This window comes from Hippopotamus amphibius, chromosome 17 (assembly GCF_030028045.1).
Source record: "Hippopotamus amphibius kiboko isolate mHipAmp2 chromosome 17, mHipAmp2.hap2, whole genome shotgun sequence".
Lineage (NCBI taxonomy): Eukaryota > Metazoa > Chordata > Mammalia > Artiodactyla > Hippopotamidae > Hippopotamus > Hippopotamus amphibius.
Genome location: NC_080202.1, coordinates 31,989,624 through 32,058,272, shown reverse-complemented (window position 1 = coordinate 32,058,272; position 68,649 = coordinate 31,989,624).

The following is a 68,649-nucleotide window of genomic DNA, read 5'->3' as shown; positions in this document are numbered from 1 at the left end:
CCCTCAGCAGGGCTCTCCAGTGTGTCTAGCCAGAGAGCCCCCTGCTTTGAACCGGCCTCAGGAATGCAGCTCTAGGGAGCTTTCCCCCTCCCTGCTTGCCTGTCCGGGTGACCACCTTGGAGAGGCCTGCTCCAAACTCGGGCTTTGGCCTTCACGCTGAGATCTCCTCCCTGAGCTCTCTAGCTCTCCCAACAATTGGCAAGTGCACCCAGTGGCACCACACCAGACAGTCTCCCTGAGCATGGCTAGGCCAGGCCTAGTCCCCGTGTCCCCTTGGTCTCTCTCGGCCTTTGCCTCCCTTAGGCCCTCCACTGCATGTCGACCCCCTGGGGTGCAAGGGGTCTTCCTGGAATGGCCAGTGTGTGGCGTGTGTCTTTTGGTGGCTCCGAGACTGCCTCCACAGAGGCTGGCTGGCAAGGGGAACACTGGGGCTGAGAGGAAAATCAGCATTGTGCGTCCGGGGCAGCAGGCTAGCTGTGGCTTCCAAACTGCCTGCATAGCCCCCGTGTGGCCGTCTCCTCTTCCCTGGTGGAAAGCCTCCCTGAGAACTTAGGAGGCTAGCTGAAAGACACAGGTGCTTTCCATTCCTTGCTAGGACTTCACCGACAGCCCTCGCTCTCTGACTGGTGAGTTGGCACCTTCACCAGAGGCCTCCCAGGGAGCTGCCCCATCCCCATCCAGAAAGGAAACCAGCCGTTGGCAAGCAAACTCAGGCAGAGAAGTCTTGCCAGGGGAGAGGTTTCCCGAAGGAGCCCATGCTTCAGTCCACACCCTTTTCCATGGGGGAAGCCGGGCTGTCCCAAATCTCTCCCACGCTTCAGAACCCCCTCCAGCAGCAGGGAGGCTTGCAGTCACCGTTGGGTGCCAAGGGGTGTTCCAGGCAGGCAGCTCTCCATGGAGAGAAAGGCTTCCCAGCTAGCAAGCTGCCTCAGGAGCATTGCTGCAGTGCGGGTGTGAGTACCCGTGGGGTCGCCTTGAGGGTGGCTCCTGGAGCTGCATGGACGCAAACCCCGTGCTGAGCACACACCCAGGCAAGACTTAGCACACGTCTCAGCACCTCAAGCAGATCATGGCAGATGCCTCCTGCCTGCACTCAATAGACAGGTTGCCCTGTGCATTGCTGGGGAGGCCCTGGCACGTCACAGTTTCCCATGGGCCCAGCTACAGCCTTCTCCCTCTTAGGCCATGCACAGATCCTCTCCAGAGCTACGCTGTGTGTGGAAGTTCGCAAGGTGTGGCATGTGCTTCTCTTTCACTGCTTGGAACCTGCACACACCCAGACTGTGTGTGTCAACATTCACAGTGGGGCCTGATGGCAAGCAATCCTTAGCCCACTGCAAAGCGGGAGAGAGGCGGCCTTTCTGCTCAGGGCCAAACACCCTGCTGCTAGTCTGCTTCCCTGCGGGCTAACCTCTGTGAGGGAAAGGCCGTCTGGGCCCTGAAACGCAAGCACCTGGCCACCCACTCCTAGGTGCTCCTTTGCAACGCTGTCTTTTGGAAAGGCATCCTTCTCCTGGAGCCACCATGTGAGCTGCCTTTGGAAGCCCACAAGAGGCAGGAAGCAGCTTGCAGGAAACCTTGCTCATTGAGGGCCTTGCCCTTGAATATGCTTTGCAAGGAGGCAAGGAGGCCTCGGGTCCACTCGCTTTTCCAGTGGGGAACAGCGAGTGCTGAAGAGCTCTGTTCTGGCTCCAAGGCAGCCTGCAGCTCAGGCGCCCGTGGAATGGGCTTGGTTGGTAGAGCACAGCCCTCAGCAGGGCTCTCCAGTGTGTCTAGCCAGAGAGCCCCCTGCTTTGAACCGGCCTCAGGAATGCAGGTCTAGGGAGCTTTCCCCCTCCCTGCTTGCCTGTCCGGGTGACCACCTTGGAGAGGCCTGCTCCAAACTCGGGCTTTGGCCTTCACGCTGAGATCTCCTCCCTGAGCTCTCTAGCTCTCCCAACAATTGGCAAGTGCACCCAGTGGCACCACACCAGACAGTCTCCCTGAGCATGGCTAGGCCAGGCCTAGTCCCCGTGTCCCCTTGGTCTCTCTCGGCCTTTGCCTCCCTTAGGCCCTCCACTGCATGTCGACCCCCTGGGGTGCAAGGGGTCTTCCTGGAATGGCCAGTGTGTGGCGTGTGTCTTTTGGTGGCTCCGAGACTGCCTCCACAGAGGCTGGCTGGCAAGGGGAACACTGGGGCTGAGAGGAAAATCAGCATTGTGCGTCCGGGGCAGCAGGCTAGCTGTGGCTTCCAAACTGCCTGCATAGCCCCCGTGTGGCCGTCTCCTCTTCCCTGGTGGAAAGCCTCCCTGAGAACTTAGGAGGCTAGCTGAAAGACACAGGTGCTTTCCATTCCTTGCTAGGACTTCACCGACAGCCCTCGCTCTCTGACTGGTGAGTTGGCACCTTCACCAGAGGCCTCCCAGGGAGCTGCCCCATCCCCATCCAGAAAGGAAACCAGCCGTTGGCAAGCAAACTCAGGCAGAGAAGTCTTGCCAGGGGAGAGGTTTCCCGAAGGAGCCCATGCTTCAGTCCACACCCTTTTCCATGGGGGAAGCCGGGGTGTCCCAAATCTCTCCCACGCTTCAGAACCCCCTCCAGCAGCAGGGAGGCTTGCAGTCACCGTTGGGTGCCAAGGGGTGTTCCAGGCAGGCAGCTCTCCATGGAGAGAAAGGCTTCCCAGCTAGCAAGCTGCCTCAGGAGCATTGCTGCAGTGCGGGTGTGAGTACCCGTGGGGTCGCCTTGAGGGTGGCTCCTGGAGCTGCATGGACGCAAACCCCGTGCTGAGCACACACCCAGGCAAGACTTAGCACACGTCTCAGCACCTCAAGCAGATCATGGCAGATGCCTCCTGCCTGCACTCAATAGACAGGTTGCCCTGTGCATTGCTGGGGAGGCCCTGGCACGTCACAGTTTCCCATGGGCCCAGCTACAGCCTTCTCCCTCTTAGGCCATGCACAGATCCTCTCCAGAGCTACGCTGTGTGTGGAAGTTCGCAAGGTGTGGCATGTGCTTCTCTTTCACTGCTTGGAACCTGCACACACCCAGACTGTGTGTGTCAACATTCACAGTGGGGCCTGATGGCAAGCAATCCTTAGCCCACTGCAAAGCGGGAGAGAGGCGGCCTTTCTGCTCAGGGCCAAACACCCTGCTGCTAGTCTGCTTCCCTGCGGGCTAACCTCTGTGAGGGAAAGGCCGTCTGGGCCCTGAAACGCAAGCACCTGGCCACCCACTCCTAGGTGCTCCTTTGCAACGCTGTCTTTTGGAAAGGCATCCTTCTCCTGGAGCCACCATGTGAGCTGCCTTTGGAAGCCCACAAGAGGCAGGAAGCAGCTTGCAGGAAACCTTGCTCATTGAGGGCCTTGCCCTTGAATATGCTTTGCAAGGAGGCAAGGAGGCCTCGGGTCCACTCGCTTTTCCAGTGGGGAACAGCGAGTGCTGAAGAGCTCTGTTCTGGCTCCAAGGCAGCCTGCAGCTCAGGTGCCCGTGGAATGGGCTTGGTTGGTAGAGCACAGCCCTCAGCAGGGCTCTCCAGTGTGTCTAGCCAGAGAGCCCCCTGCTTTGAACCGGCCTCAGGAATGCAGCTCTAGGGAGCTTTACCCCTCCCTGCTTGCCTGTCCGGGTGACCACCTTGGAGAGGCCTGCTCCAAACTCGGGCTTTGGCCTTCACGCTGAGATCTCCTCCCTGAGCTCTCTAGCTCTCCCAACAATTGGCAAGTGCACCCAGTGGCACCACACCAGACAGTCTCCCTGAGCATGGCTAGGCCAGGCCTAGTCCCCGTGTCCCCTTGGTCTCTCTCGGCCTTTGCCTCCCTTAGGCCCTCCACTGCATGTCGACCCCCTGGGGTGCAAGGGGTCTTCCTGGAATGGCCAGTGTGTGGCGTGTGTCTTTTGGTGGCTCCGAGACTGCCTCCACAGAGGCTGGCTGGCAAGGGGAACACTGGGGCTGAGAGGAAAATCAGCATTGTGCGTCCGGGGCAGCAGGCTAGCTGTGGCTTCCAAAGTGCCTGCATAGCCCCCGTGTGGCCGTCTCCTCTTCCCTGGTGGAAAGCCTCCCTGAGAACTTAGGAGGATAGCTGAAAGACACAGGTGCTTTGCATTCCTTGCTAGGACTTCACCGACAGCCCTCGCTCTCTGACTGGTGAGTTGGCACCTTCACCAGAGGCCTCCCAGGGAGCTGCCCCATCCCCATCCAGAAAGGAAACCAGCCGTTGGCAAGCAAACTCAGGCAGAGAAGTCTTGCCAGGGGAGAGGTTTCCCGAAGGAGCCCATGCTTCAGTCCACACCCTTTTCCATGGGGGAAGCCGGGGTGTCCCAAATCTCTCCCACGCTTCAGAACCCCCTCCAGCAGCAGGGAGGCTTGCAGTCACCGTTGGGTGCCAAGGGGTGTTCCAGGCAGGCAGCTCTCCATGGAGAGAAAGGCTTCCCAGCTAGCAAGCTGCCTCAGGAGCATTGCTGCAGTGCGGGTGTGAGTACCCGTGGGGTCGCCTTGAGGGTGGCTCCTGGAGCTGCATGGACGCAAACCCCGTGCTGAGCACACACCCAGGCAAGACTTAGCACACGTCTCAGCACCTCAAGCAGATCATGGCAGATGCCTCCTGCCTGCACTCAATAGACAGGTTGCCCTGTGCATTGCTGGGGAGGCCCTGGCACGTCACAGTTTCCCATGGGCCAGCTACAGCCTTCTCCCTCTTAGGCCATGCACAGATCCTCTCCAGAGCTACGCTGTGTGTGGAAGTTCGCAAGGTGTGGCATGTGCTTCTCTTTCACTGCTTGGAACCTGCACACACCCAGACTGTGTGTGTCAACATTCACAGTGGGGCCTGATGGCAAGCAATCCTTAGCCCACTGCAAAGCGGGAGAGAGGCGGCCTTTCTGCTCAGGGCCAAACACCCTGCTGCTAGTCTGCTTCCCTGCGGGCTAACCTCTGTGAGGGAAAGGCCGTCTGGGCCCTGAAACGCAAGCACCTGGCCACCCACTCCTAGGTGCTCCTTTGCAACGCTGTCTTTTGGAAAGGCATCCTTCTCCTGGAGCCACCATGTGAGCTGCCTTTGGAAGCCCACAAGAGGCAGGAAGCAGCTTGCAGGAAACCTTGCTCATTGAGGGCCTTGCCCTTGAATATGCTTTGCAAGGAGGCAAGGAGGCCTCGGGTCCACTCGCTTTTCCAGTGGGGAACAGCGAGTGCTGAAGAGCTCTGTTCTGGCTCCAAGGCAGCCTGCAGCTCAGGCGCCCGTGGAATGGGCTTGGTTGGTAGAGCACAGCCCTCAGCAGGGCTCTCCAGTGTGTCTAGCCAGAGAGCCCCGTGCTTTGAACCGGCCTCAGGAATGCAGCTCTAGGGAGCTTTCCCCCTCCCTGCTTGCCTGTCCGGGTGACCACCTTGGAGAGGCCTGCTCCAAACTCGGGCTTTGGCCTTCACGCTGAGATCTCCTCCCTGAGCTCTCTAGCTCTCCCAACAATTGGCAAGTGCACCCAGTGGCACCACACCAGACAGTCTCCCTGAGCATGGCTAGGCCAGGCCTAGTCCCCGTGTCCCCTTGGTCTCTCTCGGCCTTTGCCTCCCTTAGGCCCTCCACTGCATGTCGACCCCCTGGGGTGCAAGGGGTCTTCCTGGAATGGCCAGTGTGTGGCGTGTGTCTTTTGGTGGCTCCGAGACTGCCTCCACAGAGGCTGGCTGGCAAGGGGAACACTGGGGCTGAGAGGAAAATCAGCATTGTGCGTCCGGGGCAGCAGGCTAGCTGTGGCTTCCAAACTGCCTGCATAGCCCCCGTGTGGCCGTCTCCTCTTCCCTGGTGGAAAGCCTCCCTGAGAACTTAGGAGGTTAGCTGAAAGACACAGGTGCTTTCCATTCCTTGCTAGGACTTCACCGACAGCCCTCGCTCTCTGACTGGTGAGTTGGCACCTTCACCAGAGGCCTCCCAGGGAGCTGCCCCATCCCCATCCAGAAAGGAAACCAGCCGTTGGCAAGCAAACTCAGGCAGAGAAGTCTTGCCAGGGGAGAGGTTTCCCGAAGGAGCCCATGCTTCAGTCCACACCCTTTTCCATGGGGGAAGCCGGGGTGTCCCAAATCTCTCCCACGCTTCAGAACCCCCTCCAGCAGCAGGGAGGCTTGCAGTCACCGTTGGGTGCCAAGGGGTGTTCCAGGCAGGCAGCTCTCCATGGAGAGAAAGGCTTCCCAGCTAGCAAGCTGCCTCAGGAGCATTGCTGCAGTGCGGGTGTGAGTACCCGTGGGGTCGCCTTGAGGGTGGCTCCTGGAGCTGCATGGACGCAAACCCCGTGCTGAGCACACACCCAGGCAAGACTTAGCACACGTCTCAGCACCTCAAGCAGATCATGGCAGATGCCTCCTGCCTGCACTCAATAGACAGGTTGCCCTGTGCATTGCTGGGGAGGCCCTGGCACGTCACAGTTTCCCATGGGCCAGCTACAGCCTTCTCCCTCTTAGGCCATGCACAGATCCTCTCCAGAGCTACGCTGTGTGTGGAAGTTCGCAAGGTGTGGCATGTGCTTCTCTTTCACTGCTTGGAACCTGCACACACCCAGACTGTGTGTGTCAACATTCACAGTGGGGCCTGATGGCAAGCAATCCTTAGCCCACTGCAAAGCGGGAGAGAGGCGGCCTTTCTGCTCAGGGCCAAACACCCTGCTGCTAGTCTGCTTCCCTGCGGGCTAACCTCTGTGAGGGAAAGGCCGTCTGGGCCCTGAAACGCAAGCACCTGGCCACCCACTCCTAGGTGCTCCTTTGCAACGCTGTCTTTTGGAAAGGCATCCTTCTCCTGGAGCCACCATGTGAGCTGCCTTTGGAAGCCCACAAGAGGCAGGAAGCAGCTTGCAGGAAACCTTGCTCATTGAGGGCCTTGCCCTTGAATATGCTTTGCAAGGAGGCAAGGAGGCCTCGGGTCCACTCGCTTTTCCAGTGGGGAACAGCGAGTGCTGAAGAGCTCTGTTCTGGCTCCAAGGCAGCCTGCAGCTCAGGCGCCCGTGGAATGGGCTTGGTTGGTAGAGCACAGCCCTCAGCAGGGCTCTCCAGTGTGTCTAGCCAGAGAGCCCCGTGCTTTGAACCGGCCTCAGGAATGCAGCTCTAGGGAGCTTTCCCCCTCCCTGCTTGCCTGTCCGGGTGACCACCTTGGAGAGGCCTGCTCCAAACTCGGGCTTTGGCCTTCACGCTGAGATCTCCTCCCTGAGCTCTCTAGCTCTCCCAACAATTGGCAAGTGCACCCAGTGGCACCACACCAGACAGTCTCCCTGAGCATGGCTAGGCCAGGCCTAGTCCCCGTGTCCCCTTGGTCTCTCTCGGCCTTTGCCTCCCTTAGGCCCTCCACTGCATGTCGACCCCCTGGGGTGCAAGGGGTCTTCCTGGAATGGCCAGTGTGTGGCGTGTGTCTTTTGGTGGCTCCGAGACTGCCTCCACAGAGGCTGGCTGGCAAGGGGAACACTGGGGCTGAGAGGAAAATCAGCATTGTGCGTCCGGGGCAGCAGGCTAGCTGTGGCTTCCAAACTGCCTGCATAGCCCCCGTGTGGCCGTCTCCTCTTCCCTGGTGGAAAGCCTCCCTGAGAACTTAGGAGGTTAGCTGAAAGACACAGGTGCTTTGCATTCCTTGCTAGGACTTCACCGACAGCCCTCGCTCTCTGACTGGTGAGTTGGCACCTTCACCAGAGGCCTCCCAGGGAGCTGCCCCATCCCCATCCAGAAAGGAAACCAGCCGTTGGCAAGCAAACTCAGGCAGAGAAGTCTTGCCAGGGGAGAGGTTTCCCGAAGGAGCCCATGCTTCAGTCCACACCCTTTTCCATGGGGGAAGCCGGGGTGTCCCAAATCTCTCCCACGCTTCAGAACCCCCTCCAGCAGCAGGGAGGCTTGCAGTCACCGTTGGGTGCCAAGGGGTGTTCCAGGCAGGCAGCTCTCCATGGAGAGAAAGGCTTCCCAGCTAGCAAGCTGCCTCAGGAGCATTGCTGCAGTGCGGGTGTGAGTACCCGTGGGGTCGCCTTGAGGGTGGCTCCTGGAGCTGCATGGACGCAAACCCCGTGCTGAGCACACACCCAGGCAAGACTTAGCACACGTCTCAGCACCTCAAGCAGATCATGGCAGATGCCTCCTGCCTGCACTCAATAGACAGGTTGCCCTGTGCATTGCTGGGGAGGCCCTGGCACGTCACAGTTTCCCATGGGCCAGCTACAGCCTTCTCCCTCTTAGGCCATGCACAGATCCTCTCCAGAGCTACGCTGTGTGTGGAAGTTCGCAAGGTGTGGCATGTGCTTCTCTTTCACTGCTTGGAACCTGCACACACCCAGACTGTGTGTGTCAACATTCACAGTGGGGCCTGATGGCAAGCAATCCTTAGCCCACTGCAAAGCGGGAGAGAGGCGGCCTTTCTGCTCAGGGCCAAACACCCTGCTGCTAGTCTGCTTCCCTGCGGGCTAACCTCTGTGAGGGAAAGGCCGTCTGGGCCCTGAAACGCAAGCACCTGGCCACCCACTCCTAGGTGCTCCTTTGCAACGCTGTCTTTTGGAAAGGCATCCTTCTCCTGGAGCCACCATGTGAGCTGCCTTTGGAAGCCCACAAGAGGCAGGAAGCAGCTTGCAGGAAACCTTGCTCATTGAGGGCCTTGCCCTTGAATATGCTTTGCAAGGAGGCAAGGAGGCCTCGGGTCCACTCGCTTTTCCAGTGGGGAACAGCGAGTGCTGAAGAGCTCTGTTCTGGCTCCAAGGCAGCCTGCAGCTCAGGCGCCCGTGGAATGGGCTTGGTTGGTAGAGCACAGCCCTCAGCAGGGCTCTCCAGTGTGTCTAGCCAGAGAGCCCCCTGCTTTGAACCGGCCTCAGGAATGCAGCTCTAGGGAGCTTTCCCCCTCCCTGCTTGCCTGTCCGGGTGACCACCTTGGAGAGGCCTGCTCCAAACTCGGGCTTTGGCCTTCACGCTGAGATCTCCTCCCTGAGCTCTCTAGCTCTCCCAACAATTGGCAAGTGCACCCAGTGGCACCACACCAGACAGTCTCCCTGAGCATGGCTAGGCCAGGCCTAGTCCCCGTGTCCCCTTGGTCTCTCTCGGCCTTTGCCTCCCTTAGGCCCTCCACTGCATGTCGACCCCCTGGGGTGCAAGGGGTCTTCCTGGAATGGCCAGTGTGTGGCGTGTGTCTTTTGGTGGCTCCGAGACTGCCTCCACAGAGGCTGGCTGGCAAGGGGAACACTGGGGCTGAGAGGAAAATCAGCATTGTGCGTCCGGGGCAGCAGGCTAGCTGTGGCTTCCAAAGTGCCTGCATAGCCCCCGTGTGGCCGTCTCCTCTTCCCTGGTGGAAAGCCTCCCTGAGAACTTAGGAGGCTAGCTGAAAGACACAGGTGCTTTGCATTCCTTGCTAGGACTTCACCGACAGCCCTCGCTCTCTGACTGGTGAGTTGGCACCTTCACCAGAGGCCTCCCAGGGAGCTGCCCCATCCCCATCCAGAAAGGAAACCAGCCGTTGGCAAGCAAACTCAGGCAGAGAAGTCTTGCCAGGGGAGAGGTTTCCCGAAGGATCCCATGCTTCAGTCCACACCCTTTTCCATGGGGGATGCCGGGCTGTCCCAAATCTCTCCCACGCTTCAGAACCCCCTCCAGCAGCAGGGATGCTTGCAGTCACCGTTGGGTGCCAAGGGGTGTTCCAGGCAGGCAGCTCTCCATGGAGAGAAAGGCTTCCCAGCTAGCAAGCTGCCTCAGGAGCATTGCTGGAGTGCGGGTGTGAGTACCCGTGGGGTCGCCTTGAGGGTGGCTCCTGGAGCTGCATGGACGCAAACCCCGTGCTGAGCACACACCCAGGCAAGACTTAGCACACGTCTCAGCACCTCAAGCAGATCATGGCAGATGCCTCCTGCCTGCACTCAATAGACAGGTTGCCCTGTGCATTGCTGGGGAGGCCCTGGCACGTCACAGTTTCCCATGGACCCAGCTACAGCCTTCTCCCTCTTAGGCCATGCACAGATCCTCTCCAGAGCTACGCTGTGTGTGGAAGTTCGCAAGGTGTGGCATGTGCTTCTCTTTCACTGCTTGGAACCTGCACACACCCAGACTGTGTGTGTCAACATTCACAGTGGGGCCTGATGGCAAGCAATCCTTAGCCCACTGCAAAGCGGGAGAGAGGCGGCCTTTCTGCTCAGGGCCAAACACCCTGCTGCTAGTCTGCTTCCCTGCGGGCTAACCTCTGTGAGGGAAAGGCCGTCTGGGCCCTGAAACGCAAGCACCTGGCCACCCACTCCTAGGTGCTCCTTTGCAACGCTGTCTTTTGGAAAGGCATCCTTCTCCTGGAGCCACCATGTGAGCTGCCTTTGGAAGCCCACAAGAGGCAGGAAGCAGCTTGCAGGAAACCTTGCTCATTGAGGGCCTTGCCCTTGAATATGCTTTGCAAGGAGGCAAGGAGGCCTCGGGTCCACTCGCTTTTCCAGTGGGGAACAGCGAGTGCTGAAGAGCTCTGTTCTGGCTCCAAGGCAGCCTGCAGCTCAGGCGCCCGTGGAATGGGCTTGGTTGGTAGAGCACAGCCCTCAGCAGGGCTCTCCAGTGTGTCTAGCCAGAGAGCCCCGTGCTTTGAACCGGCCTCAGGAATGCAGCTCTAGGGAGCTTTCCCCCTCCCTGCTTGCCTGTCCGGGTGACCACCTTGGAGAGGCCTGCTCCAAACTCGGGCTTTGGCCTTCACGCTGAGATCTCCTCCCTGAGCTCTCTAGCTCTCCCAACAATTGGCAAGTGCACCCAGTGGCACCACACCAGACAGTCTCCCTGAGCATGGCTAGGCCAGGCCTAGTCCCCGTGTCCCCTTGGTCTCTCTCGGCCTTTGCCTCCCTTAGGCCCTCCACTGCATGTCGACCCCCTGGGGTGCAAGGGGTCTTCCTGGAATGGCCAGTGTGTGGCGTGTGTCTTTTGGTGGCTCCGAGACTGCCTCCACAGAGGCTGGCTGGCAAGGGGAACACTGGGGCTGAGAGGAAAATCAGCATTGTGCGTCCGGGGCAGCAGGCTAGCTGTGGCTTCCAAACTGCCTGCATAGCCCCCGTGTGGCCGTCTCCTCTTCCCTGGTGGAAAGCCTCCCTGAGAACTTAGGAGGCTAGCTGAAAGACACAGGTGCTTTCCATTCCTTGCTAGGACTTCACCGACAGCCCTCGCTCTCTGACTGGTGAGTTGGCACCTTTACCAGAGGCCTCCCAGGGAGCTGCCCCATCCCCATCCAGAAAGGAAACCAGCCGTTGGCAAGCAAACTCAGGCAGAGAAGTCTTGCCAGGGGAGAGGTTTCCCGAAGGAGCCCATGCTTCAGTCCACACCCTTTTCCATGGGGGAAGCCGGGGTGTCCCAAATCTCTCCCACGCTTCAGAACCCCCTCCAGCAGCAGGGAGGCTTGCAGTCACCGTTGGGTGCCAAGGGGTGTTCCAGGCAGGCAGCTCTCCATGGAGAGAAAGGCTTCCCAGCTAGCAAGCTGCCTCAGGAGCATTGCTGCAGTGCGGGTGTGAGTACCCGTGGGGTCGCCTTGAGGGTGGCTCCTGGAGCTGCATGGACGCAAACCCCGTGCTGAGCACACACCCAGGCAAGACTTAGCACACGTCTCAGCACCTCAAGCAGATCATGGCAGATGCCTCCTGCCTGCACTCAATAGACAGGTTGCCCTGTGCATTGCTGGGGAGGCCCTGGCACGTCACAGTTTCCCATGGGCCCAGCTACAGCTTTCTCCCTCTTAGGCCATGCACAGATCCTCTCCAGAGCTACGCTGTGTGTGGAAGTTCGCAAGGTGTGGCATGTGCTTCTCTTTCACTGCTTGGAACCTGCACACACCCAGACTGTGTGTGTCAACATTCACAGTGGGGCCTGATGGCAAGCAATCCTTAGCCCACTGCAAAGCGGGAGAGAGGCGGCCTTTCTGCTCAGGGCCAAACACCCTGCTGCTAGTCTGCTTCCCTGCGGGCTAACCTCTGTGAGGGAAAGGCCGTCTGGGCCCTGAAACGCAAGCACCTGGCCACCCACTCCTAGGTGCTCCTTTGCAACGCTGTCTTTTGGAAAGGCATCCTTCTCCTGGAGCCACCATGTGAGCTGCCTTTGGAAGCCCACAAGAGGCAGGAAGCAGCTTGCAGGAAACCTTGCTCATTGAGGGCCTTGCCCTTGAATATGCTTTGCAAGGAGGCAAGGAGGCCTCGGGTCCACTCGCTTTTCCAGTGGGGAACAGCGAGTGCTGAAGAGCTCTGTTCTGGCTCCAAGGCAGCCTGCAGCTCAGGCGCCCGTGGAATGGGCTTGGTTGGTAGAGCACAGCCCTCAGCAGGGCTCTCCAGTGTGTCTAGCCAGAGAGCCCCCTGCTTTGAACCGGCCTCAGGAATGCAGCTCTAGGGAGCTTTCCCCCTCCCTGCTTGCCTGTCCGGGTGACCACCTTGGAGAGGCCTGCTCCAAACTCGGGCTTTGGCCTTCACGCTGAGATCTCCTCCCTGAGCTCTCTAGCTCTCCCAACAATTGGCAAGTGCACCCAGTGGCACCACACCAGACAGTCTCCCTGAGCATGGCTAGGCCAGGCCTAGTCCCCGTGTCCCCTTGGTCTCTCTCGGCCTTTGCCTCCCTTAGGCCCTCCACTGCATGTCGACCCCCTGGGGTGCAAGGGGTCTTCCTGGAATGGCCAGTGTGTGGCGTGTGTCTTTTGGTGGCTCCGAGACTGCCTCCACAGAGGCTGGCTGGCAAGGGGAACACTGGGGCTGAGAGGAAAATCAGCATTGTGCGTCCGGGGCAGCAGGCTAGCTGTGGCTTCCAAACTGCCTGCATAGCCCCCGTGTGGCCGTCTCCTCTTCCCTGGTGGAAAGCCTCCCTGAGAACTTAGGAGGCTAGCTGAAAGACACAGGTGCTTTGCATTCCTTGCTAGGACTTCACCGACAGCCCTCGCTCTCTGACTGGTGAGTTGGCACCTTCACCAGAGGCCTCCCAGGGAGCTGCCCCATCCCCATCCAGAAAGGAAACCAGCCGTTGGCAAGCAAACTCAGGCAGAGAAGTCTTGCCAGGGGAGAGGTTTCCCGAAGGAGCCCATGCTTCAGTCCACACCCTTTTCCATGGGGGAAGCCGGGCTGTCCCAAATCTCTCCCACGCTTCAGAACCCCCTCCAGCAGCAGGGAGGCTTGCAGTCACCGTTGGGTGCCAAGGGGTGTTCCAGGCAGGCAGCTCTCCATGGAGAGAAAGGCTTCCCAGCTAGCAAGCTGCCTCAGGAGCATTGCTGCAGTGCGGGTGTGAGTACCCGTGGGGTCGCCTTGAGGGTGGCTCCTGGAGCTGCATGGACGCAAACCCCGTGCTGAGCACACACCCAGGCAAGACTTAGCACACGTCTCAGCACCTCAAGCAGATCATGGCAGATGCCTCCTGCCTGCACTCAATAGACAGGTTGCCCTGTGCATTGCTGGGGAGGCCCTGGCACGTCACAGTTTCCCATGGGCCCAGCTACAGCCTTCTCCCTCTTAGGCCATGCACAGATCCTCTCCAGAGCTACGCTGTGTGTGGAAGTTCGCAAGGTGTGGCATGTGCTTCTCTTTCACTGCTTGGAACCTGCACACACCCAGACTGTGTGTGTCAACATTCACAGTGGGGCCTGATGGCAAGCAATCCTTAGCCCACTGCAAAGCGGGAGAGAGGCGGCCTTTCTGCTCAGGGCCAAACACCCTGCTGCTAGTCTGCTTCCCTGCGGGCTAACCTCTGTGAGGGAAAGGCCGTCTGGGCCCTGAAACGCAAGCACCTGGCCACCCACTCCTAGGTGCTCCTTTGCAACGCTGTCTTTTGGAAAGGCATCCTTCTCCTGGAGCCACCATGTGAGCTGCCTTTGGAAGCCCACAAGAGGCAGGAAGCAGCTTGCAGGAAACCTTGCTCATTGAGGGCCTTGCCCTTGAATATGCTTTGCAAGGAGGCAAGGAGGCCTCGGGTCCACTCGCTTTTCCAGTGGGGAACAGCGAGTGCTGAAGAGCTCTGTTCTGGCTCCAAGGCAGCCTGCAGCTCAGGCGCCCGTGGAATGGGCTTGGTTGGTAGAACACAGCCCTCAGCAGGGCTCTCCAGTGTGTCTAGCCAGAGAGCCCCCTGCTTTGAACCGGCCTCAGGAATGCAGCTCTAGGGAGCTTTCCCCCTCCCTGCTTGCCTGTCCGGGTGACCACCTTGGAGAGGCCTGCTCCAAACTCGGGCTTTGGCCTTCACGCTGAGATCTCCTCCCTGAGCTCTCTAGCTCTCCCAACAATTGGCAAGTGCACCCAGTGGCACCACACCAGACAGTCTCCCTGAGCATGGCTAGGCCAGGCCTAGTCCCCGTGTCCCCTTGGTCTCTCTCGGCCTTTGCCTCCCTTAGGCCCTCCACTGCATGTCGACCCCCTGGGGTGCAAGGGGTCTTCCTGGAATGGCCAGTGTGTGGCGTGTGTCTTTTGGTGGCTCCGAGACTGCCTCCACAGAGGCTGGCTGGCAAGGGGAACACTGGGGCTGAGAGGAAAATCAGCATTGTGCGTCCGGGGCAGCAGGCTAGCTGTGGCTTCCAAACTGCCTGCATAGCCCCCGTGTGGCCGTCTCCTCTTCCCTGGTGGAAAGCCTCCCTGAGAACTTAGGAGGCTAGCTGAAAGACACAGGTGCTTTGCATTCCTTGCTAGGACTTCACCGACAGCCCTCGCTCTCTGACTGGTGAGTTGGCACCTTCACCAGAGGCCTCCCAGGGAGCTGCCCCATCCCCATCCAGAAAGGAAACCAGCCGTTGGCAAGCAAACTCAGGCAGAGAAGTCTTGCCAGGGGAGAGGTTTCCCGAAGGAGCCCATGCTTCAGTCCACACCCTTTTCCATGGGGGAAGCCGGGCTGTCCCAAATCTCTCCCACGCTTCAGAACCCCCTCCAGCAGCAGGGAGGCTTGCAGTCACCGTTGGGTGCCAAGGGGTGTTCCAGGCAGGCAGCTCTCCATGGAGAGAAAGGCTTCCCAGCTAGCAAGCTGCCTCAGGAGCATTGCTGCAGTGCGGGTGTGAGTACCCGTGGGGTCGCCTTGAGGGTGGCTCCTGGAGCTGCATGGACGCAAACCCCGTGCTGAGCACACACCCAGGCAAGACTTAGCACACGTCTCAGCACCTCAAGCAGATCATGGCAGATGCCTCCTGCCTGCACTCAATAGACAGGTTGCCCTGTGCATTGCTGGGGAGGCCCTGGCACGTCACAGTTTCCCATGGACCCAGCTACAGCCTTCTCCCTCTTAGGCCATGCACAGATCCTCTCCAGAGCTACGCTGTGTGTGGAAGTTCGCAAGGTGTGGCATGTGCTTCTCTTTCACTGCTTGGAACCTGCACACACCCAGACTGTGTGTGTCAACATTCACAGTGGGGCCTGATGGCAAGCAATCCTTAGCCCACTGCAAAGCGGGAGAGAGGCGGCCTTTCTGCTCAGGGCCAAACACCCTGCTGCTAGTCTGCTTCCCTGCGGGCTAACCTCTGTGAGGGAAAGGCCGTCTGGGCCCTGAAACGCAAGCACCTGGCCACCCACTCCTAGGTGCTCCTTTGCAACGCTGTCTTTTGGAAAGGCATCCTTCTCCTGGAGCCACCATGTGAGCTGCCTTTGGAAGCCCACAAGAGGCAGGAAGCAGCTTGCAGGAAACCTTGCTCATTGAGGGCCTTGCCCTTGAATATGCTTTGCAAGGAGGCAAGGAGGCCTCGGGTCCACTCGCTTTTCCAGTGGGGAACAGCGAGTGCTGAAGAGCTCTGTTCTGGCTCCAAGGCAGCCTGCAGCTCAGGCGCCCGTGGAATGGGCTTGGTTGGTAGAGCACAGCCCTCAGCAGGGCTCTCCAGTGTGTCTAGCCAGAGAGCCCCGTGCTTTGAACCGGCCTCAGGAATGCAGCTCTAGGGAGCTTTCCCCCTCCCTGCTTGCCTGTCCGGGTGACCACCTTGGAGAGGCCTGCTCCAAACTCGGGCTTTGGCCTTCACGCTGAGATCTCCTCCCTGAGCTCTCTAGCTCTCCCAACAATTGGCAAGTGCACCCAGTGGCACCACACCAGACAGTCTCCCTGAGCATGGCTAGGCCAGGCCTAGTCCCCGTGTCCCCTTGGTCTCTCTCGGCCTTTGCCTCCCTTAGGCCCTCCACTGCATGTCGACCCCCTGGGGTGCAAGGGGTCTTCCTGGAATGGCCAGTGTGTGGCGTGTGTCTTTTGGTGGCTCCGAGACTGCCTCCACAGAGGCTGGCTGGCAAGGGGAACACTGGGGCTGAGAGGAAAATCAGCATTGTGCGTCCGGGGCAGCAGGCTAGCTGTGGCTTCCAAAGTGCCTGCATAGCCCCCGTGTGGCCGTCTCCTCTTCCCTGGTGGAAAGCCTCCCTGAGAACTTAGGAGGCTAGCTGAAAGACACAGGTGCTTTGCATTCCTTGCTAGGACTTCACCGACAGCCCTCGCTCTCTGACTGGTGAGTTGGCACCTTCACCAGAGGCCTCCCAGGGAGCTGCCCCATCCCCATCCAGAAAGGAAACCAGCCGTTGGCAAGCAAACTCAGGCAGAGAAGTCTTGCCAGGGGAGAGGTTTCCCGAAGGATCCCATGCTTCAGTCCACACCCTTTTCCATGGGGGATGCCGGGCTGTCCCAAATCTCTCCCACGCTTCAGAACCCCCTCCAGCAGCAGGGATGCTTGCAGTCACCGTTGGGTGCCAAGGGGTGTTCCAGGCAGGCAGCTCTCCATGGAGAGAAAGGCTTCCCAGCTAGCAAGCTGCCTCAGGAGCATTGCTGGAGTGCGGGTGTGAGTACCCGTGGGGTCGCCTTGAGGGTGGCTCCTGGAGCTGCATGGACGCAAACCCCGTGCTGAGCACACACCCAGGCAAGACTTAGCACACGTCTCAGCACCTCAAGCAGATCATGGCAGATGCCTCCTGCCTGCACTCAATAGACAGGTTGCCCTGTGCATTGCTGGGGAGGCCCTGGCACGTCACAGTTTCCCATGGACCCAGCTACAGCCTTCTCCCTCTTAGGCCATGCACAGATCCTCTCCAGAGCTACGCTGTGTGTGGAAGTTCGCAAGGTGTGGCATGTGCTTCTCTTTCACTGCTTGGAACCTGCACACACCCAGACTGTGTGTGTCAACATTCACAGTGGGGCCTGATGGCAAGCAATCCTTAGCCCACTGCAAAGCGGGAGAGAGGCAGCCTTTCTGCTCAGGGCCAAACACCCTGCTGCTAGTCTGCTTCCCTGCGGGCTAACCTCTGTGAGGGAAAGGCCGTCTGGGCCCTGAAACGCAAGCACCTGGCCACCCACTCCTAGGTGCTCCTTTGCAACGCTGTCTTTTGGAAAGGCATCCTTCTCCTGGAGCCACCATGTGAGCTGCCTTTGGAAGCCCACAAGAGGCAGGAAGCAGCTTGCAGGAAACCTTGCTCATTGAGGGCCTTGCCCTTGAATATGCTTTGCAAGGAGGCAAGGAGGCCTCGGGTCCACTCGCTTTTCCAGTGGGGAACAGCGAGTGCTGAAGAGCTCTGTTCTGGCTCCAAGGCAGCCTGCAGCTCAGGCGCCCGTGGAATGGGCTTGGTTGGTAGAGCACAGCCCTCAGCAGGGCTCTCCAGTGTGTCTAGCCAGAGAGCCCCGTGCTTTGAACCGGCCTCAGGAATGCAGCTCTAGGGAGCTTTCCCCCTCCCTGCTTGCCTGTCCGGGTGACCACCTTGGAGAGGCCTGCTCCAAACTCGGGCTTTGGCCTTCACGCTGAGATCTCCTCCCTGAGCTCTCTAGCTCTCCCAACAATTGGCAAGTGCACCCAGTGGCACCACACCAGACAGTCTCCCTGAGCATGGCTAGGCCAGGCCTAGTCCCCGTGTCCCCTTGGTCTCTCTCGGCCTTTGCCTCCCTTAGGCCCTCCACTGCATGTCGACCCCCTGGGGTGCAAGGGGTCTTCCTGGAATGGCCAGTGTGTGGCGTGTGTCTTTTGGTGGCTCCGAGACTGCCTCCACAGAGGCTGGCTGGCAAGGGGAACACTGGGGCTGAGAGGAAAATCAGCATTGTGCGTCCGGGGCAGCAGGCTAGCTGTGGCTTCCAAACTGCCTGCATAGCCCCCGTGTGGCCGTCTCCTCTTCCCTGGTGGAAAGCCTCCCTGAGAACTTAGGAGGCTAGCTGAAAGACACAGGTGCTTTCCATTCCTTGCTAGGACTTCACCGACAGCCCTCGCTCTCTGACTGGTGAGTTGGCACCTTTACCAGAGGCCTCCCAGGGAGCTGCCCCATCCCCATCCAGAAAGGAAACCAGCCGTTGGCAAGCAAACTCAGGCAGAGAAGTCTTGCCAGGGGAGAGGTTTCCCGAAGGAGCCCATGCTTCAGTCCACACCCTTTTCCATGGGGGAAGCCGGGGTGTCCCAAATCTCTCCCACGCTTCAGAACCCCCTCCAGCAGCAGGGAGGCTTGCAGTCACCGTTGGGTGCCAAGGGGTGTTCCAGGCAGGCAGCTCTCCATGGAGAGAAAGGCTTCCCAGCTAGCAAGCTGCCTCAGGAGCATTGCTGCAGTGCGGGTGTGAGTACCCGTGGGGTCGCCTTGAGGGTGGCTCCTGGAGCTGCATGGACGCAAACCCCGTGCTGAGCACACACCCAGGCAAGACTTAGCACACGTCTCAGCACCTCAAGCAGATCATGGCAGATGCCTCCTGCCTGCACTCAATAGACAGGTTGCCCTGTGCATTGCTGGGGAGGCCCTGGCACGTCACAGTTTCCCATGGGCCCAGCTACAGCTTTCTCCCTCTTAGGCCATGCACAGATCCTCTCCAGAGCTACGCTGTGTGTGGAAGTTCGCAAGGTGTGGCATGTGCTTCTCTTTCACTGCTTGGAACCTGCACACACCCAGACTGTGTGTGTCAACATTCACAGTGGGGCCTGATGGCAAGCAATCCTTAGCCCACTGCAAAGCGGGAGAGAGGCGGCCTTTCTGCTCAGGGCCAAACACCCTGCTGCTAGTCTGCTTCCCTGCGGGCTAACCTCTGTGAGGGAAAGGCCGTCTGGGCCCTGAAACGCAAGCACCTGGCCACCCACTCCTAGGTGCTCCTTTGCAACGCTGTCTTTTGGAAAGGCATCCTTCTCCTGGAGCCACCATGTGAGCTGCCTTTGGAAGCCCACAAGAGGCAGGAAGCAGCTTGCAGGAAACCTTGCTCATTGAGGGCCTTGCCCTTGAATATGCTTTGCAAGGAGGCAAGGAGGCCTCGGGTCCACTCGCTTTTCCAGTGGGGAACAGCGAGTGCTGAAGAGCTCTGTTCTGGCTCCAAGGCAGCCTGCAGCTCAGGCGCCCGTGGAATGGGCTTGGTTGGTAGAGCACAGCCCTCAGCAGGGCTCTCCAGTGTGTCTAGCCAGAGAGCCCCCTGCTTTGAACCGGCCTCAGGAATGCAGCTCTAGGGAGCTTTCCCCCTCCCTGCTTGCCTGTCCGGGTGACCACCTTGGAGAGGCCTGCTCCAAACTCGGGCTTTGGCCTTCACGCTGAGATCTCCTCCCTGAGCTCTCTAGCTCTCCCAACAATTGGCAAGTGCACCCAGTGGCACCACACCAGACAGTCTCCCTGAGCATGGCTAGGCCAGGCCTAGTCCCCGTGTCCCCTTGGTCTCTCTCGGCCTTTGCCTCCCTTAGGCCCTCCACTGCATGTCGACCCCCTGGGGTGCAAGGGGTCTTCCTGGAATGGCCAGTGTGTGGCGTGTGTCTTTTGGTGGCTCCGAGACTGCCTCCACAGAGGCTGGCTGGCAAGGGGAACACTGGGGCTGAGAGGAAAATCAGCATTGTGCGTCCGGGGCAGCAGGCTAGCTGTGGCTTCCAAACTGCCTGCATAGCCCCCGTGTGGCCGTCTCCTCTTCCCTGGTGGAAAGCCTCCCTGAGAACTTAGGAGGCTAGCTGAAAGACACAGGTGCTTTGCATTCCTTGCTAGGACTTCACCGACAGCCCTCGCTCTCTGACTGGTGAGTTGGCACCTTCACCAGAGGCCTCCCAGGGAGCTGCCCCATCCCCATCCAGAAAGGAAACCAGCCGTTGGCAAGCAAACTCAGGCAGAGAAGTCTTGCCAGGGGAGAGGTTTCCCGAAGGAGCCCATGCTTCAGTCCACACCCTTTTCCATGGGGGAAGCCGGGCTGTCCCAAATCTCTCCCACGCTTCAGAACCCCCTCCAGCAGCAGGGAGGCTTGCAGTCACCGTTGGGTGCCAAGGGGTGTTCCAGGCAGGCAGCTCTCCATGGAGAGAAAGGCTTCCCAGCTAGCAAGCTGCCTCAGGAGCATTGCTGCAGTGCGGGTGTGAGTACCCGTGGGGTCGCCTTGAGGGTGGCTCCTGGAGCTGCATGGACGCAAACCCCGTGCTGAGCACACACCCAGGCAAGACTTAGCACACGTCTCAGCACCTCAAGCAGATCATGGCAGATGCCTCCTGCCTGCACTCAATAGACAGGTTGCCCTGTGCATTGCTGGGGAGGCCCTGGCACGTCACAGTTTCCCATGGGCCCAGCTACAGCCTTCTCCCTCTTAGGCCATGCACAGATCCTCTCCAGAGCTACGCTGTGTGTGGAAGTTCGCAAGGTGTGGCATGTGCTTCTCTTTCACTGCTTGGAACCTGCACACACCCAGACTGTGTGTGTCAACATTCACAGTGGGGCCTGATGGCAAGCAATCCTTAGCCCACTGCAAAGCGGGAGAGAGGCGGCCTTTCTGCTCAGGGCCAAACACCCTGCTGCTAGTCTGCTTCCCTGCGGGCTAACCTCTGTGAGGGAAAGGCCGTCTGGGCCCTGAAACGCAAGCACCTGGCCACCCACTCCTAGGTGCTCCTTTGCAACGCTGTCTTTTGGAAAGGCATCCTTCTCCTGGAGCCACCATGTGAGCTGCCTTTGGAAGCCCACAAGAGGCAGGAAGCAGCTTGCAGGAAACCTTGCTCATTGAGGGCCTTGCCCTTGAATATGCTTTGCAAGGAGGCAAGGAGGCCTCGGGTCCACTCGCTTTTCCAGTGGGGAACAGCGAGTGCTGAAGAGCTCTGTTCTGGCTCCAAGGCAGCCTGCAGCTCAGGCGCCCGTGGAATGGGCTTGGTTGGTAGAACACAGCCCTCAGCAGGGCTCTCCAGTGTGTCTAGCCAGAGAGCCCCCTGCTTTGAACCGGCCTCAGGAATGCAGCTCTAGGGAGCTTTCCCCCTCCCTGCTTGCCTGTCCGGGTGACCACCTTGGAGAGGCCTGCTCCAAACTCGGGCTTTGGCCTTCACGCTGAGATCTCCTCCCTGAGCTCTCTAGCTCTCCCAACAATTGGCAAGTGCACCCAGTGGCACCACACCAGACAGTCTCCCTGAGCATGGCTAGGCCAGGCCTAGTCCCCGTGTCCCCTTGGTCTCTCTCGGCCTTTGCCTCCCTTAGGCCCTCCACTGCATGTCGACCCCCTGGGGTGCAAGGGGTCTTCCTGGAATGGCCAGTGTGTGGCGTGTGTCTTTTGGTGGCTCCGAGACTGCCTCCACAGAGGCTGGCTGGCAAGGGGAACACTGGGGCTGAGAGGAAAATCAGCATTGTGCGTCCGGGGCAGCAGGCTAGCTGTGGCTTCCAAACTGCCTGCATAGCCCCCGTGTGGCCGTCTCCTCTTCCCTGGTGGAAAGCCTCCCTGAGAACTTAGGAGGCTAGCTGAAAGACACAGGTGCTTTGCATTCCTTGCTAGGACTTCACCGACAGCCCTCGCTCTCTGACTGGTGAGTTGGCACCTTCACCAGAGGCCTCCCAGGGAGCTGCCCCATCCCCATCCAGAAAGGAAACCAGCCGTTGGCAAGCAAACTCAGGCAGAGAAGTCTTGCCAGGGGAGAGGTTTCCCGAAGGAGCCCATGCTTCAGTCCACACCCTTTTCCATGGGGGAAGCCGGGCTGTCCCAAATCTCTCCCACGCTTCAGAACCCCCTCCAGCAGCAGGGAGGCTTGCAGTCACCGTTGGGTGCCAAGGGGTGTTCCAGGCAGGCAGCTCTCCATGGAGAGAAAGGCTTCCCAGCTAGCAAGCTGCCTCAGGAGCATTGCTGCAGTGCGGGTGTGAGTACCCGTGGGGTCGCCTTGAGGGTGGCTCCTGGAGCTGCATGGACGCAAACCCCGTGCTGAGCACACACCCAGGCAAGACTTAGCACACGTCTCAGCACCTCAAGCAGATCATGGCAGATGCCTCCTGCCTGCACTCAATAGACAGGTTGCCCTGTGCATTGCTGGGGAGGCCCTGGCACGTCACAGTTTCCCATGGGCCCAGCTACAGCCTTCTCCCTCTTAGGCCATGCACAGATCCTCTCCAGAGCTACGCTGTGTGTGGAAGTTCGCAAGGTGTGGCATGTGCTTCTCTTTCACTGCTTGGAACCTGCACACACCCAGACTGTGTGTGTCAACATTCACAGTGGGGCCTGATGGCAAGCAATCCTTAGCCCACTGCAAAGCGGGAGAGAGGCGGCCTTTCTGCTCAGGGCCAAACACCCTGCTGCTAGTCTGCTTCCCTGCGGGCTAACCTCTGTGAGGGAAAGGCCGTCTGGGCCCTGAAACGCAAGCACCTGGCCACCCACTCCTAGGTGCTCCTTTGCAACGCTGTCTTTTGGAAAGGCATCCTTCTCCTGGAGCCACCATGTGAGCTGCCTTTGGAAGCCCACAAGAGGCAGGAAGCAGCTTGCAGGAAACCTTGCTCATTGAGGGCCTTGCCCTTGAATATGCTTTGCAAGGAGGCAAGGAGGCCTCGGGTCCACTCGCTTTTCCAGTGGGGAACAGCGAGTGCTGAAGAGCTCTGTTCTGGCTCCAAGGCAGCCTGCAGCTCAGGCGCCCGTGGAATGGGCTTGGTTGGTAGAGCACAGCCCTCAGCAGGGCTCTCCAGTGTGTCTAGCCAGAGAGCCCCGTGCTTTGAACCGGCCTCAGGAATGCAGCTCTAGGGAGCTTTCCCCCTCCCTGCTTGCCTGTCCGGGTGACCACCTTGGAGAGGCCTGCTCCAAACTCGGGCTTTGGCCTTCACGCTGAGATCTCCTCCCTGAGCTCTCTAGCTCTCCCAACAATTGGCAAGTGCACCCAGTGGCACCACACCAGACAGTCTCCCTGAGCATGGCTAGGCCAGGCCTAGTCCCCGTGTCCCCTTGGTCTCTCTCGGCCTTTGCCTCCCTTAGGCCCTCCACTGCATGTCGACCCCCTGGGGTGCAAGGGGTCTTCCTGGAATGGCCAGTGTGTGGCGTGTGTCTTTTGGTGGCTCCGAGACTGCCTCCACAGAGGCTGGCTGGCAAGGGGAACACTGGGGCTGAGAGGAAAATCAGCATTGTGCGTCCGGGGCAGCAGGCTAGCTGTGGCTTCCAAACTGCCTGCATAGCCCCCGTGTGGCCGTCTCCTCTTCCCTGGTGGAAAGCCTCCCTGAGAACTTAGGAGGTTAGCTGAAAGACACAGGTGCTTTCCATTCCTTGCTAGGACTTCACCGACAGCCCTCGCTCTCTGACTGGTGAGTTGGCACCTTCACCAGAGGCCTCCCAGGGAGCTGCCCCATCCCCATCCAGAAAGGAAACCAGCCGTTGGCAAGCAAACTCAGGCAGAGAAGTCTTGCCAGGGGAGAGGTTTCCCGAAGGAGCCCATGCTTCAGTCCACACCCTTTTCCATGGGGGAAGCCGGGGTGTCCCAAATCTCTCCCACGCTTCAGAACCCCCTCCAGCAGCAGGGAGGCTTGCAGTCACCGTTGGGTGCCAAGGGGTGTTCCAGGCAGGCAGCTCTCCATGGAGAGAAAGGCTTCCCAGCTAGCAAGCTGCCTCAGGAGCATTGCTGCAGTGCGGGTGTGAGTACCCGTGGGGTCGCCTTGAGGGTGGCTCCTGGAGCTGCATGGACGCAAACCCCGTGCTGAGCACACACCCAGGCAAGACTTAGCACACGTCTCAGCACCTCAAGCAGATCATGGCAGATGCCTCCTGCCTGCACTCAATAGACAGGTTGCCCTGTGCATTGCTGGGGAGGCCCTGGCACGTCACAGTTTCCCATGGGCCAGCTACAGCCTTCTCCCTCTTAGGCCATGCACAGATCCTCTCCAGAGCTACGCTGTGTGTGGAAGTTCGCAAGGTGTGGCATGTGCTTCTCTTTCACTGCTTGGAACCTGCACACACCCAGACTGTGTGTGTCAACATTCACAGTGGGGCCTGATGGCAAGCAATCCTTAGCCCACTGCAAAGCGGGAGAGAGGCGGCCTTTCTGCTCAGGGCCAAACACCCTGCTGCTAGTCTGCTTCCCTGCGGGCTAACCTCTGTGAGGGAAAGGCCGTCTGGGCCCTGAAACGCAAGCACCTGGCCACCCACTCCTAGGTGCTCCTTTGCAACGCTGTCTTTTGGAAAGGCATCCTTCTCCTGGAGCCACCATGTGAGCTGCCTTTGGAAGCCCACAAGAGGCAGGAAGCAGCTTGCAGGAAACCTTGCTCATTGAGGGCCTTGCCCTTGAATATGCTTTGCAAGGAGGCAAGGAGGCCTCGGGTCCACTCGCTTTTCCAGTGGGGAACAGCGAGTGCTGAAGAGCTCTGTTCTGGCTCCAAGGCAGCCTGCAGCTCAGGCGCCCGTGGAATGGGCTTGGTTGGTAGAGCACAGCCCTCAGCAGGGCTCTCCAGTGTGTCTAGCCAGAGAGCCCCGTGCTTTGAACCGGCCTCAGGAATGCAGCTCTAGGGAGCTTTCCCCCTCCCTGCTTGCCTGTCCGGGTGACCACCTTGGAGAGGCCTGCTCCAAACTCGGGCTTTGGCCTTCACGCTGAGATCTCCTCCCTGAGCTCTCTAGCTCTCCCAACAATTGGCAAGTGCACCCAGTGGCACCACACCAGACAGTCTCCCTGAGCATGGCTAGGCCAGGCCTAGTCCCCGTGTCCCCTTGGTCTCTCTCGGCCTTTGCCTCCCTTAGGCCCTCCACTGCATGTCGACCCCCTGGGGTGCAAGGGGTCTTCCTGGAATGGCCAGTGTGTGGCGTGTGTCTTTTGGTGGCTCCGAGACTGCCTCCACAGAGGCTGGCTGGCAAGGGGAACACTGGGGCTGAGAGGAAAATCAGCATTGTGCGTCCGGGGCAGCAGGCTAGCTGTGGCTTCCAAAGTGCCTGCATAGCCCCCGTGTGGCCGTCTCCTCTTCCCTGGTGGAAAGCCTCCCTGAGAACTTAGGAGGCTAGCTGAAAGACACAGGTGCTTTGCATTCCTTGCTAGGACTTCACCGACAGCCCTCGCTCTCTGACTGGTGAGTTGGCACCTTCACCAGAGGCCTCCCAGGGAGCTGCCCCATCCCCATCCAGAAAGGAAACCAGCCGTTGGCAAGCAAACTCAGGCAGAGAAGTCTTGCCAGGGGAGAGGTTTCCCGAAGGATCCCATGCTTCAGTCCACACCCTTTTCCATGGGGGATGCCGGGCTGTCCCAAATCTCTCCCACGCTTCAGAACCCCCTCCAGCAGCAGGGATGCTTGCAGTCACCGTTGGGTGCCAAGGGGTGTTCCAGGCAGGCAGCTCTCCATGGAGAGAAAGGCTTCCCAGCTAGCAAGCTGCCTCAGGAGCATTGCTGGAGTGCGGGTGTGAGTACCCGTGGGGTCGCCTTGAGGGTGGCTCCTGGAGCTGCATGGACGCAAACCCCGTGCTGAGCACACACCCAGGCAAGACTTAGCACACGTCTCAGCACCTCAAGCAGATCATGGCAGATGCCTCCTGCCTGCACTCAATAGACAGGTTGCCCTGTGCATTGCTGGGGAGGCCCTGGCACGTCACAGTTTCCCATGGACCCAGCTACAGCCTTCTCCCTCTTAGGCCATGCACAGATCCTCTCCAGAGCTACGCTGTGTGTGGAAGTTCGCAAGGTGTGGCATGTGCTTCTCTTTCACTGCTTGGAACCTGCACACACCCAGACTGTGTGTGTCAACATTCACAGTGGGGCCTGATGGCAAGCAATCCTTAGCCCACTGCAAAGCGGGAGAGAGGCGGCCTTTCTGCTCAGGGCCAAACACCCTGCTGCTAGTCTGCTTCCCTGCGGGCTAACCTCTGTGAGGGAAAGGCCGTCTGGGCCCTGAAACGCAAGCACCTGGCCACCCACTCCTAGGTGCTCCTTTGCAACGCTGTCTTTTGGAAAGGCATCCTTCTCCTGGAGCCACCATGTGAGCTGCCTTTGGAAGCCCACAAGAGGCAGGAAGCAGCTTGCAGGAAACCTTGCTCATTGAGGGCCTTGCCCTTGAATATGCTTTGCAAGGAGGCAAGGAGGCCTCGGGTCCACTCGCTTTTCCAGTGGGGAACAGCGAGTGCTGAAGAGCTCTGTTCTGGCTCCAAGGCAGCCTGCAGCTCAGGCGCCCGTGGAATGGGCTTGGTTGGTAGAGCACAGCCCTCAGCAGGGCTCTCCAGTGTGTCTAGCCAGAGAGCCCCGTGCTTTGAACCGGCCTCAGGAATGCAGCTCTAGGGAGCTTTCCCCCTCCCTGCTTGCCTGTCCGGGTGACCACCTTGGAGAGGCCTGCTCCAAACTCGGGCTTTGGCCTTCACGCTGAGATCTCCTCCCTGAGCTCTCTAGCTCTCCCAACAATTGGCAAGTGCACCCAGTGGCACCACACCAGACAGTCTCCCTGAGCATGGCTAGGCCAGGCCTAGTCCCCGTGTCCCCTTGGTCTCTCTCGGCCTTTGCCTCCCTTAGGCCCTCCACTGCATGTCGACCCCCTGGGGTGCAAGGGGTCTTCCTGGAATGGCCAGTGTGTGGCGTGTGTCTTTTGGTGGCTCCGAGACTGCCTCCACAGAGGCTGGCTGGCAAGGGGAACACTGGGGCTGAGAGGAAAATCAGCATTGTGCGTCCGGGGCAGCAGGCTAGCTGTGGCTTCCAAACTGCCTGCATAGCCCCCGTGTGGCCGTCTCCTCTTCCCTGGTGGAAAGCCTCCCTGAGAACTTAGGAGGCTAGCTGAAAGACACAGGTGCTTTCCATTCCTTGCTAGGACTTCACCGACAGCCCTCGCTCTCTGACTGGTGAGTTGGCACCTTTACCAGAGGCCTCCCAGGGAGCTGCCCCATCCCCATCCAGAAAGGAAACCAGCCGTTGGCAAGCAAACTCAGGCAGAGAAGTCTTGCCAGGGGAGAGGTTTCCCGAAGGAGCCCATGCTTCAGTCCACACCCTTTTCCATGGGGGAAGCCGGGGTGTCCCAAATCTCTCCCACGCTTCAGAACCCCCTCCAGCAGCAGGGAGGCTTGCAGTCACCGTTGGGTGCCAAGGGGTGTTCCAGGCAGGCAGCTCTCCATGGAGAGAAAGGCTTCCCAGCTAGCAAGCTGCCTCAGGAGCATTGCTGCAGTGCGGGTGTGAGTACCCGTGGGGTCGCCTTGAGGGTGGCTCCTGGAGCTGCATGGACGCAAACCCCGTGCTGAGCACACACCCAGGCAAGACTTAGCACACGTCTCAGCACCTCAAGCAGATCATGGCAGATGCCTCCTGCCTGCACTCAATAGACAGGTTGCCCTGTGCATTGCTGGGGAGGCCCTGGCACGTCACAGTTTCCCATGGGCCCAGCTACAGCTTTCTCCCTCTTAGGCCATGCACAGATCCTCTCCAGAGCTACGCTGTGTGTGGAAGTTCGCAAGGTGTGGCATGTGCTTCTCTTTCACTGCTTGGAACCTGCACACACCCAGACTGTGTGTGTCAACATTCACAGTGGGGCCTGATGGCAAGCAATCCTTAGCCCACTGCAAAGCGGGAGAGAGGCGGCCTTTCTGCTCAGGGCCAAACACCCTGCTGCTAGTCTGCTTCCCTGCGGGCTAACCTCTGTGAGGGAAAGGCCGTCTGGGCCCTGAAACGCAAGCACCTGGCCACCCACTCCTAGGTGCTCCTTTGCAACGCTGTCTTTTGGAAAGGCATCCTTCTCCTGGAGCCACCATGTGAGCTGCCTTTGGAAGCCCACAAGAGGCAGGAAGCAGCTTGCAGGAAACCTTGCTCATTGAGGGCCTTGCCCTTGAATATGCTTTGCAAGGAGGCAAGGAGGCCTCGGGTCCACTCGCTTTTCCAGTGGGGAACAGCGAGTGCTGAAGAGCTCTGTTCTGGCTCCAAGGCAGCCTGCAGCTCAGGCGCCCGTGGAATGGGCTTGGTTGGTAGAGCACAGCCCTCAGCAGGGCTCTCCAGTGTGTCTAGCCAGAGAGCCCCCTGCTTTGAACCGGCCTCAGGAATGCAGCTCTAGGGAGCTTTCCCCCTCCCTGCTTGCCTGTCCGGGTGACCACCTTGGAGAGGCCTGCTCCAAACTCGGGCTTTGGCCTTCACGCTGAGATCTCCTCCCTGAGCTCTCTAGCTCTCCCAACAATTGGCAAGTGCACCCAGTGGCACCACACCAGACAGTCTCCCTGAGCATGGCTAGGCCAGGCCTAGTCCCCGTGTCCCCTTGGTCTCTCTCGGCCTTTGCCTCCCTTAGGCCCTCCACTGCATGTCGACCCCCTGGGGTGCAAGGGGTCTTCCTGGAATGGCCAGTGTGTGGCGTGTGTCTTTTGGTGGCTCCGAGACTGCCTCCACAGAGGCTGGCTGGCAAGGGGAACACTGGGGCTGAGAGGAAAATCAGCATTGTGCGTCCGGGGCAGCAGGCTAGCTGTGGCTTCCAAACTGCCTGCATAGCCCCCGTGTGGCCGTCTCCTCTTCCCTGGTGGAAAGCCTCCCTGAGAACTTAGGAGGCTAGCTGAAAGACACAGGTGCTTTGCATTCCTTGCTAGGACTTCACCGACAGCCCTCGCTCTCTGACTGGTGAGTTGGCACCTTCACCAGAGGCCTCCCAGGGAGCTGCCCCATCCCCATCCAGAAAGGAAACCAGCCGTTGGCAAGCAAACTCAGGCAGAGAAGTCTTGCCAGGGGAGAGGTTTCCCGAAGGAGCCCATGCTTCAGTCCACACCCTTTTCCATGGGGGAAGCCGGGCTGTCCCAAATCTCTCCCACGCTTCAGAACCCCCTCCAGCAGCAGGGAGGCTTGCAGTCACCGTTGGGTGCCAAGGGGTGTTCCAGGCAGGCAGCTCTCCATGGAGAGAAAGGCTTCCCAGCTAGCAAGCTGCCTCAGGAGCATTGCTGCAGTGCGGGTGTGAGTACCCGTGGGGTCGCCTTGAGGGTGGCTCCTGGAGCTGCATGGACGCAAACCCCGTGCTGAGCACACACCCAGGCAAGACTTAGCACACGTCTCAGCACCTCAAGCAGATCATGGCAGATGCCTCCTGCCTGCACTCAATAGACAGGTTGCCCTGTGCATTGCTGGGGAGGCCCTGGCACGTCACAGTTTCCCATGGGCCCAGCTACAGCCTTCTCCCTCTTAGGCCATGCACAGATCCTCTCCAGAGCTACGCTGTGTGTGGAAGTTCGCAAGGTGTGGCATGTGCTTCTCTTTCACTGCTTGGAACCTGCACACACCCAGACTGTGTGTGTCAACATTCACAGTGGGGCCTGATGGCAAGCAATCCTTAGCCCACTGCAAAGCGGGAGAGAGGCGGCCTTTCTGCTCAGGGCCAAACACCCTGCTGCTAGTCTGCTTCCCTGCGGGCTAACCTCTGTGAGGGAAAGGCCGTCTGGGCCCTGAAACGCAAGCACCTGGCCACCCACTCCTAGGTGCTCCTTTGCAACGCTGTCTTTTGGAAAGGCATCCTTCTCCTGGAGCCACCATGTGAGCTGCCTTTGGAAGCCCACAAGAGGCAGGAAGCAGCTTGCAGGAAACCTTGCTCATTGAGGGCCTTGCCCTTGAATATGCTTTGCAAGGAGGCAAGGAGGCCTCGGGTCCACTCGCTTTTCCAGTGGGGAACAGCGAGTGCTGAAGAGCTCTGTTCTGGCTCCAAGGCAGCCTGCAGCTCAGGCGCCCGTGGAATGGGCTTGGTTGGTAGAACACAGCCCTCAGCAGGGCTCTCCAGTGTGTCTAGCCAGAGAGCCCCCTGCTTTGAACCGGCCTCAGGAATGCAGCTCTAGGGAGCTTTCCCCCTCCCTGCTTGCCTGTCCGGGTGACCACCTTGGAGAGGCCTGCTCCAAACTCGGGCTTTGGCCTTCACGCTGAGATCTCCTCCCTGAGCTCTCTAGCTCTCCCAACAATTGGCAAGTGCACCCAGTGGCACCACACCAGACAGTCTCCCTGAGCATGGCTAGGCCAGGCCTAGTCCCCGTGTCCCCTTGGTCTCTCTCGGCCTTTGCCTCCCTTAGGCCCTCCACTGCATGTCGACCCCCTGGGGTGCAAGGGGTCTTCCTGGAATGGCCAGTGTGTGGCGTGTGTCTTTTGGTGGCTCCGAGACTGCCTCCACAGAGGCTGGCTGGCAAGGGGAACACTGGGGCTGAGAGGAAAATCAGCATTGTGCGTCCGGGGCAGCAGGCTAGCTGTGGCTTCCAAACTGCCTGCATAGCCCCCGTGTGGCCGTCTCCTCTTCCCTGGTGGAAAGCCTCCCTGAGAACTTAGGAGGCTAGCTGAAAGACACAGGTGCTTTGCATTCCTTGCTAGGACTTCACCGACAGCCCTCGCTCTCTGACTGGTGAGTTGGCACCTTCACCAGAGGCCTCCCAGGGAGCTGCCCCATCCCCATCCAGAAAGGAAACCAGCCGTTGGCAAGCAAACTCAGGCAGAGAAGTCTTGCCAGGGGAGAGGTTTCCCGAAGGAGCCCATGCTTCAGTCCACACCCTTTTCCATGGGGGAAGCCGGGCTGTCCCAAATCTCTCCCACGCTTCAGAACCCCCTCCAGCAGCAGGGAGGCTTGCAGTCACCGTTGGGTGCCAAGGGGTGTTCCAGGCAGGCAGCTCTCCATGGAGAGAAAGGCTTCCCAGCTAGCAAGCTGCCTCAGGAGCATTGCTGCAGTGCGGGTGTGAGTACCCGTGGGGTCGCCTTGAGGGTGGCTCCTGGAGCTGCATGGACGCAAACCCCGTGCTGAGCACACACCCAGGCAAGACTTAGCACACGTCTCAGCACCTCAAGCAGATCATGGCAGATGCCTCCTGCCTGCACTCAATAGACAGGTTGCCCTGTGCATTGCTGGGGAGGCCCTGGCACGTCACAGTTTCCCATGGACCCAGCTACAGCCTTCTCCCTCTTAGGCCATGCACAGATCCTCTCCAGAGCTACGCTGTGTGTGGAAGTTCGCAAGGTGTGGCATGTGCTTCTCTTTCACTGCTTGGAACCTGCACACACCCAGACTGTGTGTGTCAACATTCACAGTGGGGCCTGATGGCAAGCAATCCTTAGCCCACTGCAAAGCGGGAGAGAGGCGGCCTTTCTGCTCAGGGCCAAACACCCTGCTGCTAGTCTGCTTCCCTGCGGGCTAACCTCTGTGAGGGAAAGGCCGTCTGGGCCCTGAAACGCAAGCACCTGGCCACCCACTCCTAGGTGCTCCTTTGCAACGCTGTCTTTTGGAAAGGCATCCTTCTCCTGGAGCCACCATGTGAGCTGCCTTTGGAAGCCCACAAGAGGCAGGAAGCAGCTTGCAGGAAACCTTGCTCATTGAGGGCCTTGCCCTTGAATATGCTTTGCAAGGAGGCAAGGAGGCCTCGGGTCCACTCGCTTTTCCAGTGGGGAACAGCGAGTGCTGAAGAGCTCTGTTCTGGCTCCAAGGCAGCCTGCAGCTCAGGCGCCCGTGGAATGGGCTTGGTTGGTAGAGCACAGCCCTCAGCAGGGCTCTCCAGTGTGTCTAGCCAGAGAGCCCCGTGCTTTGAACCGGCCTCAGGAATGCAGCTCTAGGGAGCTTTCCCCCTCCCTGCTTGCCTGTCCGGGTGACCACCTTGGAGAGGCCTGCTCCAAACTCGGGCTTTGGCCTTCACGCTGAGATCTCCTCCCTGAGCTCTCTAGCTCTCCCAACAATTGGCAAGTGCACCCAGTGGCACCACACCAGACAGTCTCCCTGAGCATGGCTAGGCCAGGCCTAGTCCCCGTGTCCCCTTGGTCTCTCTCGGCCTTTGCCTCCCTTAGGCCCTCCACTGCATGTCGACCCCCTGGGGTGCAAGGGGTCTTCCTGGAATGGCCAGTGTGTGGCGTGTGTCTTTTGGTGGCTCCGAGACTGCCTCCACAGAGGCTGGCTGGCAAGGGGAACACTGGGGCTGAGAGGAAAATCAGCATTGTGCGTCCGGGGCAGCAGGCTAGCTGTGGCTTCCAAAGTGCCTGCATAGCCCCCGTGTGGCCGTCTCCTCTTCCCTGGTGGAAAGCCTCCCTGAGAACTTAGGAGGCTAGCTGAAAGACACAGGTGCTTTGCATTCCTTGCTAGGACTTCACCGACAGCCCTCGCTCTCTGACTGGTGAGTTGGCACCTTCACCAGAGGCCTCCCAGGGAGCTGCCCCATCCCCATCCAGAAAGGAAACCAGCCGTTGGCAAGCAAACTCAGGCAGAGAAGTCTTGCCAGGGGAGAGGTTTCCCGAAGGATCCCATGCTTCAGTCCACACCCTTTTCCATGGGGGATGCCGGGCTGTCCCAAATCTCTCCCACGCTTCAGAACCCCCTCCAGCAGCAGGGATGCTTGCAGTCACCGTTGGGTGCCAAGGGGTGTTCCAGGCAGGCAGCTCTCCATGGAGAGAAAGGCTTCCCAGCTAGCAAGCTGCCTCAGGAGCATTGCTGGAGTGCGGGTGTGAGTACCCGTGGGGTCGCCTTGAGGGTGGCTCCTGGAGCTGCATGGACGCAAACCCCGTGCTGAGCACACACCCAGGCAAGACTTAGCACACGTCTCAGCACCTCAAGCAGATCATGGCAGATGCCTCCTGCCTGCACTCAATAGACAGGTTGCCCTGTGCATTGCTGGGGAGGCCCTGGCACGTCACAGTTTCCCATGGACCCAGCTACAGCCTTCTCCCTCTTAGGCCATGCACAGATCCTCTCCAGAGCTACGCTGTGTGTGGAAGTTCGCAAGGTGTGGCATGTGCTTCTCTTTCACTGCTTGGAACCTGCACACACCCAGACTGTGTGTGTCAACATTCACAGTGGGGCCTGATGGCAAGCAATCCTTAGCCCACTGCAAAGCGGGAGAGAGGCGGCCTTTCTGCTCAGGGCCAAACACCCTGCTGCTAGTCTGCTTCCCTGCGGGCTAACCTCTGTGAGGGAAAGGCCGTCTGGGCCCTGAAACGCAAGCACCTGGCCACCCACTCCTAGGTGCTCCTTTGCAACGCTGTCTTTTGGAAAGGCATCCTTCTCCTGGAGCCACCATGTGAGCTGCCTTTGGAAGCCCACAAGAGGCAGGAAGCAGCTTGCAGGAAACCTTGCTCATTGAGGGCCTTGCCCTTGAATATGCTTTGCAAGGAGGCAAGGAGGCCTCGGGTCCACTCGCTTTTCCAGTGGGGAACAGCGAGTGCTGAAGAGCTCTGTTCTGGCTCCAAGGCAGCCTGCAGCTCAGGCGCCCGTGGAATGGGCTTGGTTGGTAGAGCACAGCCCTCAGCAGGGCTCTCCAGTGTGTCTAGCCAGAGAGCCCCGTGCTTTGAACCGGCCTCAGGAATGCAGCTCTAGGGAGCTTTCCCCCTCCCTGCTTGCCTGTCCGGGTGACCACCTTGGAGAGGCCTGCTCCAAACTCGGGCTTTGGCCTTCACGCTGAGATCTCCTCCCTGAGCTCTCTAGCTCTCCCAACAATTGGCAAGTGCACCCAGTGGCACCACACCAGACAGTCTCCCTGAGCATGGCTAGGCCAGGCCTAGTCCCCGTGTCCCCTTGGTCTCTCTCGGCCTTTGCCTCCCTTAGGCCCTCCACTGCATGTCGACCCCCTGGGGTGCAAGGGGTCTTCCTGGAATGGCCAGTGTGTGGCGTGTGTCTTTTGGTGGCTCCGAGACTGCCTCCACAGAGGCTGGCTGGCAAGGGGAACACTGGGGCTGAGAGGAAAATCAGCATTGTGCGTCCGGGGCAGCAGGCTAGCTGTGGCTTCCAAACTGCCTGCATAGCCCCCGTGTGGCCGTCTCCTCTTCCCTGGTGGAAAGCCTCCCTGAGAACTTAGGAGGCTAGCTGAAAGACACAGGTGCTTTCCATTCCTTGCTAGGACTTCACCGACAGCCCTCGCTCTCTGACTGGTGAGTTGGCACCTTTACCAGAGGCCTCCCAGGGAGCTGCCCCATCCCCATCCAGAAAGGAAACCAGCCGTTGGCAAGCAAACTCAGGCAGAGAAGTCTTGCCAGGGGAGAGGTTTCCCGAAGGAGCCCATGCTTCAGTCCACACCCTTTTCCATGGGGGAAGCCGGGGTGTCCCAAATCTCTCCCACGCTTCAGAACCCCCTCCAGCAGCAGGGAGGCTTGCAGTCACCGTTGGGTGCCAAGGGGTGTTCCAGGCAGGCAGCTCTCCATGGAGAGAAAGGCTTCCCAGCTAGCAAGCTGCCTCAGGAGCATTGCTGCAGTGCGGGTGTGAGTACCCGTGGGGTCGCCTTGAGGGTGGCTCCTGGAGCTGCATGGACGCAAACCCCGTGCTGAGCACACACCCAGGCAAGACTTAGCACACGTCTCAGCACCTCAAGCAGATCATGGCAGATGCCTCCTGCCTGCACTCAATAGACAGGTTGCCCTGTGCATTGCTGGGGAGGCCCTGGCACGTCACAGTTTCCCATGGGCCCAGCTACAGCTTTCTCCCTCTTAGGCCATGCACAGATCCTCTCCAGAGCTACGCTGTGTGTGGAAGTTCGCAAGGTGTGGCATGTGCTTCTCTTTCACTGCTTGGAACCTGCACACACCCAGACTGTGTGTGTCAACATTCACAGTGGGGCCTGATGGCAAGCAATCCTTAGCCCACTGCAAAGCGGGAGAGAGGCGGCCTTTCTGCTCAGGGCCAAACACCCTGCTGCTAGTCTGCTTCCCTGCGGGCTAACCTCTGTGAGGGAAAGGCCGTCTGGGCCCTGAAACGCAAGCACCTGGCCACCCACTCCTAGGTGCTCCTTTGCAACGCTGTCTTTTGGAAAGGCATCCTTCTCCTGGAGCCACCATGTGAGCTGCCTTTGGAAGCCCACAAGAGGCAGGAAGCAGCTTGCAGGAAACCTTGCTCATTGAGGGCCTTGCCCTTGAATATGCTTTGCAAGGAGGCAAGGAGGCCTCGGGTCCACTCGCTTTTCCAGTGGGGAACAGCGAGTGCTGAAGAGCTCTGTTCTGGCTCCAAGGCAGCCTGCAGCTCAGGCGCCCGTGGAATGGGCTTGGTTGGTAGAGCACAGCCCTCAGCAGGGCTCTCCAGTGTGTCTAGCCAGAGAGCCCCCTGCTTTGAACCGGCCTCAGGAATGCAGCTCTAGGGAGCTTTCCCCCTCCCTGCTTGCCTGTCCGGGTGACCACCTTGGAGAGGCCTGCTCCAAACTCGGGCTTTGGCCTTCACGCTGAGATCTCCTCCCTGAGCTCTCTAGCTCTCCCAACAATTGGCAAGTGCACCCAGTGGCACCACACCAGACAGTCTCCCTGAGCATGGCTAGGCCAGGCCTAGTCCCCGTGTCCCCTTGGTCTCTCTCGGCCTTTGCCTCCCTTAGGCCCTCCACTGCATGTCGACCCCCTGGGGTGCAAGGGGTCTTCCTGGAATGGCCAGTGTGTGGCGTGTGTCTTTTGGTGGCTCCGAGACTGCCTCCACAGAGGCTGGCTGGCAAGGGGAACACTGGGGCTGAGAGGAAAATCAGCATTGTGCGTCCGGGGCAGCAGGCTAGCTGTGGCTTCCAAACTGCCTGCATAGCCCCCGTGTGGCCGTCTCCTCTTCCCTGGTGGAAAGCCTCCCTGAGAACTTAGGAGGCTAGCTGAAAGACACAGGTGCTTTGCATTCCTTGCTAGGACTTCACCGACAGCCCTCGCTCTCTGACTGGTGAGTTGGCACCTTCACCAGAGGCCTCCCAGGGAGCTGCCCCATCCCCATCCAGAAAGGAAACCAGCCGTTGGCAAGCAAACTCAGGCAGAGAAGTCTTGCCAGGGGAGAGGTTTCCCGAAGGAGCCCATGCTTCAGTCCACACCCTTTTCCATGGGGGAAGCCGGGCTGTCCCAAATCTCTCCCACGCTTCAGAACCCCCTCCAGCAGCAGGGAGGCTTGCAGTCACCGTTGGGTGCCAAGGGGTGTTCCAGGCAGGCAGCTCTCCATGGAGAGAAAGGCTTCCCAGCTAGCAAGCTGCCTCAGGAGCATTGCTGCAGTGCGGGTGTGAGTACCCGTGGGGTCGCCTTGAGGGTGGCTCCTGGAGCTGCATGGACGCAAACCCCGTGCTGAGCACACACCCAGGCAAGACTTAGCACACGTCTCAGCACCTCAAGCAGATCATGGCAGATGCCTCCTGCCTGCACTCAATAGACAGGTTGCCCTGTGCATTGCTGGGGAGGCCCTGGCACGTCACAGTTTCCCATGGGCCCAGCTACAGCCTTCTCCCTCTTAGGCCATGCACAGATCCTCTCCAGAGCTACGCTGTGTGTGGAAGTTCGCAAGGTGTGGCATGTGCTTCTCTTTCACTGCTTGGAACCTGCACACACCCAGACTGTGTGTGTCAACATTCACAGTGGGGCCTGATGGCAAGCAATCCTTAGCCCACTGCAAAGCGGGAGAGAGGCGGCCTTTCTGCTCAGGGCCAAACACCCTGCTGCTAGTCTGCTTCCCTGCGGGCTAACCTCTGTGAGGGAAAGGCCGTCTGGGCCCTGAAACGCAAGCACCTGGCCACCCACTCCTAGGTGCTCCTTTGCAACGCTGTCTTTTGGAAAGGCATCCTTCTCCTGGAGCCACCATGTGAGCTGCCTTTGGAAGCCCACAAGAGGCAGGAAGCAGCTTGCAGGAAACCTTGCTCATTGAGGGCCTTGCCCTTGAATATGCTTTGCAAGGAGGCAAGGAGGCCTCGGGTCCACTCGCTTTTCCAGTGGGGAACAGCGAGTGCTGAAGAGCTCTGTTCTGGCTCCAAGGCAGCCTGCAGCTCAGGCGCCCGTGGAATGGGCTTGGTTGGTAGAACACAGCCCTCAGCAGGGCTCTCCAGTGTGTCTAGCCAGAGAGCCCCCTGCTTTGAACCGGCCTCAGGAATGCAGCTCTAGGGAGCTTTCCCCCTCCCTGCTTGCCTGTCCGGGTGACCACCTTGGAGAGGCCTGCTCCAAACTCGGGCTTTGGCCTTCACGCTGAGATCTCCTCCCTGAGCTCTCTAGCTCTCCCAACAATTGGCAAGTGCACCCAGTGGCACCACACCAGACAGTCTCCCTGAGCATGGCTAGGCCAGGCCTAGTCCCCGTGTCCCCTTGGTCTCTCTCGGCCTTTGCCTCCCTTAGGCCCTCCACTGCATGTCGACCCCCTGGGGTGCAAGGGGTCTTCCTGGAATGGCCAGTGTGTGGCGTGTGTCTTTTGGTGGCTCCGAGACTGCCTCCACAGAGGCTGGCTGGCAAGGGGAACACTGGGGCTGAGAGGAAAATCAGCATTGTGCGTCCGGGGCAGCAGGCTAGCTGTGGCTTCCAAACTGCCTGCATAGCCCCCGTGTGGCCGTCTCCTCTTCCCTGGTGGAAAGCCTCCCTGAGAACTTAGGAGGCTAGCTGAAAGACACAGGTGCTTTGCATTCCTTGCTAGGACTTCACCGACAGCCCTCGCTCTCTGACTGGTGAGTTGGCACCTTCACCAGAGGCCTCCCAGGGAGCTGCCCCATCCCCATCCAGAAAGGAAACCAGCCGTTGGCAAGCAAACTCAGGCAGAGAAGTCTTGCCAGGGGAGAGGTTTCCCGAAGGAGCCCATGCTTCAGTCCACACCCTTTTCCATGGGGGAAGCCGGGCTGTCCCAAATCTCTCCCACGCTTCAGAACCCCCTCCAGCAGCAGGGAGGCTTGCAGTCACCGTTGGGTGCCAAGGGGTGTTCCAGGCAGGCAGCTCTCCATGGAGAGAAAGGCTTCCCAGCTAGCAAGCTGCCTCAGGAGCATTGCTGCAGTGCGGGTGTGAGTACCCGTGGGGTCGCCTTGAGGGTGGCTCCTGGAGCTGCATGGACGCAAACCCCGTGCTGAGCACACACCCAGGCAAGACTTAGCACACGTCTCAGCACCTCAAGCAGATCATGGCAGATGCCTCCTGCCTGCACTCAATAGACAGGTTGCCCTGTGCATTGCTGGGGAGGCCCTGGCACGTCACAGTTTCCCATGGGCCCAGCTACAGCCTTCTCCCTCTTAGGCCATGCACAGATCCTCTCCAGAGCTACGCTGTGTGTGGAAGTTCGCAAGGTGTGGCATGTGCTTCTCTTTCACTGCTTGGAACCTGCACACACCCAGACTGTGTGTGTCAACATTCACAGTGGGGCCTGATGGCAAGCAATCCTTAGCCCACTGCAAAGCGGGAGAGAGGCGGCCTTTCTGCTCAGGGCCAAACACCCTGCTGCTAGTCTGCTTCCCTGCGGGCTAACCTCTGTGAGGGAAAGGCCGTCTGGGCCCTGAAACGCAAGCACCTGGCCACCCACTCCTAGGTGCTCCTTTGCAACGCTGTCTTTTGGAAAGGCATCCTTCTCCTGGAGCCACCATGTGAGCTGCCTTTGGAAGCCCACAAGAGGCAGGAAGCAGCTTGCAGGAAACCTTGCTCATTGAGGGCCTTGCCCTTGAATATGCTTTGCAAGGAGGCAAGGAGGCCTCGGGTCCACTCGCTTTTCCAGTGGGGAACAGCGAGTGCTGAAGAGCTCTGTTCTGGCTCCAAGGCAGCCTGCAGCTCAGGCGCCCGTGGAATGGGCTTGGTTGGTAGAGCACAGCCCTCAGCAGGGCTCTCCAGTGTGTCTAGCCAGAGAGCCCCCTGCTTTGAACCGGCCTCAGGAATGCAGCTCTAGGGAGCTTTCCCCCTCCCTGCTTGCCTGTCCGGGTGACCACCTTGGAGAGGCCTGCTCCAAACTCGGGCTTTGGCCTTCACGCTGAGATCTCCTCCCTGAGCTCTCTAGCTCTCCCAACAATTGGCAAGTGCACCCAGTGGCACCACACCAGACAGTCTCCCTGAGCATGGCTAGGCCAGGCCTAGTCCCCGTGTCCCCTTGGTCTCTCTCGGCCTTTGCCTCCCTTAGGCCCTCCACTGCATGTCGACCCCCTGGGGTGCAAGGGGTCTTCCTGGAATGGCCAGTGTGTGGCGTGTGTCTTTTGGTGGCTCCGAGACTGCCTCCACAGAGGCTGGCTGGCAAGGGGAACACTGGGGCTGAGAGGAAAATCAGCATTGTGCGTCCGGGGCAGCAGGCTAGCTGTGGCTTCCAAACTGCCTGCATAGCCCCCGTGTGGCCGTCTCCTCTTCCCTGGTGGAAAGCCTCCCTGAGAACTTAGGAGGCTAGCTGAAAGACACAGGTGCTTTGCATTCCTTGCTAGGACTTCACCGACAGCCCTCGCTCTCTGACTGGTGAGTTGGCACCTTCACCAGAGGCCTCCCAGGGAGCTGCCCCATCCCCATCCAGAAAGGAAACCAGCCGTTGGCAAGCAAACTCAGGCAGAGAAGTCTTGCCAGGGGAGAGGTTTCCCAAAGGAGCCCATGCTTCAGTCCACACCCTTTTCCATGGGGGAAGCCGGGGTGTCCCAAATCTCTCCCACGCTTCAGAAACCCCTCCAGGAGCAGGGAGGCTTGCAGTCACCGTTGGGTGCCAAGGGGTGTTCCAGGCAGGCAGCTCTCCATGGAGAGAAAGGCTTCCCAGCTAGCAAGCTGCCTCAGGAGCATTGCTGCAGTGCGGGTGTGAGTACCCGTGGGGTCGCCTTGAGGGTGGCTCCTGGAGCTGCATGGACGCAAACCCCGTGCTGAGCACACACCCAGGCAAGACTTAGCACACGTCTCAGCACCTCAAGCAGATCATGGCAGATGCCTCCTGCCTGCACTCAATAGACAGGTTGCCCTGTGCATTGCTGGGGAGGCCCTGGCACGTCACAGTTTCCCATGGGCCCAGCTACAGCCTTCTCCCTCTTAGGCCATGCACAGATCCTCTCCAGAGCTACGCTGTGTGTGGAAGTTCGCAAGGTGTGGCATGTGCTTCTCTTTCACTGCTTGGAACCTGCACACACCCAGACTGTGTGTGTCAACATTCACAGTGGGGCCTGATGGCAAGCAATCCTTAGCCCACTGCAAAGCGGGAGAGAGGCGGCCTTTCTGCTCAGGGCCAAACACCCTGCTGCTAGTCTGCTTCCCTGCGGGCTAACCTCTGTGAGGGAAAGGCCGTCTGGGCCCTGAAACGCAAGCACCTGGCCACCCACTCCTAGGTGCTCCTTTGCAACGCTGTCTTTTGGAAAGGCATCCTTCTCCTGGAGCCACCATGTGAGCTGCCTTTGGAAGCCCACAAGAGGCAGGAAGCAGCTTGCAGGAAACCTTGCTCATTGAGGGCCTTGCCCTTGAATATGCTTTGCAAGGAGGCAAGGAGGCCTCGGGTCCACTCGCTTTTCCAGTGGGGAACAGCGAGTGCTGAAGAGCTCTGTTCTGGCTCCAAGGCAGCCTGCAGCTCAGGCGCCCGTGGAATGGGCTTGGTTGGTAGAGCACAGCCCTCAGCAGGGCTCTCCAGTGTGTCTAGCCAGAGAGCCCCCTGCTTTGAACCGGCCTCAGGAATGCAGCTCTAGGGAGCTTTCCCCCTCCCTGCTTGCCTGTCCGGGTGACCACCTTGGAGAGGCCTGCTCCAAACTCGGGCTTTGGCCTTCACGCTGAGATCTCCTCCCTGAGCTCTCTAGCTCTCCCAACAATTGGCAAGTGCACCCAGTGGCACCACACCAGACAGTCTCCCTGAGCATGGCTAGGCCAGGCCTAGTCCCCGTGTCCCCTTGGTCTCTCTCGGCCTTTGCCTCCCTTAGGCCCTCCACTGCATGTCGACCCCCTGGGGTGCAAGGGGTCTTCCTGGAATGGCCAGTGTGTGGCGTGTGTCTTTTGGTGGCTCCGAGACTGCCTCCACAGAGGCTGGCTGGCAAGGGGAACACTGGGGCTGAGAGGAAAATCAGCATTGTGCGTCCGGGGCAGCAGGCTAGCTGTGGCTTCCAAACTGCCTGCATAGCCCCCGTGTGGCCGTCTCCTCTTCCCTGGTGGAAAGCCTCCCTGAGAACTTAGGAGGCTAGCTGAAAGACACAGGTGCTTTCCATTCCTTGCTAGGACTTCACCGACAGCCCTCGCTCTCTGACTGGTGAGTTGGCACCTTCACCAGAGGCCTCCCAGGGAGCTGCCCCATCCCCATCCAGAAAGGAAACCAGCCGTTGGCAAGCAAACTCAGGCAGAGAAGTCTTGCCAGGGGAGAGGTTTCCCGAAGGAGCCCATGCTTCAGTCCACACCCTTTTCCATGGGGGAAGCCGGGGTGTCCCAAATCTCTCCCACGCTTCAGAACCCCCTCCAGCAGCAGGGAGGCTTGCAGTCACCGTTGGGTGCCAAGGGGTGTTCCAGGCAGGCAGCTCTCCATGGAGAGAAAGGCTTCCCAGCTAGCAAGCTGCCTCAGGAGCATTGCTGCAGTGCGGGTGTGAGTACCCGTGGGGTCGCCTTGAGGGTGGCTCCTGGAGCTGCATGGACGCAAACCCCGTGCTGAGCACACACCCAGGCAAGACTTAGCACACGTCTCAGCACCTCAAGCAGATCATGGCAGATGCCTCCTGCCTGCACTCAATAGACAGGTTGTCCTGTGCATTGCTGGGGAGGCCCTGGCACGTCACAGTTTCCCATGGGCCCAGCTACAGCCTTCTCCCTCTTAGGCCATGCACAGATCCTCTCCAGAGCTACGCTGTGTGTGGAAGTTCGCAAGGTGTGGCATGTGCTTCTCTTTCACTGCTTGGAACCTGCACACACCCAGACTGTGTGTGTCAACATTCACAGTGGGGCCTGATGGCAAGCAATCCTTAGCCCACTGCAAAGCGGGAGAGAGGTGGCCTTTCTGCTCAGGGCCAAACACCCTGCTGCTAGTCTGCTTCCCTGCGGGCTAACCTCTGTGAGGGAAAGGCCGTCTGGGCCCTGAAACGCAAGCACCTGGCCACCCACTCCTAGGTGCTCCTTTGCAACGCTGTCTTTTGGAAAGGCATCCTTCTCCTGGAGCCACCATGTGAGCTGCCTTTGGAAGCCCACAAGAGGCAGGAAGCAGCTTGCAGGAAACCTTGCTCATTGAGGGCCTTGCCCTTGAATATGCTTTGCAAGGAGGCAAGGAGGCCTCGGGTCCACTCGCTTTTCCAGTGGGGAACAGCGAGTGCTGAAGAGCTCTGTTCTGGCTCCAAGGCAGCCTGCAGCTCAGGCGCCCGTGGAATGGGCTTGGTTGGTAGAGCACAGCCCTCAGCAGGGCTCTCCAGTGTGTCTAGCCAGAGAGCCCCCTGCTTTGAACTGGCCTCAGGAATGCAGCTCTAGGGAGCTTTCCCCCTCCCTGCTTGCCTGTCCGGGTGACCACCTTGGAGAGGCCTGCTCCAAACTCGGGCTTTGGCCTTCACGCTGAGCTCTCCTCCCTGAGCTCTCTAGCTCTCCCAACAATTGGCAAGTGCACCCAGTGGCACCACACCAGACAGTCTCCCTGAGCATGGCTAGGCCAGGCCTAGTCCCCGTGTCCCCTTGGTCTCTCTCGGCCTTTGCCTCCCTTAGGCCCTCCACTGCATGTCGACCCCCTGGGGTGCAAGGGGTCTTCCTGGAATGGCCAGTGTGTGGCGTGTGTCTTTTGGTGGCTCCGAGACTGCCTCCACAGAGGCTGGCTGGCAAGGGGAACACTGGGGCTGAGAGGAAAATCAGCATTGTGCGTCCGGGGCAGCAGGCTAGCTGTGGCTTCCAAACTGCCTGCATAGCCCCCGTGTGGCCGTCTCCTCTTCCCTGGTGGAAAGCCTCCCTGAGAACTTAGGAGGCTAGCTGAAAGACACAGGTGCTTTCCATTCCTTGCTAGGACTTCACCGACAGCCCTCGCTCTCTGACTGGTGAGTTGGCACCTTCACCAGAGGCCTCCCAGGGAGCTGCCCCATCCCCATCCAGAAAGGAAACCAGCCGTTGGCAAGCAAACTCAGGCAGAGAAGTCTTGCCAGGGGAGAGGTTTCCCGAAGGAGCCCATGCTTCAGTCCACACCCTTTTCCATGGGGGAAGCCGGGGTGTCCCAAATCTCTCCCACGCTTCAGAACCCCCTCCAGCAGCAGGGAGGCTTGCAGTCACCGTTGGGTGCCAAGGGGTGTTCCAGGCAGGCAGCTCTCCATGGAGAGAAAGGCTTCCCAGCTAGCAAGCTGCCTCAGGAGCATTGCTGCAGTGTGGGTGTGAGTACCCGTGGGGTCGCCTTGAGGGTGGCTCCTGGAGCTGCATGGACGCAAACCCCGTGCTGAGCACACACCCAGGCAAGACTTAGCACACGTCTCAGCACCTCAAGCAGATCATGGCAGATGCCTCCTGCCTGCACTCAATAGACAGGTTGCCCTGTGCATTGCTGGGGAGGCCCTGGCACGTCACAGTTTCCCATGGGCCCAGCTACAGCCTTCTCCCTCTTAGGCCATGCACAGATCCTCTCCAGAGCTACGCTGTGTGTGGAAGTTCGCAAGGTGTGGCATGTGCTTCTCTTTCACTGCTTGGAACCTGCACACACCCAGACTGTGTGTGTCAACATTCACAGTGGGGCCTGATGGCAAGCAATCCTTAGCCCACTGCAAAGCGGGAGAGAGGCGGCCTTTCTGCTCAGGGCCAAACACCCTGCTGCTAGTCTGCTTCCCTGCGGGCTAACCTCTGTGAGGGAAAGGCCGTCTGGGCCCTGAAACGCAAGCACCTGGCCACCCACTCCTAGGTGCTCCTTTGCAACGCTGTCTTTTGGAAAGGCATCCTTCTCCTGGAGCCACCATGTGAGCTGCCTTTGGAAGCCCACAAGAGGCAGGAAGCAGCTTGCAGGAAACCTTGCTCATTGAGGGCCTTGCCCTTGAATATGCTTTGCAAGGAGGCAAGGAGGCCTCGGGTCCACTCGCTTTTCCAGTGGGGAACAGCGAGTGCTGAAGAGCTCTGTTCTGGCTCCAAGGCAGCCTGCAGCTCAGGCGCCCGTGGAATGGGCTTGGTTGGTAGAGCACAGCCCTCAGCAGGGCTCTCCAGTGTGTCTAGCCAGAGAGCCCCCTGCTTTGAACCGGCCTCAGGAATGCAGCTCTAGGGAGCTTTCCCCCTCCCTGCTTGCCTGTCCGGGTGACCACCTTGGAGAGGCCTGCTCCAAACTCGGGCTTTGGCCTTCACGCTGAGATCTCCTCCCTGAGCTCTCTAGCTCTCCCAACAATTGGCAAGTGCACCCAGTGGCACCACACCAGACAGTCTCCCTGAGCATGGCTAGGCCAGGCCTAGTCCCCGTGTCCCCTTGGTCTCTCTCGGCCTTTGCCTCCCTTAGGCCCTCCACTGCATGTCGACCCCCTGGGGTGCAAGGGGTCTTCCTGGAATGGCCAGTGTGTGGCGTGTGTCTTTTGGTGGCTCCGAGACTGCCTCCACAGAGGCTGGCTGGCAAGGGGAACACTGGGGCTGAGAGGAAAATCAGCATTGTGCGTCCGGGGCAGCAGGCTAGCTGTGGCTTCCAAACTGCCTGCATAGCCCCCGTGTGGCCGTCTCCTCTTCCCTGGTGGAAAGCCTCCCTGAGAACTTAGGAGGCTAGCTGAAAGACACAGGTGCTTTCCATTCCTTGCTAGGACTTCACCGACAGCCCTCGCTCTCTGACTGGTGAGTTGGCACCTTCACCAGAGGCCTCCCAGGGAGCTGCCCCATCCCCATCCAGAAAGGAAACCAGCCGTTGGCAAGCAAACTCAGGCAGAGAAGTCTTGCCAGGGGAGAGGTTTCCCGAAGGAGCCCATGCTTCAGTCCACACCCTTTTCCATGGGGGAAGCCGGGCTGTCCCAAATCTCTCCCACGCTTCAGAACCCCCTCCAGCAGCAGGGAGGCTTGCAGTCACCGTTGGGTGCCAAGGGGTGTTCCAGGCAGGCAGCTCTCCATGGAGAGAAAGGCTTCCCAGCTAGCAAGCTGCCTCAGGAGCTTTGCTGCAGTGCGGGTGTGAGTACCCGTGGGGTCGCCTTGAGGGTGGCTCCTGGAGCTGCATGGACGCAAACCCCGTGCTGAGCACACACCCAGGCAAGACTTAGCACACGTCTCAGCACCTCAAGCAGATCATGGCAGATGCCTCCTGCCTGCACTCAATAGACAGGTTGCCCTGTGCATTGCTGGGGAGGCCCTGGCACGTCACAGTTTCCCATGGGCCCAGCTACAGCCTTCTCCCTCTTAGGCCATGCACAGATCCTCTCCAGAGCTACGCTGTGTGTGGAAGTTCGCAAGGTGTGGCATGTGCTTCTCTTTCACTGCTTGGAACCTGCACACACCCAGACTGTGTGTGTCAACATTCACAGTGGGGCCTGATGGCAAGCAATCCTTAGCCCACTGCAAAGCGGGAGAGAGGCGGCCTTTCTGCTCAGGGCCAAACACCCTGCTGCTAGTCTGCTTCCCTGCGGGCTAACCTCTGTGAGGGAAAGGCCGTCTGGGCCCTGAAACGCAAGCACCTGGCCACCCACTCCTAGGTGCTCCTTTGCAACGCTGTCTTTTGGAAAGGCATCCTTCTCCTGGAGCCACCATGTGAGCTGCCTTTGGAAGCCCACAAGAGGCAGGAAGCAGCTTGCAGGAAACCTTGCTCATTGAGGGCCTTGCCCTTGAATATGCTTTGCAAGGAGGCAAGGAGGCCTCGGGTCCACTCGCTTTTCCAGTGGGGAACAGCGAGTGCTGAAGAGCTCTGTTCTGGCTCCAAGGCAGCCTGCAGCTCAGGCGCCCGTGGAATGGGCTTGGTTGGTAGAGCACAGCCCTCAGCAGGGCTCTCCAGTGTGTCTAGCCAGAGAGCCCCCTGCTTTGAACCGGCCTCAGGAATGCAGCTCTAGGGAGCTTTCCCCCTCCCTGCTTGCCTGTCCGGGTGACCACCTTGGAGAGGCCTGCTCCAAACTCGGGCTTTGGCCTTCACGCTGAGATCTCCTCCCTGAGCTCTCTAGCTCTCCCAACAATTGGCAAGTGCACCCAGTGGCACCACACCAGACAGTCTCCCTGAGCATGGCTAGGCCAGGCCTAGTCCCCGTGTCCCCTTGGTCTCTCTCGGCCTTTGCCTCCCTTAGGCCCTCCACTGCATGTCGACCCCCTGGGGTGCAAGGGGTCTTCCTGGAATGGCCAGTGTGTGGCGTGTGTCTTTTGGTGGCTCCGAGACTGCCTCCACAGAGGCTGGCTGGCAAGGGGAACACTGGGGCTGAGAGGAAAATCAGCATTGTGCGTCCGGGGCAGCAGGCTAGCTGTGGCTTCCAAACTGCCTGCATAGCCCCCGTGTGGCCGTCTCCTCTTCCCTGGTGGAAAGCCTCCCTGAGAACTTAGGAGGCTAGCTGAAAGACACAGGTGCTTTCCATTCCTTGCTAGGACTTCACCGACAGCCCTCGCTCTCTGACTGGTGAGTTGGCACCTTCACCAGAGGCCTCCCAGGGAGCTGCCCCATCCCCATCCAGAAAGGAAACCAGCCGTTGGCAAGCAAACTCAGGCAGAGAAGTCTTGCCAGGGGAGAGGTTTCCCGAAGGAGCCCATGCTTCAGTCCACACCCTTTTCCATGGGGGAAGCCGGGCTGTCCCAAATCTCTCCCACGCTTCAGAACCCCCTCCAGCAGCAGGGAGGCTTGCAGTCACCGTTGGGTGCCAAGGGGTGTTCCAGGCAGGCAGCTCTCCATGGAGAGAAAGGCTTCCCAGCTAGCAAGCTGCCTCAGGAGCATTGCTGCAGTGCGGGTGTGAGTACCCGTGGGGTCGCCTTGAGGGTGGCTCCTGGAGCTGCATGGACGCAAACCCCGTGCTGAGCACACACCCAGGCAAGACTTAGCACACGTCTCAGCACCTCAAGCAGATCATGGCAGATGCCTCCTGCCTGCACTCAATAGACAGGTTGCCCTGTGCATTGCTGGGGAGGCCCTGGCACGTCACAGTTTCCCATGGGCCCAGCTACAGCCTTCTCCCTCTTAGGCCATGCACAGATCCTCTCCAGAGCTACGCTGTGTGTGGAAGTTCGCAAGGTGTGGCATGTGCTTCTCTTTCACTGCTTGGAACCTGCACACACCCAGACTGTGTGTGTCAACATTCACAGTGGGGCCTGATGGCAAGCAATCCTTAGCCCACTGCAAAGCGGGAGAGAGGCGGCCTTTCTGCTCAGGGCCAAACACCCTGCTGCTAGTCTGCTTCCCTGCGGGCTAACCTCTGTGAGGGAAAGGCCGTCTGGGCCCTGAAACGCAAGCACCTGGCCACCCACTCCTAGGTGCTCCTTTGCAACGCTGTCTTTTGGAAAGGCATCCTTCTCCTGGAGCCACCATGTGAGCTGCCTTTGGAAGCCCACAAGAGGCAGGAAGCAGCTTGCAGGAAACCTTGCTCATTGAGGGCCTTGCCCTTGAATATGCTTTGCAAGGAGGCAAGGAGGCCTCGGGTCCACTCGCTTTTCCAGTGGGGAACAGCGAGTGCTGAAGAGCTCTGTTCTGGCTCCAAGGCAGCCTGCAGCTCAGGCGCCCGTGGAATGGGCTTGGTTGGTAGAGCACAGCCCTCAGCAGGGCTCTCCAGTGTGTCTAGCCAGAGAGCCCCCTGCTTTGAACCGGCCTCAGGAATGCAGCTCTAGGGAGCTTTCCCCCTCCCTGCTTGCCTGTCCGGGTGACCACCTTGGAGAGGCCTGCTCCAAACTCGGGCTTTGGCCTTCACGCTGAGATCTCCTCCCTGAGCTCTCTAGCTCTCCCAACAATTGGCAAGTGCACCCAGTGGCACCACACCAGACAGTCTCCCTGAGCATGGCTAGGCCAGGCCTAGTCCCCGTGTCCCCTTGGTCTCTCTCGGCCTTTGCCTCCCTTAGGCCCTCCACTGCATGTCGACCCCCTGGGGTGCAAGGGGTCTTCCTGGAATGGCCAGTGTGTGGCGTGTGTCTTTTGGTGGCTCCGAGACTGCCTCCACAGAGGCTGGCTGGCAAGGGGAACACTGGGGCTGAGAGGAAAATCAGCATTGTGCGTCCGGGGCAGCAGGCTAGCTGTGGCTTCCAAACTGCCTGCATAGCCCCCGTGTGGCCGTCTCCTCTTCCCTGGTGGAAAGCCTCCCTGAGAACTTAGGAGGCTAGCTGAAAGACACAGGTGCTTTCCATTCCTTGCTAGGACTTCACCGACAGCCCTCGCTCTCTGACTGGTGAGTTGGCACCTTTACCAGAGGCCTCCCAGGGAGCTGCCCCATCCCCATCCAGAAAGGAAACCAGCCGTTGGCAAGCAAACTCAGGCAGAGAAGTCTTGCCAGGGGAGAGGTTTCCCGAAGGAGCCCATGCTTCAGTCCACACCCTTTTCCATGGGGGAAGCCGGGGTGTCCCAAATCTCTCCCACGCTTCAGAACCCCCTCCAGCAGCAGGGAGGCTTGCAGTCACCGTTGGGTGCCAAGGGGTGTTCCAGGCAGGCAGCTCTCCATGGAGAGAAAGGCTTCCCAGCTAGCAAGCTGCCTCAGGAGCATTGCTGCAGTGTGGGTGTGAGTACCCGTGGGGTCGCCTTGAGGGTGGCTCCTGGAGCTGCATGGACGCAAACCCCGTGCTGAGCACACACCCAGGCAAGACTTAGCACACGTCTCAGCACCTCAAGCAGATCATGGCAGATGCCTCCTGCCTGCACTCAATAGACAGGTTGCCCTGTGCATTGCTGGGGAGGCCCTGGCACGTCACAGTTTCCCATGGGCCCAGCTACAGCCTTCTCCCTCTTAGGCCATGCACAGATCCTCTCCAGAGCTACGCTGTGTGTGGAAGTTCGCAAGGTGTGGCATGTGCTTCTCTTTCACTGCTTGGAACCTGCACACACCCAGACTGTGTGTGTCAACATTCACAGTGGGGCCTGATGGCAAGCAATCCTTAGCCCACTGCAAAGCGGGAGAGAGGCGGCCTTTCTGCTCAGGGCCAAACACCCTGCTGCTAGTCTGCTTCCCTGCGGGCTAACCTCTGTGAGGGAAAGGCCGTCTGGGCCCTGAAACGCAAGCACCTGGCCACCCACTCCTAGGTGCTCCTTTGCAACGCTGTCTTTTGGAAAGGCATCCTTCTCCTGGAGCCACCATGTGAGCTGCCTTTGGAAGCCCACAAGAGGCAGGAAGCAGCTTGCAGGAAACCTTGCTCATTGAGGGCCTTGCCCTTGAATATGCTTTGCAAGGAGGCAAGGAGGCCTCGGGTCCACTCGCTTTTCCAGTGGGGAACAGCGAGTGCTGAAGAGCTCTGTTCTGGCTCCAAGGCAGCCTGCAGCTCAGGCGCCCGTGGAATGGGCTTGGTTGGTAGAGCACAGCCCTCAGCAGGGCTCTCCAGTGTGTCTAGCCAGAGAGCCCCCTGCTTTGAACCGGCCTCAGGAATGCAGCTCTAGGGAGCTTTCCCCCTCCCTGCTTGCCTGTCCGGGTGACCACCTTGGAGAGGCCTGCTCCAAACTCGGGCTTTGGCCTTCACGCTGAGATCTCCTCCCTGAGCTCTCTAGCTCTCCCAACAATTGGCAAGTGCACCCAGTGGCACCACACCAGACAGTCTCCCTGAGCATGGCTAGGCCAGGCCTAGTCCCCGTGTCCCCTTGGTCTCTCTCGGCCTTTGCCTCCCTTAGGCCCTCCACTGCATGTCGACCCCCTGGGGTGCAAGGGGTCTTCCTGGAATGGCCAGTGTGTGGCGTGTGTCTTTTGGTGGCTCCGAGACTGCCTCCACAGAGGCTGGCTGGCAAGGGGAACACTGGGGCTGAGAGGAAAATCAGCATTGTGCGTCCGGGGCAGCAGGCTAGCTGTGGCTTCCAAACTGCCTGCATAGCCCCCGTGTGGCCGTCTCCTCTTCCCTGGTGGAAAGCCTCCCTGAGAACTTAGGAGGCTAGCTGAAAGACACAGGTGCTTTGCATTCCTTGCTAGGACTTCACCGACAGCCCTCGCTCTCTGACTGGTGAGTTGGCACCTTCACCAGAGGCCTCCCAGGGAGCTGCCCCATCCCCATCCAGAAAGGAAACCAGCCGTTGGCAAGCAAACTCAGGCAGAGAAGTCTTGCCAGGGGAGAGGTTTCCCGAAGGAGCCCATGCTTCAGTCCACACCCTTTTCCATGGGGGAAGCCGGGGTGTCCCAAATCTCTCCCACGCTTCAGAACCCCCTCCAGCAGCAGGGAGGCTTGCAGTCACCGTTGGGTGCCAAGGGGTGTTCCAGGCAGGCAGCTCTCCATGGAGAGAAAGGCTTCCCAGCTAGCAAGCTGCCTCAGGAGCATTGCTGCAGTGCGGGTGTGAGTACCCGTGGGGTCGCCTTGAGGGTGGCTCCTGGAGCTGCATGGACGCAAACCCCGTGCTGAGCACACACCCAGGCAAGACTTAGCACACGTCTCAGCACCTCAAGCAGATCATGGCAGATGCCTCCTGCCTGCACTCAATAGACAGGTTGCCCTGTGCATTGCTGGGGAGGCCCTGGCACGTCACAGTTTCCCATGGGCCCAGCTACAGCCTTCTCCCTCTTAGGCCATGCACAGATCCTCTCCAGAGCTACGCTGTGTGTGGAAGTTCGCAAGGTGTGGCATGTGCTTCTCTTTCACTGCTTGGAACCTGCACACACCCAGACTGTGTGTGTCAACATTCACAGTGGGGCCTGATGGCAAGCAATCCTTAGCCCACTGCAAAGCGGGAGAGAGGCGGCCTTTCTGCTCAGGGCCAAACACCCTGCTGCTAGTCTGCTTCCCTGCGGGCTAACCTCTGTGAGGGAAAGGCCGTCTGGGCCCTGAAACGCAAGCACCTGGCCACCCACTCCTAGGTGCTCCTTTGCAACGCTGTCTTTTGGAAAGGCATCCTTCTCCTGGAGCCACCATGTGAGCTGCCTTTGGAAGCCCACAAGAGGCAGGAAGCAGCTTGCAGGAAACCTTGCTCATTGAGGGCCTTGCCCTTGAATATGCTTTGCAAGGAGGCAAGGAGGCCTCGGGTCCACTCGCTTTTCCAGTGGGGAACAGCGAGTGCTGAAGAGCTCTGTTCTGGCTCCAAGGCAGCCTGCAGCTCAGGCGCCCGTGGAATGGGCTTGGTTGGTAGAGCACAGCCCTCAGCAGGGCTCTCCAGTGTGTCTAGCCAGAGAGCCCCCTGCTTTGAACCGGCCTCAGGAATGCAGCTCTAGGGAGCTTTCCCCCTCCCTGCTTGCCTGTCCGGGTGACCACCTTGGAGAGGCCTGCTCCAAACTCGGGCTTTGGCCTTCACGCTGAGATCTCCTCCCTGAGCTCTCTAGCTCTCCCAACAATTGGCAAGTGCACCCAGTGGCACCACACCAGACAGTCTCCCTGAGCATGGCTAGGCCAGGCCTAGTCCCCGTGTCCCCTTGGTCTCTCTCGGCCTTTGCCTCCCTTAGGCCCTCCACTGCATGTCGACCCCCTGGGGTGCAAGGGGTCTTCCTGGAATGGCCAGTGTGTGGCGTGTGTCTTTTGGTGGCTCCGAGACTGCCTCCACAGAGGCTGGCTGGCAAGGGGAACACTGGGGCTGAGAGGAAAATCAGCATTGTGCGTCCGGGGCAGCAGGCTAGCTGTGGCTTCCAAACTGCCTGCATAGCCCCCGTGTGGCCGTCTCCTCTTCCCTGGTGGAAAGCCTCCCTGAGAACTTAGGAGGCTAGCTGAAAGACACAGGTGCTTTCCATTCCTTGCTAGGACTTCACCGACAGCCCTCGCTCTCTGACTGGTGAGTTGGCACCTTTACCAGAGGCCTCCCAGGGAGCTGCCCCATCCCCATCCAGAAAGGAAACCAGCCGTTGGCAAGCAAACTCAGGCAGAGAAGTCTTGCCAGGGGAGAGGTTTCCCGAAGGAGCCCATGCTTCAGTCCACACCCTTTTCCATGGGGGAAGCCGGGGTGTCCCAAATCTCTCCCACGCTTCAGAACCCCCTCCAGCAGCAGGGAGGCTTGCAGTCACCGTTGGGTGCCAAGGGGTGTTCCAGGCAGGCAGCTCTCCATGGAGAGAAAGGCTTCCCAGCTAGCAAGCTGCCTCAGGAGCATTGCTGCAGTGCGGGTGTGAGTACCCGTGGGGTCGCCTTGAGGGTGGCTCCTGGAGCTGCATGGACGCAAACCCCGTGCTGAGCACACACCCAGGCAAGACTTAGCACACGTCTCAGCACCTCAAGCAGATCATGGCAGATGCCTCCTGCCTGCACTCAATAGACAGGTTGCCCTGTGCATTGCTGGGGAGGCCCTGGCACGTCACAGTTTCCCATGGGCCCAGCTACAGCTTTCTCCCTCTTAGGCCATGCACAGATCCTCTCCAGAGCTACGCTGTGTGTGGAAGTTCGCAAGGTGTGGCATGTGCTTCTCTTTCACTGCTTGGAACCTGCACACACCCAGACTGTGTGTGTCAACATTCACAGTGGGGCCTGATGGCAAGCAATCCTTAGCCCACTGCAAAGCGGGAGAGAGGCGGCCTTTCTGCTCAGGGCCAAACACCCTGCTGCTAGTCTGCTTCCCTGCGGGCTAACCTCTGTGAGGGAAAGGCCGTCTGGGCCCTGAAACGCAAGCACCTGGCCACCCACTCCTAGGTGCTCCTTTGCAACGCTGTCTTTTGGAAAGGCATCCTTCTCCTGGAGCCACCATGTGAGCTGCCTTTGGAAGCCCACAAGAGGCAGGAAGCAGCTTGCAGGAAACCTTGCTCATTGAGGGCCTTGCCCTTGAATATGCTTTGCAAGGAGGCAAGGAGGCCTCGGGTCCACTCGCTTTTCCAGTGGGGAACAGCGAGTGCTGAAGAGCTCTGTTCTGGCTCCAAGGCAGCCTGCAGCTCAGGCGCCCGTGGAATGGGCTTGGTTGGTAGAGCACAGCCCTCAGCAGGGCTCTCCAGTGTGTCTAGCCAGAGAGCCCCCTGCTTTGAACCGGCCTCAGGAATGCAGCTCTAGGGAGCTTTCCCCCTCCCTGCTTGCCTGTCCGGGTGACCACCTTGGAGAGGCCTGCTCCAAACTCGGGCTTTGGCCTTCACGCTGAGATCTCCTCCCTGAGCTCTCTAGCTCTCCCAACAATTGGCAAGTGCACCCAGTGGCACCACACCAGACAGTCTCCCTGAGCATGGCTAGGCCAGGCCTAGTCCCCGTGTCCCCTTGGTCTCTCTCGGCCTTTGCCTCCCTTAGGCCCTCCACTGCATGTCGACCCCCTGGGGTGCAAGGGGTCTTCCTGGAATGGCCAGTGTGTGGCGTGTGTCTTTTGGTGGCTCCGAGACTGCCTCCACAGAGGCTGGCTGGCAAGGGGAACACTGGGGCTGAGAGGAAAATCAGCATTGTGCGTCCGGGGCAGCAGGCTAGCTGTGGCTTCCAAACTGCCTGCATAGCCCCCGTGTGGCCGTCTCCTCTTCCCTGGTGGAAAGCCTCCCTGAGAACTTAGGAGGCTAGCTGAAAGACACAGGTGCTTTGCATTCCTTGCTAGGACTTCACCGACAGCCCTCGCTCTCTGACTGGTGAGTTGGCACCTTCACCAGAGGCCTCCCAGGGAGCTGCCCCATCCCCATCCAGAAAGGAAACCAGCCGTTGGCAAGCAAACTCAGGCAGAGAAGTCTTGCCAGGGGAGAGGTTTCCCGAAGGAGCCCATGCTTCAGTCCACACCCTTTTCCATGGGGGAAGCCGGGCTGTCCCAAATCTCTCCCACGCTTCAGAACCCCCTCCAGCAGCAGGGAGGCTTGCAGTCACCGTTGGGTGCCAAGGGGTGTTCCAGGCAGGCAGCTCTCCATGGAGAGAAAGGCTTCCCAGCTAGCAAGCTGCCTCAGGAGCATTGCTGCAGTGCGGGTGTGAGTACCCGTGGGGTCGCCTTGAGGGTGGCTCCTGGAGCTGCATGGACGCAAACCCCGTGCTGAGCACACACCCAGGCAAGACTTAGCACACGTCTCAGCACCTCAAGCAGATCATGGCAGATGCCTCCTGCCTGCACTCAATAGACAGGTTGCCCTGTGCATTGCTGGGGAGGCCCTGGCACGTCACAGTTTCCCATGGGCCCAGCTACAGCCTTCTCCCTCTTAGGCCATGCACAGATCCTCTCCAGAGCTACGCTGTGTGTGGAAGTTCGCAAGGTGTGGCATGTGCTTCTCTTTCACTGCTTGGAACCTGCACACACCCAGACTGTGTGTGTCAACATTCACAGTGGGGCCTGATGGCAAGCAATCCTTAGCCCACTGCAAAGCGGGAGAGAGGCGGCCTTTCTGCTCAGGGCCAAACACCCTGCTGCTAGTCTGCTTCCCTGCGGGCTAACCTCTGTGAGGGAAAGGCCGTCTGGGCCCTGAAACGCAAGCACCTGGCCACCCACTCCTAGGTGCTCCTTTGCAACGCTGTCTTTTGGAAAGGCATCCTTCTCCTGGAGCCACCATGTGAGCTGCCTTTGGAAGCCCACAAGAGGCAGGAAGCAGCTTGCAGGAAACCTTGCTCATTGAGGGCCTTGCCCTTGAATATGCTTTGCAAGGAGGCAAGGAGGCCTCGGGTCCACTCGCTTTTCCAGTGGGGAACAGCGAGTGCTGAAGAGCTCTGTTCTGGCTCCAAGGCAGCCTGCAGCTCAGGCGCCCGTGGAATGGGCTTGGTTGGTAGAGCACAGCCCTCAGCAGGGCTCTCCAGTGTGTCTAGCCAGAGAGCCCCCTGCTTTGAACCGGCCTCAGGAATGCAGCTCTAGGGAGCTTTCCCCCTCCCTGCTTGCCTGTCCGGGTGACCACCTTGGAGAGGCCTGCTCCAAACTCGGGCTTTGGCCTTCACGCTGAGATCTCCTCCCTGAGCTCTCTAGCTCTCCCAACAATTGGCAAGTGCACCCAGTGGCACCACACCAGACAGTCTCCCTGAGCATGGCTAGGCCAGGCCTAGTCCCCGTGTCCCCTTGGTCTCTCTCGGCCTTTGCCTCCCTTAGGCCCTCCACTGCATGTCGACCCCCTGGGGTGCAAGGGGTCTTCCTGGAATGGCCAGTGTGTGGCGTGTGTCTTTTGGTGGCTCCGAGACTGCCTCCACAGAGGCTGGCTGGCAAGGGGAACACTGGGGCTGAGAGGAAAATCAGCATTGTGCGTCCGGGGCAGCAGGCTAGCTGTGGCTTCCAAACTGCCTGCATAGCCCCCGTGTGGCCGTCTCCTCTTCCCTGGTGGAAAGCCTCCCTGAGAACTTAGGAGGCTAGCTGAAAGACACAGGTGCTTTCCATTCCTTGCTAGGACTTCACCGACAGCCCTCGCTCTCTGACTGGTGAGTTGGCACCTTTACCAGAGGCCTCCCAGGGAGCTGCCCCATCCCCATCCAGAAAGGAAACCAGCCGTTGGCAAGCAAACTCAGGCAGAGAAGTCTTGCCAGGGGAGAGGTTTCCCGAAGGAGCCCATGCTTCAGTCCACACCCTTTTCCATGGGGGAAGCCGGGCTGTCCCAAATCTCTCCCACGCTTCAGAACCCCCTCCAGCAGCAGGGAGGCTTGCAGTCACCGTTGGGTGCCAAGGGGTGTTCCAGGCAGGCAGCTCTCCATGGAGAGAAAGGCTTCCCAGCTAGCAAGCTGCCTCAGGAGCATTGCTGCAGTGTGGGTGTGAGTACCCGTGGGGTCGCCTTGAGGGTGGCTCCTGGAGCTGCATGGACGCAAACCCCGTGCTGAGCACACACCCAGGCAAGACTTAGCACACGTCTCAGCACCTCAAGCAGATCATGGCAGATGCCTCCTGCCTGCACTCAATAGACAGGTTGCCCTGTGCATTGCTGGGGAGGCCCTGGCACGTCACAGTTTCCCATGGGCCCAGCTACAGCCTTCTCCCTCTTAGGCCATGCACAGATCCTCTCCAGAGCTACGCTGTGTGTGGAAGTTCGCAAGGTGTGGCATGTGCTTCTCTTTCACTGCTTGGAACCTGCACACACCCAGACTGTGTGTGTCAACATTCACAGTGGGGCCTGATGGCAAGCAATCCTTAGCCCACTGCAAAGCGGGAGAGAGGCGGCCTTTCTGCTCAGGGCCAAACACCCTGCTGCTAGTCTGCTTCCCTGCGGGCTAACCTCTGTGAGGGAAAGGCCGTCTGGGCCCTGAAACGCAAGCACCTGGCCACCCACTCCTAGGTGCTCCTTTGCAACGCTGTCTTTTGGAAAGGCATCCTTCTCCTGGAGCCACCATGTGAGCTGCCTTTGGAAGCCCACAAGAGGCAGGAAGCAGCTTGCAGGAAACCTTGCTCATTGAGGGCCTTGCCCTTGAATATGCTTTGCAAGGAGGCAAGGAGGCCTCGGGTCCACTCGCTTTTCCAGTGGGGAACAGCGAGTGCTGAAGAGCTCTGTTCTGGCTCCAAGGCAGCCTGCAGCTCAGGCGCCCGTGGAATGGGCTTGGTTGGTAGAGCACAGCCCTCAGCAGGGCTCTCCAGTGTGTCTAGCCAGAGAGCCCCCTGCTTTGAACCGGCCTCAGGAATGCAGCTCTAGGGAGCTTTCCCCCTCCCTGCTTGCCTGTCCGGGTGACCACCTTGGAGAGGCCTGCTCCAAACTCGGGCTTTGGCCTTCACGCTGAGATCTCCTCCCTGAGCTCTCTAGCTCTCCCAACAATTGGCAAGTGCACCCAGTGGCACCACACCAGACAGTCTCCCTGAGCATGGCTAGGCCAGGCCTAGTCCCCGTGTCCCCTTGGTCTCTCTCGGCCTTTGCCTCCCTTAGGCCCTCCACTGCATGTCGACCCCCTGGGGTGCAAGGGGTCTTCCTGGAATGGCCAGTGTGTGGCGTGTGTCTTTTGGTGGCTCCGAGACTGCCTCCACAGAGGCTGGCTGGCAAGGGGAACACTGGGGCTGAGAGGAAAATCAGCATTGTGCGTCCGGGGCAGCAGGCTAGCTGTGGCTTCCAAACTGCCTGCATAGCCCCCGTGTGGCCGTCTCCTCTTCCCTGGTGGAAAGCCTCCCTGAGAACTTAGGAGGCTAGCTGAAAGACACAGGTGCTTTCCATTCCTTGCTAGGACTTCACCGACAGCCCTCGCTCTCTGACTGGTGAGTTGGCACCTTCACCAGAGGCCTCCCAGGGAGCTGCCCCATCCCCATCCAGAAAGGAAACCAGCCGTTGGCAAGCAAACTCAGGCAGAGAAGTCTTGCCAGGGGAGAGGTTTCCCGAAGGAGCCCATGCTTCAGTCCACACCCTTTTCCATGGGGGAAGCCGGGCTGTCCCAAATCTCTCCCACGCTTCAGAACCCCCTCCAGCAGCAGGGAGGCTTGCAGTCACCGTTGGGTGCCAAGGGGTGTTCCAGGCAGGCAGCTCTCCATGGAGAGAAAGGCTTCCCAGCTAGCAAGCTGCCTCAGGAGCATTGCTGCAGTGCGGGTGTGAGTACCCGTGGGGTCGCCTTGAGGGTGGCTCCTGGAGCTGCATGGACGCAAACCCCGTGCTGAGCACACACCCAGGCAAGACTTAGCACACGTCTCAGCACCTCAAGCAGATCATGGCAGATGCCTCCTGCCTGCACTCAATAGACAGGTTGCCCTGTGCATTGCTGGGGAGGCCCTGGCACGTCACAGTTTCCCATGGGCCCAGCTACAGCCTTCTCCCTCTTAGGCCATGCACAGATCCTCTCCAGAGCTACGCTGTGTGTGGAAGTTCGCAAGGTGTGGCATGTGCTTCTCTTTCACTGCTTGGAACCTGCACACACCCAGACTGTGTGTGTCAACATTCACAGTGGGGCCTGATGGCAAGCAATCCTTAGCCCACTGCAAAGCGGGAGAGAGGCGGCCTTTCTGCTCAGGGCCAAACACCCTGCTGCTAGTCTGCTTCCCTGCGGGCTAACCTCTGTGAGGGAAAGGCCGTCTGGGCCCTGAAACGCAAGCACCTGGCCACCCACTCCTAGGTGCTCCTTTGCAACGCTGTCTTTTGGAAAGGCATCCTTCTCCTGGAGCCACCATGTGAGCTGCCTTTGGAAGCCCACAAGAGGCAGGAAGCAGCTTGCAGGAAACCTTGCTCATTGAGGGCCTTGCCCTTGAATATGCTTTGCAAGGAGGCAAGGAGGCCTCGGGTCCACTCGCTTTTCCAGTGGGGAACAGCGAGTGCTGAAGAGCTCTGTTCTGGCTCCAAGGCAGCCTGCAGCTCAGGCGCCCGTGGAATGGGCTTGGTTGGTAGAGCACAGCCCTCAGCAGGGCTCTCCAGTGTGTCTAGCCAGAGAGCCCCCTGCTTTGAACCGGCCTCAGGAATGCAGCTCTAGGGAGCTTTCCCCCTCCCTGCTTGCCTGTCCGGGTGACCACCTTGGAGAGGCCTGCTCCAAACTCGGGCTTTGGCCTTCACGCTGAGATCTCCTCCCTGAGCTCTCTAGCTCTCCCAACAATTGGCAAGTGCACCCAGTGGCACCACACCAGACAGTCTCCCTGAGCATGGCTAGGCCAGGCCTAGTCCCCGTGTCCCCTTGGTCTCTCTCGGCCTTTGCCTCCCTTAGGCCCTCCACTGCATGTCGACCCCCTGGGGTGCAAGGGGTCTTCCTGGAATGGCCAGTGTGTGGCGTGTGTCTTTTGGTGGCTCCGAGACTGCCTCCACAGAGGCTGGCTGGCAAGGGGAACACTGGGGCTGAGAGGAAAATCAGCATTGTGCGTCCGGGGCAGCAGGCTAGCTGTGGCTTCCAAACTGCCTGCATAGCCCCCGTGTGGCCGTCTCCTCTTCCCTGGTGGAAAGCCTCCCTGAGAACTTAGGAGGCTAGCTGAAAGACACAGGTGCTTTCCATTCCTTGCTAGGACTTCACCGACAGCCCTCGCTCTCTGACTGGTGAGTTGGCACCTTTACCAGAGGCCTCCCAGGGAGCTGCCCCATCCCCATCCAGAAAGGAAACCAGCCGTTGGCAAGCAAACTCAGGCAGAGAAGTCTTGCCAGGGGAGAGGTTTCCCGAAGGAGCCCATGCTTCAGTCCACACCCTTTTCCATGGGGGAAGCCGGGGTGTCCCAAATCTCTCCCACGCTTCAGAACCCCCTCCAGCAGCAGGGAGGCTTGCAGTCACCGTTGGGTGCCAAGGGGTGTTCCAGGCAGGCAGCTCTCCATGGAGAGAAAGGCTTCCCAGCTAGCAAGCTGCCTCAGGAGCATTGCTGCAGTGCGGGTGTGAGTACCCGTGGGGTCGCCTTGAGGGTGGCTCCTGGAGCTGCATGGACGCAAACCCCGTGCTGAGCACACACCCAGGCAAGACTTAGCACACGTCTCAGCACCTCAAGCAGATCATGGCAGATGCCTCCTGCCTGCACTCAATAGACAGGTTGCCCTGTGCATTGCTGGGGAGGCCCTGGCACGTCACAGTTTCCCATGGGCCCAGCTACAGCTTTCTCCCTCTTAGGCCATGCACAGATCCTCTCCAGAGCTACGCTGTGTGTGGAAGTTCGCAAGGTGTGGCATGTGCTTCTCTTTCACTGCTTGGAACCTGCACACACCCAGACTGTGTGTGTCAACATTCACAGTGGGGCCTGATGGCAAGCAATCCTTAGCCCACTGCAAAGCGGGAGAGAGGCGGCCTTTCTGCTCAGGGCCAAACACCCTGCTGCTAGTCTGCTTCCCTGCGGGCTAACCTCTGTGAGGGAAAGGCCGTCTGGGCCCTGAAACGCAAGCACCTGGCCACCCACTCCTAGGTGCTCCTTTGCAACGCTGTCTTTTGGAAAGGCATCCTTCTCCTGGAGCCACCATGTGAGCTGCCTTTGGAAGCCCACAAGAGGCAGGAAGCAGCTTGCAGGAAACCTTGCTCATTGAGGGCCTTGCCCTTGAATATGCTTTGCAAGGAGGCAAGGAGGCCTCGGGTCCACTCGCTTTTCCAGTGGGGAACAGCGAGTGCTGAAGAGCTCTGTTCTGGCTCCAAGGCAGCCTGCAGCTCAGGCGCCCGTGGAATGGGCTTGGTTGGTAGAGCACAGCCCTCAGCAGGGCTCTCCAGTGTGTCTAGCCAGAGAGCCCCCTGCTTTGAACCGGCCTCAGGAATGCAGCTCTAGGGAGCTTTCCCCCTCCCTGCTTGCCTGTCCGGGTGACCACCTTGGAGAGGCCTGCTCCAAACTCGGGCTTTGGCCTTCACGCTGAGATCTCCTCCCTGAGCTCTCTAGCTCTCCCAACAATTGGCAAGTGCACCCAGTGGCACCACACCAGACAGTCTCCCTGAGCATGGCTAGGCCAGGCCTAGTCCCCGTGTCCCCTTGGTCTCTCTCGGCCTTTGCCTCCCTTAGGCCCTCCACTGCATGTCGACCCCCTGGGGTGCAAGGGGTCTTCCTGGAATGGCCAGTGTGTGGCGTGTGTCTTTTGGTGGCTCCGAGACTGCCTCCACAGAGGCTGGCTGGCAAGGGGAACACTGGGGCTGAGAGGAAAATCAGCATTGTGCGTCCGGGGCAGCAGGCTAGCTGTGGCTTCCAAACTGCCTGCATAGCCCCCGTGTGGCCGTCTCCTCTTCCCTGGTGGAAAGCCTCCCTGAGAACTTAGGAGGCTAGCTGAAAGACACAGGTGCTTTGCATTCCTTGCTAGGACTTCACCGACAGCCCTCGCTCTCTGACTGGTGAGTTGGCACCTTCACCAGAGGCCTCCCAGGGAGCTGCCCCATCCCCATCCAGAAAGGAAACCAGCCGTTGGCAAGCAAACTCAGGCAGAGAAGTCTTGCCAGGGGAGAGGTTTCCCGAAGGAGCCCATGCTTCAGTCCACACCCTTTTCCATGGGGGAAGCCGGGCTGTCCCAAATCTCTCCCACGCTTCAGAACCCCCTCCAGCAGCAGGGAGGCTTGCAGTCACCGTTGGGTGCCAAGGGGTGTTCCAGGCAGGCAGCTCTCCATGGAGAGAAAGGCTTCCCAGCTAGCAAGCTGCCTCAGGAGCATTGCTGCAGTGCGGGTGTGAGTACCCGTGGGGTCGCCTTGAGGGTGGCTCCTGGAGCTGCATGGACGCAAACCCCGTGCTGAGCACACACCCAGGCAAGACTTAGCACACGTCTCAGCACCTCAAGCAGATCATGGCAGATGCCTCCTGCCTGCACTCAATAGACAGGTTGCCCTGTGCATTGCTGGGGAGGCCCTGGCACGTCACAGTTTCCCATGGGCCCAGCTACAGCCTTCTCCCTCTTAGGCCATGCACAGATCCTCTCCAGAGCTACGCTGTGTGTGGAAGTTCGCAAGGTGTGGCATGTGCTTCTCTTTCACTGCTTGGAACCTGCACACACCCAGACTGTGTGTGTCAACATTCACAGTGGGGCCTGATGGCAAGCAATCCTTAGCCCACTGCAAAGCGGGAGAGAGGCGGCCTTTCTGCTCAGGGCCAAACACCCTGCTGCTAGTCTGCTTCCCTGCGGGCTAACCTCTGTGAGGGAAAGGCCGTCTGGGCCCTGAAACGCAAGCACCTGGCCACCCACTCCTAGGTGCTCCTTTGCAACGCTGTCTTTTGGAAAGGCATCCTTCTCCTGGAGCCACCATGTGAGCTGCCTTTGGAAGCCCACAAGAGGCAGGAAGCAGCTTGCAGGAAACCTTGCTCATTGAGGGCCTTGCCCTTGAATATGCTTTGCAAGGAGGCAAGGAGGCCTCGGGTCCACTCGCTTTTCCAGTGGGGAACAGCGAGTGCTGAAGAGCTCTGTTCTGGCTCCAAGGCAGCCTGCAGCTCAGGCGCCCGTGGAATGGGCTTGGTTGGTAGAACACAGCCCTCAGCAGGGCTCTCCAGTGTGTCTAGCCAGAGAGCCCCCTGCTTTGAACCGGCCTCAGGAATGCAGCTCTAGGGAGCTTTCCCCCTCCCTGCTTGCCTGTCCGGGTGACCACCTTGGAGAGGCCTGCTCCAAACTCGGGCTTTGGCCTTCACGCTGAGATCTCCTCCCTGAGCTCTCTAGCTCTCCCAACAATTGGCAAGTGCACCCAGTGGCACCACACCAGACAGTCTCCCTGAGCATGGCTAGGCCAGGCCTAGTCCCCGTGTCCCCTTGGTCTCTCTCGGCCTTTGCCTCCCTTAGGCCCTCCACTGCATGTCGACCCCCTGGGGTGCAAGGGGTCTTCCTGGAATGGCCAGTGTGTGGCGTGTGTCTTTTGGTGGCTCCGAGACTGCCTCCACAGAGGCTGGCTGGCAAGGGGAACACTGGGGCTGAGAGGAAAATCAGCATTGTGCGTCCGGGGCAGCAGGCTAGCTGTGGCTTCCAAACTGCCTGCATAGCCCCCGTGTGGCCGTCTCCTCTTCCCTGGTGGAAAGCCTCCCTGAGAACTTAGGAGGCTAGCTGAAAGACACAGGTGCTTTGCATTCCTTGCTAGGACTTCACCGACAGCCCTCGCTCTCTGACTGGTGAGTTGGCACCTTCACCAGAGGCCTCCCAGGGAGCTGCCCCATCCCCATCCAGAAAGGAAACCAGCCGTTGGCAAGCAAACTCAGGCAGAGAAGTCTTGCCAGGGGAGAGGTTTCCCGAAGGAGCCCATGCTTCAGTCCACACCCTTTTCCATGGGGGAAGCCGGGCTGTCCCAAATCTCTCCCACGCTTCAGAACCCCCTCCAGCAGCAGGGAGGCTTGCAGTCACCGTTGGGTGCCAAGGGGTGTTCCAGGCAGGCAGCTCTCCATGGAGAGAAAGGCTTCCCAGCTAGCAAGCTGCCTCAGGAGCATTGCTGCAGTGCGGGTGTGAGTACCCGTGGGGTCGCCTTGAGGGTGGCTCCTGGAGCTGCATGGACGCAAACCCCGTGCTGAGCACACACCCAGGCAAGACTTAGCACACGTCTCAGCACCTCAAGCAGATCATGGCAGATGCCTCCTGCCTGCACTCAATAGACAGGTTGCCCTGTGCATTGCTGGGGAGGCCCTGGCACGTCACAGTTTCCCATGGGCCCAGCTACAGCCTTCTCCCTCTTAGGCCATGCACAGATCCTCTCCAGAGCTACGCTGTGTGTGGAAGTTCGCAAGGTGTGGCATGTGCTTCTCTTTCACTGCTTGGAACCTGCACACACCCAGACTGTGTGTGTCAACATTCACAGTGGGGCCTGATGGCAAGCAATCCTTAGCCCACTGCAAAGCGGGAGAGAGGCGGCCTTTCTGCTCAGGGCCAAACACCCTGCTGCTAGTCTGCTTCCCTGCGGGCTAACCTCTGTGAGGGAAAGGCCGTCTGGGCCCTGAAACGCAAGCACCTGGCCACCCACTCCTAGGTGCTCCTTTGCAACGCTGTCTTTTGGAAAGGCATCCTTCTCCTGGAGCCACCATGTGAGCTGCCTTTGGAAGCCCACAAGAGGCAGGAAGCAGCTTGCAGGAAACCTTGCTCATTGAGGGCCTTGCCCTTGAATATGCTTTGCAAGGAGGCAAGGAGGCCTCGGGTCCACTCGCTTTTCCAGTGGGGAACAGCGAGTGCTGAAGAGCTCTGTTCTGGCTCCAAGGCAGCCTGCAGCTCAGGCGCCCGTGGAATGGGCTTGGTTGGTAGAGCACAGCCCTCAGCAGGGCTCTCCAGTGTGTCTAGCCAGAGAGCCCCCTGCTTTGAACCGGCCTCAGGAATGCAGGTCTAGGGAGCTTTCCCCCTCCCTGCTTGCCTGTCCGGGTGACCACCTTGGAGAGGCCTGCTCCAAACTCGGGCTTTGGCCTTCACGCTGAGATCTCCTCCCTGAGCTCTCTAGCTCTCCCAACAATTGGCAAGTGCACCCAGTGGCACCACACCAGACAGTCTCCCTGAGCATGGCTAGGCCAGGCCTAGTCCCCGTGTCCCCTTGGTCTCTCTCGGCCTTTGCCTCCCTTAGGCCCTCCACTGCATGTCGACCCCCTGGGGTGCAAGGGGTCTTCCTGGAATGGCCAGTGTGTGGCGTGTGTCTTTTGGTGGCTCCGAGACTGCCTCCACAGAGGCTGGCTGGCAAGGGGAACACTGGGGCTGAGAGGAAAATCAGCATTGTGCGTCCGGGGCAGCAGGCTAGCTGTGGCTTCCAAACTGCCTGCATAGCCCCCGTGTGGCCGTCTCCTCTTCCCTGGTGGAAAGCCTCCCTGAGAACTTAGGAGGCTAGCTGAAAGACACAGGTGCTTTGCATTCCTTGCTAGGACTTCACCGACAGCCCTCGCTCTCTGACTGGTGAGTTGGCACCTTCACCAGAGGCCTCCCAGGGAGCTGCCCCATCCCCATCCAGAAAGGAAACCAGCCGTTGGCAAGCAAACTCAGGCAGAGAAGTCTTGCCAGGGGAGAGGTTTCCCGAAGGAGCCCATGCTTCAGTCCACACCCTTTTCCATGGGGGAAGCCGGGGTGTCCCAAATCTCTCCCACGCTTCAGAAACCCCTCCAGCAGCAGGGAGGCTTGCAGTCACCGTTGGGTGCCAAGGGGTGTTCCAGGCAGGCAGCTCTCCATGGAGAGAAAGGCTTCCCAGCTAGCAAGCTGCCTCAGGAGCATTGCTGCAGTGCGGGTGTGAGTACCCGTGGGGTCGCCTTGAGGGTGGCTCCTGGAGCTGCATGGACGCAAACCCCGTGCTGAGCACACACCCAGGCAAGACTTAGCACACGTCTCAGCACCTCAAGCAGATCATGGCAGATGCCTCCTGCCTGCACTCAATAGACAGGTTGCCCTGTGCATTGCTGGGGAGGCCCTGGCACGTCACAGTTTCCCATGGGCCCAGCTACAGCCTTCTCCCTCTTAGGCCATGCACAGATCCTCTCCAGAGCTACGCTGTGTGTGGAAGTTCGCAAGGTGTGGCATGTGCTTCTCTTTCACTGCTTGGAACCTGCACACACCCAGACTGTGTGTGTCAACATTCACAGTGGGGCCTGATGGCAAGCAATCCTTAGCCCACTGCAAAGCGGGAGAGAGGCGGCCTTTCTGCTCAGGGCCAAACACCCTGCTGCTAGTCTGCTTCCCTGCGGGCTAACCTCTGTGAGGGAAAGGCCGTCTGGGCCCTGAAACGCAAGCACCTGGCCACCCACTCCTAGGTGCTCCTTTGCAACGCTGTCTTTTGGAAAGGCATCCTTCTCCTGGAGCCACCATGTGAGCTGCCTTTGGAAGCCCACAAGAGGCAGGAAGCAGCTTGCAGGAAACCTTGCTCATTGAGGGCCTTGCCCTTGAATATGCTTTGCAAGGAGGCAAGGAGGCCTCGGGTCCACTCGCTTTTCCAGTGGGGAACAGCGAGTGCTGAAGAGCTCTGTTCTGGCTCCAAGGCAGCCTGCAGCTCAGGCGCCCGTGGAATGGGCTTGGTTGGTAGAGCACAGCCCTCAGCAGGGCTCTCCAGTGTGTCTAGCCAGAGAGCCCCCTGCTTTGAACCGGCCTCAGGAATGCAGGTCTAGGGAGCTTTCCCCCTCCCTGCTTGCCTGTCCGGGTGACCACCTTGGAGAGGCCTGCTCCAAACTCGGGCTTTGGCCTTCACGCTGAGATCTCCTCCCTGAGCTCTCTAGCTCTCCCAACAATTGGCAAGTGCACCCAGTGGCACCACACCAGACAGTCTCCCTGAGCATGGCTAGGCCAGGCCTAGTCCCCGTGTCCCCTTGGTCTCTCTCGGCCTTTGCCTCCCTTAGGCCCTCCACTGCATGTCGACCCCCTGGGGTGCAAGGGGTCTTCCTGGAATGGCCAGTGTGTGGCGTGTGTCTTTTGGTGGCTCCGAGACTGCCTCCACAGAGGCTGGCTGGCAAGGGGAACACTGGGGCTGAGAGGAAAATCAGCATTGTGCGTCCGGGGCAGCAGGCTAGCTGTGGCTTCCAAACTGCCTGCATAGCCCCCGTGTGGCCGTCTCCTCTTCCCTGGTGGAAAGCCTCCCTGAGAACTTAGGAGGCTAGCTGAAAGACACAGGTGCTTTGCATTCCTTGCTAGGACTTCACCGACAGCCCTCGCTCTCTGACTGGTGAGTTGGCACCTTCACCAGAGGCCTCCCAGGGAGCTGCCCCATCCCCATCCAGAAAGGAAACCAGCCGTTGGCAAGCAAACTCAGGCAGAGAAGTCTTGCCAGGGGAGAGGTTTCCCGAAGGAGCCCATGCTTCAGTCCACACCCTTTTCCATGGGGGAAGCCGGGGTGTCCCAAATCTCTCCCACGCTTCAGAAACCCCTCCAGCAGCAGGGAGGCTTGCAGTCACCGTTGGGTGCCAAGGGGTGTTCCAGGCAGGCAGCTCTCCATGGAGAGAAAGGCTTCCCAGCTAGCAAGCTGCCTCAGGAGCATTGCTGCAGTGCGGGTGTGAGTACCCGTGGGGTCGCCTTGAGGGTGGCTCCTGGAGCTGCATGGACGCAAACCCCGTGCTGAGCACACACCCAGGCAAGACTTAGCACACGTCTCAGCACCTCAAGCAGATCATGGCAGATGCCTCCTGCCTGCACTCAATAGACAGGTTGCCCTGTGCATTGCTGGGGAGGCCCTGGCACGTCACAGTTTCCCATGGGCCCAGCTACAGCCTTCTCCCTCTTAGGCCATGCACAGATCCTCTCCAGAGCTACGCTGTGTGTGGAAGTTCGCAAGGTGTGGCATGTGCTTCTCTTTCACTGCTTGGAACCTGCACACACCCAGACTGTGTGTGTCAACATTCACAGTGGGGCCTGATGGCAAGCAATCCTTAGCCCACTGCAAAGCGGGAGAGAGGCGGCCTTTCTGCTCAGGGCCAAACACCCTGCTGCTAGTCTGCTTCCCTGCGGGCTAACCTCTGTGAGGGAAAGGCCGTCTGGGCCCTGAAACGCAAGCACCTGGCCACCCACTCCTAGGTGCTCCTTTGCAACGCTGTCTTTTGGAAAGGCATCCTTCTCCTGGAGCCACCATGTGAGCTGCCTTTGGAAGCCCACAAGAGGCAGGAAGCAGCTTGCAGGAAACCTTGCTCATTGAGGGCCTTGCCCTTGAATATGCTTTGCAAGGAGGCAAGGAGGCCTCGGGTCCACTCGCTTTTCCAGTGGGGAACAGCGAGTGCTGAAGAGCTCTGTTCTGGCTCCAAGGCAGCCTGCAGCTCAGGCGCCCGTGGAATGGGCTTGGTTGGTAGAGCACAGCCCTCAGCAGGGCTCTCCAGTGTGTCTAGCCAGAGAGCCCCCTGCTTTGAACCGGCCTCAGGAATGCAGCTCTAGGGAGCTTTCCCCCTCCCTGCTTGCCTGTCCGGGTGACCACCTTGGAGAGGCCTGCTCCAAACTCGGGCTTTGGCCTTCACGCTGAGATCTCCTCCCTGAGCTCTCTAGCTCTCCCAACAATTGGCAAGTGCACCCAGTGGCACCACACCAGACAGTCTCCCTGAGCATGGCTAGGCCAGGCCTAGTCCCCGTGTCCCCTTGGTCTCTCTCGGCCTTTGCCTCCCTTAGGCCCTCCACTGCATGTCGACCCCCTGGGGTGCAAGGGGTCTTCCTGGAATGGCCAGTGTGTGGCGTGTGTCTTTTGGTGGCTCCGAGACTGCCTCCACAGAGGCTGGCTGGCAAGGGGAACACTGGGGCTGAGAGGAAAATCAGCATTGTGCGTCCGGGGCAGCAGGCTAGCTGTGGCTTCCAAACTGCCTGCATAGCCCCCGTGTGGCCGTCTCCTCTTCCCTGGTGGAAAGCCTCCCTGAGAACTTAGGAGGCTAGCTGAAAGACACAGGTGCTTTGCATTCCTTGCTAGGACTTCACCGACAGCCCTCGCTCTCTGACTGGTGAGTTGGCACCTTCACCAGAGGCCTCCCAGGGAGCTGCCCCATCCCCATCCAGAAAGGAAACCAGCCGTTGGCAAGCAAACTCAGGCAGAGAAGTCTTGCCAGGGGAGAGGTTTCCCGAAGGAGCCCATGCTTCAGTCCACACCCTTTTCCATGGGGGAAGCCGGGCTGTCCCAAATCTCTCCCACGCTTCAGAACCCCCTCCAGCAGCAGGGAGGCTTGCAGTCACCGTTGGGTGCCAAGGGGTGTTCCAGGCAGGCAGCTCTCCATGGAGAGAAAGGCTTCCCAGCTAGCAAGCTGCCTCAGGAGCATTGCTGCAGTGCGGGTGTGAGTACCCGTGGGGTCGCCTTGAGGGTGGCTCCTGGAGCTGCATGGACGCAAACCCCGTGCTGAGCACACACCCAGGCAAGACTTAGCACACGTCTCAGCACCTCAAGCAGATCATGGCAGATGCCTCCTGCCTGCACTCAATAGACAGGTTGTCCTGTGCATTGCTGGGGAGGCCCTGGCACGTCACAGTTTCCCATGGGCCCAGCTACAGCCTTCTCCCTCTTAGGCCATGCACAGATCCTCTCCAGAGCTACGCTGTGTGTGGAAGTTCGCAAGGTGTGGCATGTGCTTCTCTTTCACTGCTTGGAACCTGCACACACCCAGACTGTGTGTGTCAACATTCACAGTGGGGCCTGATGGCAAGCAATCCTTAGCCCACTGCAAAGCGGGAGAGAGGTGGCCTTTCTGCTCAGGGCCAAACACCCTGCTGCTAGTCTGCTTCCCTGCGGGCTAACCTCTGTGAGGGAAAGGCCGTCTGGGCCCTGAAACGCAAGCACCTGGCCACCCACTCCTAGGTGCTCCTTTGCAACGCTGTCTTTTGGAAAGGCATCCTTCTCCTGGAGCCACCATGTGAGCTGCCTTTGGAAGCCCACAAGAGGCAGGAAGCAGCTTGCAGGAAACCTTGCTCATTGAGGGCCTTGCCCTTGAATATGCTTTGCAAGGAGGCAAGGAGGCCTCGGGTCCACTCGCTTTTCCAGTGGGGAACAGCGAGTGCTGAAGAGCTCTGTTCTGGCTCCAAGGCAGCCTGCAGCTCAGGCGCCCGTGGAATGGGCTTGGTTGGTAGAGCACAGCCCTCAGCAGGGCTCTCCAGTGTGTCTAGCCAGAGAGCCCCCTGCTTTGAACTGGCCTCAGGAATGCAGCTCTAGGGAGCTTTCCCCCTCCCTGCTTGCCTGTCCGGGTGACCACCTTGGAGAGGCCTGCTCCAAACTCGGGCTTTGGCCTTCACGCTGAGCTCCCCTCCCTGAGCTCTCTAGCTCTCCCAACAATTGGCAAGTGCACCCAGTGGCACCACACCAGACAGTCTCCCTGAGCATGGCTAGGCCAGGCCTAGTCCCCGTGTCCCCTTGGTCTCTCTCGGCCTTTGCCTCCCTTAGGCCCTCCACTGCATGTCGACCCCCTGGGGTGCAAGGGGTCTTCCTGGAATGGCCAGTGTGTGGCGTGTGTCTTTTGGTGGCTCCGAGACTGCCTCCACAGAGGCTGGCTGGCAAGGGGAACACTGGGGCTGAGAGGAAAATCAGCATTGTGCGTCCGGGGCAGCAGGCTAGCTGTGGCTTCCAAACTGCCTGCATAGCCCCCGTGTGGCCGTCTCCT